Raw genomic sequence first — 72,089 nt, forward strand, 5'->3', positions numbered from 1 at the left:
ACACAGACTCCTGAACCACATGCATCTCCCACACGCATGTCATTTCCTCCATATAGCTCATTTTTATCACCACCCTCCTCCACAGTGCCACTTCCAATATAACTGTCGGAAGGGATTTGAACCCCATTGCCTCCATTAAGAGACATGGGATAATGAGAGTATTATTCAATAATTTACCCTACTATCTCGATAGAAAAACTCAAACATGCGAAATCCCAGCTCTGAAGTTAGAGCAGTGGATTTGTGTGATGGGATGGGATGCATGGTTTTGTAAATGGGGTCGGACTTTGGTCTTCATCTCACATACTGGCACTGACAATGGATGGCTTTCTATAATCAAAAGCACTGGTCTTTTCCTTCCAGCCACATTGCCAGTGCTCAAAAATGTGTATTAACTAACACTGTCTGCGTTATATCATGACTAGGATCAAGGGAACTAGATCAAAGGCAGGTGCTAGAAAAACTGCAGACGCTTTCCCCAGTAGGTTAACAGAAGAATAACTCTTCTGTGATAAGTATCTGAGAAGTTTCAAGTCAAGACAAGGCTGGTATACCATTAAGGGAGAACAAAGACATACAGTGAGTCAAAAACCAAAGGAACCAAAAATGAAGTGGAGAGTCATCCTAAAAAAAAAAGTCTTGAACATATTTACAGATACCAGAGATGCCAATAATTAGCTTCCCAATCCCTAGTATATTGAATATGACATTGCCATTCTTAGGAGATATCCAAGGATCATGAGTGCCCATATGTAAACATCTACACTTTTATTATTAGTATGTTATGATGTTGTTTTTTAATTTTTTTTCTGAGATAGAATTTCTCTGTGTAAGAGTCCTAGCTGTCCTGGTATTTGCTTTGTAGAGCAGGCTGGCATCAAACTCAGAGATTCCCCTGCCTCTGCCTCACAAGTGCTGGGATTAAAGACGTGTGCCAACAGTGCCCAGCTGAAGTGGCTTTTATTTTTATATCTTCTTACCCTTTTGAAGAAAATGTAAGAGTCATCAATTGCTGCACTTGCTGAGAATTTTGACTCCTGTCACTTACTAGTTAACTGTTCTATGCAGTTGCATCCATTATACAACTTTTCTGAGCTTTCATGCTCTATGACAGCATGGTATTGAAAACACCTGGGTAATCAGAGAGCTTAGAGAGCCATATCTATTTAAATGTCTGAGAGGGCGATGAGAGACTGTTCTATGTAGTTTTTGAGCCTTCAGTCTCTATGATAGTATTGAAGACACGTGGGTAATCAGAGAGGACATTGAGAGCCGTATCTATTTAATTGTCTGAGAGGGCAACGAGAGTTTTCACTTGACCAGCAATCTAGTGTCTCATACAGTGGAACCAAGACAAAGACAGTCTTCCTCAATGGAAATGACCTCAGGTCAGAAGATCCAACAGTCTTATCACAGATGGAATTGTGTAGACCACATACTGAAAGTTATTTCTCTCCAAACCGATACATTAAAAAAAAAAAAAAAAAAAAGGATATTATCAAATTTGTTTGTGTTAGCTACTTGAAGGAAGAAATCCTGCTTTACATACCTTTATCTCTTACAGTGTCACACATGGTCTACACATAGTAAAGGCTTTATAATTGTTTGCTGAATGGATGACTGGAGGGGCAATGGCCATGCTATGGCACAGTAAGCAAAGGGTTTTCTGTTTTTTGTTTTTGTTTTCCCTGAAATCATCTGTGTTACTCCAGTGCAGCCATGAAAAATAGTTGGAAGATTTTTAAATGATGGTGTGTGTGTGTGTGTGTGTGTGTGTGTTTGTGTGTGTGTGTGTGTGTGTTGGAGAAAGTGTGTCATGAAATACTTACAGGAATCAGAGGAAAGCTTGGAGAATTTTATTCTCTCTTTCACTATATGGGTCCTGAGGATAGAACTCAGGTCATCAGGCTTGGCAGGTGCCTTTTCTCTGGAGCCATTTCTGTGGCTCCAAATAGATGGCAATCAAAATTAAGCTCACCCTCAAAACTGTTTCATAGCTGTTATTGTTGCTTGATAACAATACAGTTTCAAAGTTATATTGTCTCATAAATCTGTATAGAGTGAGAAGGGAGACACCTTCCTGGAAGACTGGAAGAGTGTCCCATGCCATGCTATTTTGGTCACAACTCAAAGAGAGAGAGAGGGAGAAAGAGAGAGAGAGAGAGAGAGAGAGAGAGAGAGAGAGAGAGGCAGAGAGAGAGAGAGAGAGAGACAGAGAGAGAGAGAGAGAGAGAGAGTCACAATAGAGGGAGCCATAACATTATTGGTTTGAAGAGAAAACTGACTATAGAGAAATGTTCAGAGACCTATAAGGATGACCCCAACTACCAACTAACAATCTGAGCAACAATGGAAAGGCTACCTTATATTACCTTTCCTAATGAAGAGGTTGATGACTAACTTATCCACCATCATAGAGCCCTCATCTAGTAGCTGATGGAAACAGAAGCAGACACCACAGCTAAACACTGTGGAATCCAGGAGCTAAACACTCCTGGAATCCAGTTGCTGAGAAGGAGGAGTGATAAGAAAATGGGGGCAAGTCCAGGCTGGAGAAACACACAGAGACAACTGATCTGAACAAGGGGGAGCAAATGGGCCCCCAGACTGATAGCTGGGAAACCAGCTCAGACCCCCTGAACATGGGTCTCATTTAGAAGGCTTGGGCAGTCTAAGGGACCCATGACAGTGGAACTAGGATGTATCCCTGGTGCAGGAAAGGACATGGGATATATTCCCCATGAGGGATACTCCCTTAGCCTAGAGACAGGAAGGAAGGCCTAGTCCCTACTCCAAATGACTTGACAGATTTTGTTGATCCCTCCTGGAAGGCATCACCCTCCCTGTGGAGTTTGGGGTGGGAGGGAGGGGGTCAGGGGCTTAGGAGGGAGGGAGAGGGAACTGGTATCGATATGTAAAATAAGAAAAAATAATTTTAAAAAAGAGGAAAAAAATTCTGCCTTAGAGACTTCACATGTTAATGTCCATTTAGAAAAGGTTGTTTATCAATTCTCCTTTGTCCATTCAATGGGTAAATAAATACACTCAGGTGTACAGGACTCAAGTGTATATAGGGGAATTACTTTCTCTTGGCCTTTTGTAAAGACTATTTATTCTAATTAAGTACAAGTCTTATATCAGACTATGCAACAGCATTAAAAAGTCAAGGAACAAAACCAACAAAATTTTAACATGCAGAACCTTTGGTGATGAGATCAGAGTGTCAGTATGACTTCCTAATTGTTCTCACTTTGTGAGGAAGGAGTCAGGAATTGATTCCCAGGGGAATACCATCGAACTCAAACAATGCAACATCGGTTGTACTTATCCAGGCATGTTGGGAAGAATAGCAGGGCCCAGATGCAGGTGAAAGGCAGAATATGGTGCGGACAGAGTTCATAAAAGGCAGAGAGCATGAAGCTGTAGCTGTAGACTATGTGCAGCCGTCCAGAGTGTGGAAAGACAGAAACTGGGACAATGATCTGCAGCAGAAGGGTGTTATATAATATACTGGCCTTTTTTCTCCTAAGAAGTATGAGAGGAGCATCTTTAGCTAGTGCCCAGAGTTCCTCTTCCAAGACACCATGCTCTACTGGGTAGAAATGAATAGGTCCATGGAAGTAGCCTGGTGTGTGTTTGTGTGTGTGTGTGTGTGTGTGTGTGTGTGTGTGTGTGTGTGTGTGTGTATGGGGGGGAGCTAGAGGTATAGGAAGAGCAGACAGAGTCATCTAGGGAGAAGAGGTATGACTCAGCCATAGCAGTGGCTGTATAAACGCAAAGGAATTCGAGAAATGTTAGGTAAAATTGACAGGATTTCTGGATTACATGAAGGAAGCAGAGTGTAGGTGTAGGTGGTGGTGGTGGGGGGCAAAGTTGCTGACTCAGTAAATGAGCTTTGGGAGGGAACACTGGCAGGGCTGAGGAAGGAGAATCTCTTAGGGCCACTTGATCCTGGAGACAATGGCGTGGAATGCGTCTACTTTGCGCTGATAACACTTCTCCAGCAACACTCAGTCTAGGCAAAAGCATCTCCTAGCAGGCAGTTGTTGATTTAGAGTGATGAAGAGAAGGGGTTGTCAGGTGCTGACATTTAAACCTGGAGAGAAGGGAGTGAAAATGAAAGGAGATGCTAAGACAATGCAGGGGCAGTGAAGGTCTCCACACCATTGAAGGATGCAGGGGATTGGAACAAAAGAAAGAGATGAAAGAAAGCGAAGTTGTGGGCAGGAGGAGTAGCATTTGAATTCAGGATTTTAAGGAGTCCTGGAGTTATTCCTGGTGATAACGTTCATCTGGGTTTGGAGGTCTAAAGTGAAACAGAGATGAACTTCATCATTAACAAGGAAGAAAAGGAAGTACTAGGGTAGAGGACATTACAGCCACCTCAGATGTTGGCAGGACTCAAACTACAGATGTGGAGGAGGCACCTGGCGTGGAAGAATCCATGGAGGAGCAGAATGCCGGGAGCTTGGCAGGTCAGAGAGCACGGGCTTCCTACCGCTGGGTAGCAGCTCTGAAGCAAGATTCTAGCATCTACTTGTCAACCTGGAGGTTCCTGGGAGGCTGTGTGGAAAGTGGTACCTAGTAGACAGCAAGGAAGTGCTACCCAAGAGAAAGCAAGCAGTTACCTAAGATTGAGGAACAGAGGGAGATGTGCATGGACACCCTTCCCCACGGGAAGAAAATGTGCTGGTGACAAAAGCTAGATGTTATGCATGATGGTGGAAAGTTCAGGCACAAATGGGTCGGTGAAGACTTTAAAGATGAAACAGTGAACATCATGGAGCAGAGAATACAAACTACAGAGTCAATACAGAGTTTTCTAGTGTGGACTCAAAGGGACAATGGTAGGAATCTAAGGTGTGATTGAATTTAAAGTGGTATAACCGTGTTCCCAAAAGTAATTAGAATGCACATCTAGCTTGAGGACTGAAAGAGTGTGACAGAGGAGAAAACAGCAGAGTAACAGGAATTGGAGCGGAGACTCTCTTCCCCAGATCTGTTTGAAGACACAGCTTCTAGATGCCATGAAGAATTTCACATGTGGTCAAGACAGATTGACAGTGAGGAGCAAATGAGCTCCACCTATGCCAGTGACAAGGAACACACTGTGTTTTCAACCTCAGCAAATGAACAAGATCTCCTTTGAGACTAAGACACGAGCCACTTGAAACATGAGTGGACAGCTCTTTAGCCACCGTACCATAGCCTCAATTCACTGGTACCTGCAAGGGGAAGAGTCTGGGGTTCAAAGATGTCATCATCTTAACTAAAAGGATGCAGGATGAGTTATCAGTGAGAACTGATGGGAACCTGGCAAAAAAGGGAAAGATGAAGGGGGAAAGCATGTAAAACTACGTTTGAAAATATACAATGATGGGCACAGTTGACATCTGTGGTCTCCATTGCCTGGAAACTTCAGCAAGATGTACTCCTGGCAGCACATAGGAGATACTTTAAATCCCAGTTATTGAGAAACTGATTAACATAGGGATGCTGAATAACCGCAAGACATATGTGATTTCCCCACACTAGACCATAGGAAAGGATGAGGAACTGACAATATAATGACCAATGATGAAGAGCTAAATGATTTGACATTCAAAGAGGTAGAAGGGAGGGGAGGGAAGGTGCATGAGTATGGGGAACAATCAGATGGCAGCTCCACCAGTCTAACAGAGGGACAGAGCAGGAAAGGTCAAAGAAGTCTAACAGTGGTGAATGAGATCAAATGGAGTGGAGAAGTTATCACGTGTTCTTTTCAAACTCGGAATACATCTATTTCCAAAACGGGCCGGTAAATCAATAAACCAGGCATGGTGGCACATGCCGTTGTCTGTACTGGGCAGAAGGATAAGAAACTCATCATCCTCAGCTACATAGCAAAGCTGGAGATAAGACTGAACTACAAAAATAAAAATTACATCAAAAATAAATAAAAGCATGTGGTAAGACCTCAATAGAAGGCCCAGAAAAGAAAGATCCCCCAAAACAAAGTTCATATTATGAGGTCATCTTATAGATAAGATGAGATCCTTTAATACAAAAAAGAGAAGTAAGCTCTTCAATGAAGGCCAAGTCAGGCCTATGAAGACTAGTGCTTCTCTGGAGAGATAATTTTGATGGGAAGATTAGATAGAAACTGTTCAGATAGGGCAAGGACCCCAGTAGTTCAGAGAATGTTTTTGAGAGAGGCCAGGATTCTAGGAAGAGGTCTGCTCTATTCCTTTGTCTGACCTTTGCCTAAAGGCTACATGTGAGACAAAGGGAGGGACATGGATGCCTAGGGGAGCAAACTGGACTGAACAACTCCTCCCCATCCTCACACCTCACTCTCCTGCACAATTCCTGTAAAAAGGTTCCAGACTTCTACCTGCTACAAAGAAACTGGCATTCTTATATCTTCCCTCCCTCCCTCTCTCCCTCCCTCCCTTCCTCCCTCCCACCGCTCCTGTTTCCCTCCCTCTCTCCTCCCTCCCTCCTTTCCTCTTTCCTTCCCTCCCTCCCTTCCTCCCTCCCTCTTTCCTTCCTCTCTCCCTTTTTCTTCCCTTTCCCCCCATCTCCTTACACTCCCCCTTAAAGTTTTACATATGACTCTAGAATAAACGTCTCTCATAAAATCATCTTTTCAAGACCATGAATCTCATTCTTGGAATTCGTCAGAGGAATTGGCTTGGGGAATCTTTGGTACTATGGCCCACACAGTTTCCGGTGCCCCACCTCCCTGAGAAAGAGTCCTTTGTTTTCGTAGTATGATATATGAAACAAGGATTGGATGTGTTCGTTTTTGTCATTATTTTTCTAACATGAATTGTTCATCTCTTTCCACAACTGCTGCCCTAACGAAGCCAGACCACATTTATGTGCATTACAACTTATCAAGGTGCTGATGTGGAGATCAAAACAGTAATTCTAACTATTATATAACAAAAGGAAGAGCCCTGCTGAAGCACTGAGCATGATGCAGGGCGTGACAGGATGCAGGACACACATCAGCAGACCGCATCATCCACTGACCCGTTATTTCAACATCAGTAAACAAGTATCTACAACAAGAAGGCCTGGCAAGCATTAAAAAAAATGGCATGTGACATCTAATCACATTGGCTCCTATATATTTTCTTTTTTAAAAAACTGAAAATAGATTCTTTTGTCATACAATACAACCCATCCACAGTTTCCCCTCACTCCACCCCTCCTAGATTTCCCCCAACTTCCCCTTTCCCCAAGACGCAACCCCTCTCTGATTCCTCTTCAGAAAAGAGCAGGCCTCTAAGAGACAGCAGCCAAACAGGGCAAAACAAGATATAACAAAACAAGACAAAACCCTTCATACCGAGGCCGGACAAGGCAACCCAATAGGAGGAAAAGAATCTCAAGAGTAGGTGAGAGTCAGACACACATGTGTTCCCACTCTTAGGAGTCCCATGGGAACACCAAGCTAACAGCCATAGCATACATACAAGCAGACATACCTGGTGCAGACCCATGCAGGTCCCCAACTTGCTGTGTGAAACTCTGTGGGCCATGTGAACCCTTCTTAGTTAATTTAGTGTGACACCTTCTACTGATGTCCATAATCCTGTCTGACTCCGCCCCCCCCCACTCCAGGTATCTCCATCTCTACGGGGAGAGACCCGATGCCAAGGACAGTGTCCACACATCCAGCTGAACTTAGAGAGGTTGAGCTGGTGCCTGCATGAAGCCTTCACCTCTTCGTTCTGGTTTTTCTGGGGAAAGATGGTACATGGAAGGCTATGAAAAGAGAAACGTGGACACCAGTACAGCCACAAAGACCCTTGACTTACAATCTGTCCTCCCTGAAAGATGTGCTGGGTCAATGGTGGCACAGAACTTGTGGGAGTGGCCAACCAATGTTGTTTTAACTTGAGGCCCGCCCATGACATGAGAAGGGAGCCCATGGCCTACACTGGCTAACGACCAGGAACTGGGGACTGGATAGCCCAGAAATGTAGGTCAGAACAAACATAATTGGCAGAAAAAAATCAGTGAAATGACTCCTAATGACATTCTGCTGTACTCACAGATGGTACATTACCCATTCTTCAGTAGATGGGAGTGGGTGCAGGGACCCACAGCCAGAGAGTATGGAGAGAGAGAGACTCTAAAGTGGAAGCCTCCTATTTCTAAGTGGGAGTCTCCAAAACTCGTTTTATACTAGTTGAAAGAAGGAAAGAAGGGCAGAGGAGAGAAGAGATGAGATTGAATTACTTGTTTTCATCTCTGATTTTCATCTCTTGTTCTTGCCATATTCTCTAGCTTCTCTGTCATAGCTGTATGGTGATATATTCTTTATGATTTACTAAAGCTTGCCAGGAGATTCAGAAAGCAAAGTCATCCACAAGCCATAGAAGCCAGGCAACAGCCAGAAGCTAGGAGTTGGTGGTAAACACTTTAGATCCTAGGACTCAGGATTAAGAGGTGGATGGACTCTGTGAGTCCAAGGCCACCCAGAGTTACACAAGATTGATTCAGTCCTAAAGAGATACAGCTCACACAAAGATGATTTGAGCCCCTGGCATCACATGCCTTTAATCCCAGCATTAGGGAGGTATAAAAGATAGAAGCAAGGTCTCAGTATCAGGCATTAATTCTCCCACCACACTGAAGATAGGGACATTCGTTCTCCAACCATGCTGAGGAGAGGCAGCAGGAACATCTCATTCAGCTTAGGGTAGTCATAAGAGGTAGTGGCTTGATATTTTTGCCTTTCTGTTCTTCAGCTTGAAGTTTAAACCCCAATATCAATCTCTGGGTTCCTTTAGTTATCATGTTAGCTCTTGGTAGAACATGGGACTCTTAATCACAAGGTCGTGGGTTTGAAACTCATGTTGGGCACCAAAGATAGCATGTTAAACAGGCTGGCATGGACAGAACAGATTCTCTACCACAATGAAAATGAGTAGGCATTTCCCAGTCAGACTTCTTCCAGGAATATCTGACTCTTGCTTATTTCTACCAACACATCTTCTTTTATGTTAGCCATTTGAGCAGGAGCTGAGCTAGCAGACAAATGTGGGTTTAGGGAATATTCCAGTTGAGGGATTATGCAATACCTCAGATTCCCTATAAAGAAAAATATGTTCCAACACTTAGTAATATCTATATTATAAGATGGGATTGATATGCTCAAATCATGAATCACTTCATGGTTGACTTCATCAGTTCAAGAGTCACTCATTATTGCTTGGCAACTGAAAATTGAATAGACTTTACTCAATGAATTAATCAGTAAATTAATCTGATGGTGTTAATACACAGTCTTAGCTCGTTAATTTTCTTCAAGCAGAGGTTGATGGCTCATGACTACACTTCATGACTTTAAGCAAGTTATTTAACTTTACCATTTCTTTCCTTAGACTCCCAACATGAGCCCCACCATAGCAATACCTCTCCTTTGCTAAACATGTAGCTTGTCTTCTAAAGCACACTGCTTTTCACGAAAGATGTCAGCACAGTAGTAGGAAACAGTCCATTAATTAATGCTGTTAGCAGTCCCCCAAAGCCAGTAAGTCAAAGTCTATATAGTGTGGGTACCCTTGCCTCAATCCATTAGGGGTGTCAGATCACAATTCTTTCTGTGCCCAAATCAGCAGCTATGAAAAGGAATCAATACCCTACTTAAAGGATAAAATCACTCAAAGACTCACTCACACATCATTCGCTCAGAAATGACCTTTTCAATAAAATACACACATTTATATGTAACTTACATGATCCTCTATTTTCTCCTTCAGTAGGGTATATTCGATCAGTATTTCTATTTTGTAAATGAGGAAATCATGGTTTGAAAACCATGGTGCTTGAACTGGCCTTTTGGAGCCCACTCTTTGCAGGGATACCTTGCTCAGCCTACAGATAGGGGGTAGGGCCTTGGTCCTGCCTCAAAGTGATTAGTTGACCCTCCATGGGACGCCTTTCTCTTTCTGAGGAGTGGATGGGGGGTGGGGTGGGGGGAAGGTGGGGAGAGTAGCAGGACCAGAGGGAGTGGAACCTGGGATTGGCATGCAAAATGAGAAAAAGACTGTTTTAAAATAAAAAGTTTAAAGAATCCACTGTGTTCTAAACTATTCAATATATCAGGGATGTTGCAGTTGTATGGGACAATATGTTCTTTTTCTCTTACATAACTGCCACATTTAAAAAGAAATTATTTTACAGGGGCTCTTTCTAACCGTCCCCATAGGCTTCTACAGGGACAGGTCGGGATTCTTCTATATATTGCTCCAAAGCGAGAGGGGTGAAATATATTTCAGGTGGGCAGATGACGTAAATGCCCCATGGTAACCCACAATGAGTACAGCTCTTCCTTTGTGAAATAAACTGGCTGAAGGGTCTGTCCCTGTAATATGCAATAAAGAATGAAAACTGTAATTGTTTTTCTTTCAAATCTTCTCTTCAGATGCTGTTTTATGAATCTTTGCAATCAGCTGGAAAGTGGGTTTAAGTCTGAAGTTGCCACTTCAGTGATTCCCATAATCAATTGAGAAACATTGCCTGAGCAGGAGAGGAAGCTAACAATCGGAACAACAATGACATGAAATAAAAGGAAGCAAAGGTAAGCAATTGCCAGTGTATTTCTTTGGAATCTTGATGCAAAGCAGGAGAATGAGTTAGGCAGGCACAAACAAAAACCAAACAAACAAAAAACCAAAAGGAGGTAAAGTTGGATTTCACTTGTCATGTTTGTGGATCTTTCAAAAATAAGCACAGGCATTTAATTCCGAGTGTGGAAGTGACATTTGATGGGTGGCCAGCAGTAGCACAGTGAATAACCAGTGCCAATCACTATCATTCTGACATTTGGAAATGACCTTTGGGAAGCAACCCTGATGTGTGGGCAGTCAGACTTGTTTCCTACATGGTAATGGAAAAGCATTCCATTGTAATGGACAAAGAAAAACTTGAAAGAGCCAGAGTCTTAAGGTCTGCTACCTACATAGCTGGTCCTTTCTCTGGATGTTAGCTCTGCTGTCCTGAAAAGAGAACACCCACTTCACAGCATTGCATTGACAATGAAATGTCACAAAGCTGAGCAGTGCCAGCAGATGTTCAGATGTTCAGTCAAGTGAGCTTGTAGATCCCAAACCTTTGGAGGGAGAGAGTTCAGCTGCATGCATCCTGGGCATCTGTGGACAGGTCCTATCTCCATAACAATAATAGAAATGTGTTTTCAAGACTCCCAGAAACAGAGCTAGCTTGGGCACTATCTCCAAAGAGTTTTGCTTCCGAAAGTGAATTCCCTTGAATAATTTCTTCCTATGGAAAGTTGGGATTCCACTACCTTGAATAGTAAATAAGCTAATCTATAATTTATTTTTCATTCTAATTTCTTAGTCTGAAAGATGCAATCCACAAAGAGGATTTTCAAACACATTTATCCTAAAAATTAATAGGCTGGTCTGCTTTATGTTATAGACATTTCTTGGTAGATATTAAATACTTATTAAAACAGACATATGCCAGGTGATTAACATACATACATCACTTACAAATTTGTTTTCCATGTAGCAAAAAAAAAGTATTTTTCCTCTGGAAGTCTGAGTTTCCTCATCTCTTCCCATCTATATAAGGAACTAAATAGCTCTATTAATGCACTTACATTTATTGTGATATGGTAAAGACTTGTAGTAAATTAATAGATTATTTCAGTACCAGCCCTCCAGGGAAGGTACCTCATTTCAAGAAGATGACACTAAAACGTCAATAATTTAATTCTGTTCAGTGGCATTGCATTTATATAAAGTTTAGTAGCTGCTTAGTAGTAGTAATGACACTTAACTGTGGATTTTAGTTATTATTTCATCATAAATTTCTAATGTGTAGCAAAAGCCATATATATTAGGTATATCTATCGGTGACCATAGACATATGAAGGAACAGGACATTAATGCTTATCCATAACATTAGTGAAATCCAGTTCTCAGTTGGCTGGGGTAAAACAATTTACAATGTGCAATTTGGGATCACTTCGCTGTAATAGTGGCTTTTTGCTTCTTCTCATTAATAAAGGCTATTGGAATATAACTGGCTAGTAATAGATAAAGGTTTCACTAGAAGTGACAGAAACCACACAAAATCTGTTCCACTGTGCAGTGACAGAATTAAAACATTGTGACAACCAAATTATGAAGTCATGAGCAAATTAATGACTCACCATTTTGAATGAAAATTGAGTGACTTTCGGAATGATTTAATTTAGAAACACATTTCATTCCTTACCATTCTCTCTCTCTCTCTCTCTCTCTCTCACACACACACACACACACACACACACACACGAACGCACACACACTTAAGTTTGGACTAACTCATCCAAGCCTAAAAGTGCTGCTGCAATCAAATGTTAGCTAATACTCTTCGTCAACAAAACATTAGTAGCACAGAAATGAGTAACAGTAATGAGACAGCCAGATCCCAGCATGCTGCTGAGATATGAGGGCGATGGCAGTCTGAGCCATATGTGAAGAGCTGCAATTATCTCCAGACCTCCAATCATGTTTCTTTTCATGCCCTACCTTAGTGAACATGGAAGGCTTTATTCTGCGAATCTCAAGATGAAAAGAGACTCAAAGTCTTTATACCTTACAGTGGTGGCAGGTGTAGTCCCCAATGAAACATCCGATGCTTTCATATCCAGGACCTTAAAGTTCTGAAGCATGATTCAAAATCCCATCAAAGTATTTATCTTATTACAGCAATAATTACATGGATTCCACTCAGACACTCAGATGAGAAGGAAGCAAGAAGGTCAGGTATACGATACGATGTTGCTAATTTACTATACATATCAGAATCATAGGTAATTAATATCTGCTTGGTTCTTAGCAAGTAACATCACTCTATGCAAGGGACTGGACAGTGCTTTAGACACTAGAGCGGCATAATTACAAAGGTATCTTTGTGGTTTAATCAAATTGCTTAAATAATTTGAACACAATGTTGTCCTTGACTCTTCCAACTTAGACTTTGTTGCAAGTTCTACCTGCAATCAAACCCCTCAATCTGGCTAAAAGGCACACTTAACATTAATTAGCTATATTGAATATGTGAAATATCTTTTGTAATTGTGGAGAAATTTATATATATATGGAAGATATTGAAGCCCTACATTCCCCCTTCTCTGCTTCCCAAACACTCAGATGTGAGCAGTTCCCATGGCCATGACTTCCCTATTCTGATGATCTATCCCTTCAATTGCGCTGTATGTAGACACAGTCCTTCTCCTAAGTGGCTTTTTAAAGGATATTTTTAAAATCGCATCCGTGGAAAACATGCTAATTGATCCTGAGAAGTGGCGTCATTGCTGAGAAAACCCTGACCACGTGATCTGTAGGCCTTTGGAACTGTTTTGTGAGAGGAACTTGGGGAAAAGGTGAAGCTGGAGGCATTTGGATCCCTAGCATTCTGTAAGCAGAGCCTACCCCCTCATTCTGGTGGGAGCGCCAAGCATAAAATGCTGATAGCGTGGTGGACAAAAGGCTGTGACGGAAAGATTTCAGAGGGAATTAGGGGCTTTACCAGGAATGGACTGCTGGCCGTTTGAGTGACGTTTAGTTAAAAAAAAAAATCTTACTGCACAGAACCTGCACACGATCAAGCCAATCAATGATTCAGTGTGGACTCGAGAAGAGCGTCTCTAGCAGAGGAGTTGAAAGTGTTCAGGGGTGTGGCCCTTGGTAGCTTTCCTACACCCTGGCAGATGGTTCCATACCCAGTCACAAACTGGCAGCACAATTTTGACTCGGTGGGTTGGGGTATAAAGGACTAGAAGTTGGAGTGAGTTGTGGGATGTCCAAGTGGAGTTGGAGGTACTGCAGACAGGACCCCATCTGATCATTCAAAACTTGCTGCACAGAGTGTAACATTAGAGTCAAAGAAAAGACAGAAACTTTTCCATGAGTCCACAGCGTCAGTCCTACCCTCATGTGAAGTAGCCTCACACCATACAACCCAATTGCCTCAGTTTGCTGCCCTGTAGGCTAGTAAAGCCTTTGCCATCATCTATAATCAAACTCAATTTGCAAAAGCTAGAATAATAATATGATAATGAATCTGAATTGAGTTATGAAGAAACACAATTACACACGTCCTATCTTTTTCTACCCTTAGACTAAAAACGTTAAGAAATTGAGAAGGTGTTGGGTAACACTTATGAATAAGCAGCTGTCACATCTTAGGTGTCAGATCTTGAGTAAATGAGTGAAAGCTCAGTTCATTGTCTCCAGAAAGTCTGGTGACTGAAAGTGTCACCTCACATTGTTGCCATTGGAATTAAATAAAACAATAAATACAAATAACTTGCACATGTACTACAATGCTGTTTCACCATGTCCCACTTAGTAACCTAAGAGAACTCAAATGATCCTTGGTAAAGCCTTTTTCTCAGTGGTAAGGATGCCAGAAGAATACTTCCGAGGAAGGCATGGAGAACCATTGAAGAACGAAAAAGCAGTGATAGTTCAAAAAGAAATAGGCAAGAGATGGAGTGACCCAGAACTGGGTCCTGACAAAACTATTTTTTTTCTTTTAAGATTTTTATTTCAATTTATTTATTTTTATTTTATGTGTGCACATTTTTAAATTTATTATTTTTCCTTATTTTACATATTGATCCCAGTTCCCTCTTCCTGCCTCCCTCCCATGCACCCTGACTCTACCTTAAATGTCTTTCCCTGATAATGAGATTGATAACTAACTAGAACCTTCATGTATTAGCTGTTGGAAACAGAAGCAGACACCCACAGCTAAACACCTAGCTGAACTCCTGGAATCCAGTTGCAGAGAGGGAGGAGTGATAAGAATTTGGGGACAAGACCAGGCTACAGAAACCCACAGAGACAGCTGACTTGAACAAGGGGAAGCTCATGGACCCCCAGACTGACAGCTGGGGAACCAGCATTGGACTGACTCAGACCCCCTGCACATGGGTATCAGTTAGAAGGCCTGGGCCGTCTAAGGGACCCAAGACAGTGAAACCAGGATGTATCCTTGACAAAACTTTTAAAGTCAGGAGAAATGAAACTTTGGGGGGAGGCAAAATAGGACAATTTTAGTTTCATGTTAAAATGCTCTCTCCTGGGATGAGATGCAGAAACAGAGATACTGAGTGAATACACTTGAACATCCGTACAGGTGCTTCTTGATGCCCCCAGGGTCAGCTCACCGACATTTTAAATGAACCCCTGTGGGCTGAATGATGGTTTCTTAGGTTCTCTCAGGATGAAGCATGTTAGAGAGACAATGAAACAGCTAATGCTCCTGAATCCACATTCATTTACTACACGAGGGAAACTTACAGCCATGAACGTAGAAGCAGGGTTTAAGAGTTTTAGAGTCACCTAACATATTCTTGTATGAAGGACAGATAAAGACAAAGAGATGTTCCTCGGCTCAGGAAATAACAAGTTTAAAAGTACCACGTGTTAAAATCATTCACAAGAAGTTGAATCAGAATGAAAGAACTTAGAAACAGACCGTTTCATAGAAAGGTGTGTAGTCTGGGGAACCAAGGAGCAGTGGTGGTGTTACCCTACAACACAACTAACTGAAAATACTCTTAAGAAATGTGCACACACACAAATGACAAAATGAAAGGTTTAGCAGCAGAAATTTGACTAAATTACCGCATTATATTGGCAAATATCTGAAACTGGGTGTGAAAGTTATAAAAAGTAATTTAACACAATCGAATGCAAGGATAATTTTCATAAATATCAGAAAGTGAACATGATCAAACACAGATCTCTGTTATGAAACTAAGAACTAAATTTTCGCATGGTAAATATTCCCCACTAATTTGCTAAAGAGAGGCAGAAGATGGTGTGGAAGAAATATATCATAAAATGAGTACAAAATTAAAGTATAAAATGAAACGAGAAATAGATAAGACTGGGAAGAAAGAGAATGCACAGGAAAGAATGCTATCAATATATGTTGTTTATAAAAACTTTAAAGGATTTTAAAACATCAGTCAGACAAGTTAAAAGGAGAGACATAGCAGGCAACGAGGTTGCCCTTGGATGAATCGCCATTACGGGGAACGTGGGGTTGGTGGGGCAGAGAGCAGCAGCAATAATTAATTATGTGTAAAATTAAAAATATATGTAAAAGTTAGAATTTGATTATATTTTGACCAAAATACAACAGGTGTTAGAATAAGACAATAACTACAGGTAAGAATGATTTCACAAGGCAAGTGGAAAAAGAAATGAGTAATATAAGAATTTAGGAATAAAAATAAAATATGCATACTTGTTTGCTTTTACATGTGTTTATCTGTATGCATACAACTTTGTCCACACCGGCAATAATAAAAAAGCATATTTTAAAGGTCCATGTACCACATTCTCTTTAAAAATGCAATAAAATTTAAATTTTTGCATATACATGTGAAAAATTTAAAAGATTACTTAAAGTAATAAGGTCCCAGAACTTTAGACTTTAAAGTTTAAATAATTTGTCAAAATGTAGGCCCTATTTTAATTTACAAAAGCATCTTTATTTGTGTTGAACATTTGACTTTGCTGTTATTATACTATGTATCTACAGATACATTACCTCATTAATTACACAAATAACTATAAGGTAAACATTTTACTATAAATAGAAGGTGAAGAATTCTAGTGAAGTAAAATCCCTTGAATATCATCTGTTTCTCGCCAATCCTGTGGTTCAATGAACTGTTCTATAATTTAAATGAGAAGAGAGACAAGCAAAAAGAAAAAAACCCTAAATCATAGCTGTAATGTTTTAAGTACCATGCAAGAACGATTGAAAGCAAAGAAAAACAGAAGGAAGAGGATATTTAGGAGAAGGAAGGACTGAAAGAGAGGGAGGAAGGAAGAGAGGATGGGTGGATGGATGGATGGAGGGAGGGAGGGAGGGAGACAGAAGTTGCCAATTGAAGAAGTTATGTTAAGAAGAGAAATAAAAACCTCTGGGGAATTATAAAAGGAAAAGCATAAGTAATGCAGTAATTCATTTTTACCATTTTATATCCAAAACAAAACGATTACAAATATTAAAATGTACAAATTTAAGCCAAAACTTATCAAAGAGGGGTGAATAGAAAAAATAAAATGAGGAAAGAAAGCAAAAAGTAGTCAACTTGGGAAATACTTAGTATTATATGTATGATCATGTGATAAAAAGTGTTTTCATTACATAATCAACATGAAATCTATAATTTTCCCAAATATGTATAAAATATGGATATTCAAATTACTTAGGAATCTACTACTATAAAAATTTAAAATTTTCCCTTTCATGAACATACATGTACATACATGTATGCAGGCATATGTATGTATAGGGACATGAGCACATGTAAGTAAGCCAGAGACGGATGTCATTAATCCTCCCTGATTGTTCTTGAACCTTGTTTTATGAGGCCTGGTCTCTCAACTAAACCCACAGCATACTGATAAGACTTGTCCCATCAGCCAAAATGCTCCAGGGGTCCCTGTATCTGCCTTCCGATTCTGGAATTATAGGGGACTCATCATGTTTACCTGACTCCTACCACTAACAATCTTCCCAGTATAATATTTAGATTTTTGCAGGTAATAGTTGGTGCTTTGTAACAGCAATATTTATGGGTTAGAGTCACTTAAACATTTAACGCAGTGGTCATTTGCATTCTACATAAACTCTTTAAAGCTATGAGGGAGGGACAGTGTTTAATTTCATATATCCGGTGAAATTTTTAAATGATTATGGGATAACTTTACTCAATTAAAAAAAAAAACTAACTACATTTATGCATGAAGCTTTAGTAAAATAGCAGTAAATGGAATTCAACAGCACAATAAAAGAAACATCATAACAAATACAGCTATAGTATTTTAATATGACACTGTGTAAGAGTCCCAATTAGAAAAACATAGACATGATTCATCTAAATATATTAAGAATAAAACAGTTTTTAAAAATCAATTAATTAAGATCATACACAACACCTACCTTAAACCAAACACCAATACCATGTAACTGTCAAGAACAAAGTAAGGTCTTGTGACACTCCATCAGGATGACTGTTTCAATCTAACTGAATATTACAGTATTTCCCATTCATACACAGTTTCATTTTTAAAGCTTGCAGGTCTTTGTAGATAGGCATGTTACAAAAATATTAAATGGAAAAAATCTAGAAATAAACAATTTGCAAGTTTTAAATTGACTGCCACAATGCTATACTTATCATATTTTATTATTAGACTTTGTTATAAATGAATTACTATAGCTAATTTATAAGCTGGACTTTGTCATTGGTATTCGTAAATAGGAAAATAGTGTTTGGTATTTTCTGCAGTTTTAGGGCTCTTTAGAGTGTCTTAGACTGTGTTCTCCATAGAGAAGAGGGAACTACTGTATTGTAAAGCATCCCATAAAAGCATTCTTCATATAACTTGCTGATATGACATCATCAGATGGTCAATAACTTTGAAATTTAGAAAAAAAATAATAGTTTCTTCAGGTACTGGACTCATCCATTACTAGAACTCATTTTAGGTATAATTGAAATTCACAGTCGAGATTGTAATTATACTTTTCTCAATTGTAATCAGCTTTTGGAAAGATGCCAGTTTACACTCATTTTTATCCTAATGGAGTACTTTGTGACAGTTGGTTAACCAATTCCACAAAACAACATGTATGTGATGCAGAAATGTGACATCTGTCTCCACTTCTGGAAGAGGAAGAGTGGGGTTCCCTGGTGAAGGAGATTTGCAACAAACGCCATGGAAGACTCCAGTTTAGTCCCTGGAAGATGGAGTTAGATGTCCCGCTGCTTGTGAACAGCTCAACAGCATGGAGTCCTCCAGGTTGGTGTATCTCGAAACGTGACCCACCTGGAGATCCATGGTGTCGAACAATGAACTTTGCAAACCAGGCAGGCTTCCATAAAGTGGGGGGTGTTCGTCTTCACCAGCGCTGCTTGAAGAATTCGCAACCGGCGCCTATCTAGCCCCAAACACCGCTTGCCTCTCTTATCATTGCATCCCATTTCTACAATACTGTGTAGGATTCTGGCAAGTATGCGTGTTTTCCAATATCCAGGATAACAACCTTAGGCTTGCACATTTCTGCTTTAGTAATGAAAAATGATCAAGGGGATCAGCAAACATTTGCAAGTAATGTTGGCCATACCATAAAAACCCATAGAGTATCAAATTTTTTTCTGTATAGCTCATATATATGTGTGTGTGTGTGTGTGTGTGTGTGTGTGTGTATGTATATATATATATATATATATATATATATATATATATATATAAAACGACTTACAAATAGTTCCAAGTTGTGGTAAAATTTCAGATTTTTGTGCTTACTCATCTGATTGTAGTTGTCTATATCTGCACAATTGAACAGGGGTGTCTTGCTAGCATTCGAGTGAAAATCTTACCTGAGGTTTTTGTTGCACCATCTTATAAGGACTGTCTTGATCTTGACCTGTCCTTCATATTCCAAATCTAAGCATCCCAAATCTAAGCAGCTCAATCCTTGTGTTTGCAATTAGTGATTCTGGTGATTCTGGGTGATGTATTTGATGGATCTTGGAGGTCTTCCACTGCTGTCTACTTCAATTACGCTCCTTCAGTACACATAAAAGGGTGAGGCGGTTTCCCCAGTACCAGAAATTTGTATTTTCTGAAAATACAGTTAAAAGTTCCTAGGCTAGACTAACGTGTGATCAAATAAAGTACCTGTTGCATTTTAGTAAGGCCTAGAAAAGATTATTCTTACTACCCATGTCCCTCTATGGCTGATGTTTAGATGCACACAACTGCAGATAAATGTCAGGTTTTAATTAAAGATTAAGACAAGACTTAAGATGTGAACATTCTTAAAAGGCATTACAAATTAAATTGTCAATGATGCCAAACTCACTCCTTAAATTAAAACTCTTCTGAAACTTACATCAGATATTAATTCTGAAAACGCTTCTGATGACTTTAATAACTGGTAACTGACTGAGGAGATAGACAGACAGATGGATAGAATATAGGTAATAAGTGCTGAGTGTAGCTAAATAAGATTTAAAGAGTGATAGACAGATCATAGTATAAATACATGTACTAAATGCCTTTCCTATTTTCACCTGAGGGTAAGTTTCTGTGGGACAGGAAAGCCACAGCAAACAAACAGAAAAACAAACAAACAACATCAATGGTCCATGAAAGGGAAGCTGAAGGCTGAAGACAATTCTGTATTTGAATCCTGATCAGAAGCTACCATACTTCCCCCTGTATGACTGTGTAATGGCTTAGGACACTCCTCCTGAATTTAGGTTACATATTGATTCTTTAGCAGTTAACACCAGCTGCATCTCGGCAAGTTATTTTGTCTCAAAGCCTGTATTTCTTCAAATGTAAAATGTAAAGAAAAAAAGAAAGGGTTTTGTGAATTACGCAGTGCGTAAAAGCTCTTTGTAAATTTGTAAAACTGAATGGTGGAAAATTATTATTAATAGTATATTTAATGAATGAAGCTAACTAACAGCTAAAGCGTTAGACTCTTCCAACAACAAAAAAATATATTCGGATGTTGCTAAAGATAACAATTAAAAGAGAAGGAAACATGATAGGGTGACAGTTGACACAAGTGGGAACCGGAGGTCGCTGATCTTCACATCACAGTGCCACAGCTTGTTTGAGCCACAGCTGGTCTGTGTGATTCACTGTAGCACAGGCCTTACACGCTAAGCGCTACGTAACTATGTGCATCATGCACAAAGGCACTATGTGGTTCTCGTTTGAAAAGCATTGAAAGGGGTCCGTGTTTAAATCAGTTTGGAAGGCAAAGCCACGGCGACATTGGAAACCTGTGCCCAAGAGTTGCGCGTCTGAATTGCTTCGGTTCACCTCCATCTGAAATGCAGGTGCAAACCCATAACACCATCTACTGTTATAAAGGTCCAAGCAACAAGAAAAACTATTGTTAAATGTATTCAAATCTTTCCACTTTAAAAAAAAAAAAAAAAAAAACTTGAGGCAGGGTCTTCCTGTCTAGTCCAGAATACACTCAAAATTCTGATTCTCCTGCCTCAGTAATGAGATTATAGATGTGTGGCCTGACATTTCAGCTTTTCTCTTTCCTAGGTCACTGGGCTACTGAGTCACGCTCTAGGCTGTAAAAGGCAGTCTACCAGCTTGGGAAAGAAACAACCAAAATCATGGTTCTTAAGAACTTCGATCTTGCTTTTGAAATTTGCATGTTATACACAAACCAGGAATTTTGTATCTACCCATGTATTGTATGGATTCAAGATACACTGAGGAGTAGTTTGCTTTCCTGGGATGCCTGAAGCCCTGGGGTTGACCCTCATGGTAACAAAACGAAACAAAAGAAATGGTACAAACCAAAACATTGTAATGCTGGGATAGTCTGTAGCTGACAGCCTCCACAGAGCTTTCAGCCTGGTCATTCATGGCTTCTTGATGACACCGTGTTATGGTGGTCACTACTTCTCAGAGTTCAGTACCCTTTACACACATCTAAGAGGCTGGCTCTTCCCACCGCTCATGAAACTAGAAATGCCTGAGGAACTTATAACTCTAGGAGCAGAGTCTTTCAAATAATAATTATTTCTGCATTTGGCAAGATAATTGTGAAGCTAGTGATTTTTAAACCATTTATTAGAATTTCTCCTGTGCGTAAGCTCTGTCATCCCTCTGTGGTAACTGGCTTTTGTACAAACCCCCATTCCAGATGCCTTCCCTTTCCTTTTTTTTTTTTTTTTTTTTTATCGTCCCCTCCTCCTTACAGGGATCCTAACACTTCCCAAATGATCATCCTTCCAGGAAAGCCAGTGTAGGGAAGGTGTGAAACAAGTCATTCACACACTGCTGCTTCAGACATCCTTCCTGTTCTCCTGCTTTTCAGGACAGTTTGCCCTTAATCGTTCACTGAATCTCCATCCACTCTTGGTCTTCCCTGTGGCTTACTGTGGCTACATCGTGGGCCAATAGCAGGACACGGGTTGTGCTACTAGTTGTCCAAGGATCCCTTTTCCTTCCACAGTGTCTCCAATGCTTATGCCAGACCACCGAGTGGGGAAATTCCTACTGGAATGATCCCTGCCTTGTGTTTGTGGTACAACTATTGTTCTGTTGATCTGAGCAGGCACAATGATGCTTGGTAGGAGTCTGTGTTGTGTTTGTTTATTTCAACAGTCTTCAAAGACTCCTGGGAAACTAAAATAATAATAAAAAAAATAATGGCAATACTATAAACTAAGAGCTCCCAGTTAGAGATTATTGTTGACCAGATAATTTCTCATTATTTATATTGTTGCAAGAGTTTGCCAGGTTATTTGAATGAAGACAAGCTTTCTCAGCTACAAAGTGCACCTACATCTACTACTCATTTCCTGACCCACAATTTTTTGTGTTGTCCCTCCCACGTATTAACTCTAAAGAAAAATCCCTGCTTTTTTTAATAATTTATTTATTCTTTTAAATGTCGTTTTTACATTCCAACCACAGTTCTCCCTCCCACCCTCTCTTCCCTTCTCCCCAGCCCAACCCAGTCCACTCCTCCTCTCAAGTAAGGGCTCCCATGAGATGTGAACTAAGTGCCATAATAGGGTGAGACAGGGCCACTGCTTTTTTTAAAATTAGGCTGCTGAATAAAGTAAAGGAATTCTAGAAAATACATGAGAGATCATTCTCTGTTTTACAATGCATAGAGCAGCAGTAGGAAGACAGATGACATTGTCTATGTGTCGACTGAATTGTCTCTACAGCGATTAATGAGATGTGGTTCAGACTGTTTGTATTAACACCCCCTCCCCTTACTTTCTTGTTTTTGAATGAATGGCTTGTATTCTAATTCAAAGTGTCATGGGTCAGACACTTCAACATCAGAGCATCATGTTTGTTCAACAACTAGCGTGCGGAGATGTGACATAGTTTAGAAAGTTTTTCATATTGCACATTTCATTTTGATGCTACCAAAGTGAAACAGAAGCATGCAGACTTGGATAGCTTCCCTACAGAGACCTACCAGGTCTAGAGTCATTTGCTGGGATCCTTTAGGAGGAGCCTGTTTTTTTTTTTTTTTTGTTTGTTTGTTTTGTTTTTTTCCCTTTTGTTACCTTGGTGGTGTGCTTAACATTGCACCATTGCAGAGTGCAGAGCACCTCTTGGGGTACCCAGATGTGAGGGCATTTTCAGTTTGCCAAAGGATGAAATCTTAAGCTAGAATCAGTTTTTTTTAAACTAAATAATTTATAAGAGTGATATGCATCTAAAAAGCTCTTCAAAATAAAATTATTCTTTTGTAGGTAGTAATGGACTATACCATTACCCTGCTGTTGACATCACATAGATAATAAGGTACCAGAGAGTCCACGGAACATAATCAAAACACTGAATATCAGAATTGCATATTATTCCTTAGGAGTAAGTCTCCCGAGATTATCAATAATTCCACAGTCTGGGTTTGACTGGATTACTATGAATCCATAGTAAGCCACACATCAGTCAACTCAACTTGGAGTACTTAAGATCTGTTCCACATGATGTTTTAGGTTTATTAGCTCTTTAAGAATTTTCTCTTCTTGAATAACAGTAAATATATGATCTCAGGCTAAAGCCCAGATCTGAAGTGCTGTTAGATATTTTGCTAATGTGTCCACCTTCATGGTTTCTTTAAGGAAATGTACCTTAGCTATTTAATTTATTATGCTATTATTGCATCGTTTCCCTATTTTCAAAATCAGCTTCACTCAGTAGATACCGGATACATTTTTTTTTTTATATTATGTTACCATGTTTAGTGGTTTGAATGAGAATGCTCTCATGAGCTCATATATTTTAATAGTAAATTCTGAGTTAGTGGAACTTTTTGGAAAGAATTAAGGGGCGTGGCCTTGATGGGGGAGGAGTGTCTCTGGGAGTAGACTTTGAGGTTTCAAAAGGCCCACCCCATTCCACTTACTACCCCTGCCTCCTGATTGTTGCTCAGATGTAAGATTTCATGTTCGAGCACCAGGCCTGCCTGCCTGCTGTTAAGACCGCCACCATGATGTTGATGGACTCACCCGCTGAAACTGTAAGCCCTGATAAACTCTTTGTTCTGTAAGATGCCTCGGCCATGGTGTCTTAGAACAGAAACGGAAATGTAACAAAGCTATCATGAGTCAAAATACTTCTCACCTCGGATTAGCTTCTCCTTTCCCTGTAGAGTTTAATTCATCTTTTCTCTAATAAGGTGACAGAAAAGCCATTTTATAATTTTAACTGAACACACACACACACAGAAAGAGAGAGCGAGAGAGGAGAGAGACACACAGAGAAACAGAGAGACACATAAAGTTTTAGAGACTTAACATAAGGTAATTAACTGCACGAATGATAAAATCTGTCTGCAGAAATCAGTTACTGATTTGCCCTGTGCAATATCTTTTACCTGTATTTTTTCATTGACATTAGGGATAATTTAGTATTTAATTAAGAACATTTACTAGATGTGGCACTCCAATAAGAGTCAAATGAATGCTCCTTTGCTTGCAATTTAAAATCCATATGATGTTAACATGAACTTACTAAGTAAGCACTCTGTAAACCAAGAACATAGACTACGAGAGACACATTAACCTCAAGAAAATGATTTCATAAACTTCGGTGTTAATTTGAAGTGAGTTTTATATATTTCTATTAGTTTGACTCTCAGACCTTCAACTAAAATGCCTAATCAGCATAATGAGGTGGCTGAGAACTCTTACTGTCCTTGAGGATATCAGGTATTTACAGAAACGTACATCTCTACATAAGGCAGCCATGGCTATGCCACTACAGAGGTGGCCACCAAAAAATGAAGTAGTTCTAACATTTGGAATTTCTTTTGACAAGCATTCTTATTTTCAAAAGAAAAAAATAGACGAGAAAGACATAAATGAAGGACCAAAGTGGGGAGGCACATGGTTGAACCCAACACAGACAGGACTGGGAAGCCGCACGAGCTCTTTCCTTGGAAGCAGAGGCCATGTCTATTTTACTGCTCATGCCTCCTTTTAATGCTTGCTAAAAATGGTTCTAATAATGGCACAATGGCCCATTATACTGTTTAATTATACTTTGAATTATACCTGCACTATTCAAAAGGCTAAGACAGAAAACAAGAAGCAGGGATACGAGTGAAAGATAAACTGTTTCCAATTAAGAAATGAGACCTAATATCCCTTCCCACTTTGGGAGCTCATTCATTACAAATCTGCCTTTGTTTGCTCCTAGCTGGCAATTGTACTTCCTAAAGGGATGCAGCGTGCATGCTATCAAGAACAAGAACGCGTATATCTAAGTATTCTTACGCAGTCACAGTTTTCCACTAATAGACAACTGGCTCTCCATGTCCACAGATTTTACCAACTTCAGTTTAGGAATTTTGAAAAAGCTACCTCTGTACTTAACATGAACAGAGATCTGCTTTTGTCCTCAGTCACTGAGTAATGCAATATGATAGTTATCTTCACATTGTTTATATTGTATTATGTGCTATAAATGATCTGGAAATGATTTAAAGTATGTAGTGGGGTGTGTAGTTATATTCAAATACTGAGGTGTTCATAGAGAGGTATTTAGTATCTGAAAACATGGGTACCTAGACTCTCAGTATCATTTGTAAATACTGAAAAATGCAAAGCTTGATTCTAGCTCTTCTCTTAGATACCCATTAGAATACTCACAATCACCTATTCATAACCGAACTAATTATTCTTGTTTTGTACCCTTCAGTATTCCCACCTGTCCAACAGCTTACCCTGCAAACCTAACTGTTCTTCAGGTCTGACCTACCACTGACTCCCAACACATCCAATCACATAGGCCAGTCTATTCTGCTCTTTATTATTTCCCTGTTTTTTTTTTTTTTTTTTTTTTTTTTTTTGCCTTCTCAGCACATGCACTGACATTAATTTCATTTGGAAGCCATCAGCCTGTATAACAGCAGTTTCTTCTTTCCATCATTCTTTCGTTCCTTGGTTCCATTTTTCCTTTGTTCCTTCCTTCATTCCATCCTCCTTCCCCCTCTTTCCTTTCTCTCCCCCCCATCTTTCCTTTTCTTCTCTCACACAGTACATCCCCACATCAGCCTCCCCTAACTCCTCCCTTCCCAACTTCCAGTCCTTCCCACCTCTACTCTCGCCCAGATCCACTGCTCTCTGTTTCCATACAGAAAAGAGCAGAAGCCAAACACAGCATAAAAAAGATGCAATATGACAAGGCACAAGCCCTCCCTCATATCAAGACTAGATGAAGAACTCGGTAGGAGGAAAAGAGTCCCAAGAGCAGGTAAAATAGTCAGAGACACTTCAACACTCACTGTTAGGAGTCCCACATGAACTCCAAGCTAAAAACTACAACATATATGCAGTTGCCCATCTGCAGCTCCCTATCCAGTCTTTCTACTTCCTAAATTATGTAGCAGTCATAAATCATGATCATTTGGCATAATCATAATTCCTCCGTATTTTTATCTTGATTAGCCATTTAGTGATATTCCACAACCCAAACTGAATCTTGCTAATATTTTATTTGAGACTCTAAATTACCTGTCATTGCCAACATATGGAGCCATGCTCTCTAATCTATCATCCCTTGGTATAATCAGACTCATCTCCTTAATTTGGGAATAATATTAGTTTCCTTTTTTTGTATGTATAGTTTTCTCCTGAGATTTTATGACCCCAATGATTTTGTGTGCTTTCATGTTTACCAACAATTACTATGATTGTACAAATACAATTGCATATGTGAATAGACACACATACACCATGCAAGGTAGAATTACTTTATTGAAAGCAATGGAACTTTCTTTCTCTTTGGTTTAAATGGACTCACACTTTAGTGAAGAAGACAGCCTGGACAGTATTGCAATCTTCCTAGAAAATTCATCCTCAAGAGTAAGAAAACTGTTGCCCATAGACACATCAGAGAAATTTATTAAGATCCTGCCCTAGACTAATGGGAATCCATCAAAATAGCATTATTCTAAACTTCACAGTCAATAAATGTTGTTCTACATGTTAGGGGATTGTGGGATCATCATTTTTCCTGTAATAGAATACTGAGATGACCTACCCACTGCCTCCATAGATGTATCATATGTCTTTCAAATTTTTTCTACTACAGCTCTCTGCTGTTCAGCTGGGGACCCTGATGTCAATTTGAATATATTATCTCTTGAATAAGTTTACTACTGTTGTATTTAGTGGCAATTTTGCTACTGCTCAAGTGGTCTTATTTATTTATTCATTTATCTAAAAGGTTACTCTGTATTCATTATAGTATTGATACCTTTGCCTCTAGGAAATACAAAATATGTAACAGAAGTTCTATGTTCCACCAATCCAGGAATGATAAATGCCTACAATCCCAGACTCAAGATTCTGAGGCAGAAGAATTTGGCACTGAGACCAATCTAGGCTACAGTAGAAGTTCACAGCTAGTATAGGCAAGATAAATGTATGTATGTATGTATGTATGTATGTATGTATGTATGTGTGTATGTGTTTATATAAAGAGTACACATAAATATACACACATACTTAAGAAGGCATCTTAAAACAAACACCATCATATTGTGTATGTTAGAGAAAATTAATCTTATTTTTTTCTGTTAACATATATTCTCAATCCATGTATCAAACAAAGCAAAGAAGATAAATGACATTACATCAAATAAAATTTAACAACTCACAATGATTTAGGCAAAAGTTAGATATTCATAAATAGAAATTATCACCAGAAATAATTCAGAGTACATGTCCTTCCCTTCATCTTTCAAATTCAATCTTTGTTTTTCTTCTATTGATTCTTTTTTTTCAACCAATATTACTATCTATCATGTACCAGACACCAGTACCCACTGGTAAAATAGTTGTTGTTCCTACCTTCTTCCTGGTTAATAATACACCAACTAAAAATCAAATAAAGGACTGCAAAAATTCTAGGAAGGAAGCAAAGTGCCAAAACATAAGCCAATCCTACCTTTAAAAGTCTATTTTATTTCTTTGAGAATTTCATACAATGTATTTTGACTATACTCACCATCTGACTTCTCCAAGATCTACTCATACCTTATCACCTCAACTTTGTTTGATCTTTAATTTCTTTTATAAAGTAAATCAACAATCCCATTTTGTGCTGAGCATACACTACTGGGTATGGAGGCATACACTGGCGTGGTTACCCTAACAAGAGCCACATTCTTAGAAATATACAATTCTCCCTCCCTCAGAGCCATCAACTGTCAATAGCTCCTCAGTTTGGGGTGGAGTCTCTAGACTCTCTTCTTATTCCATGCTAGACTATTCACTAGGCCAATTCCATTTTATCATGGAATGTTCCACATCAATGGTTCTCAGCCTGTGGGTTGCAACCCCTTTGGGTGGAAGTGAACTAGCTTTATACGGGGGTAGTCTAAGACCATTAGAAAAACACAGGTATTTACATTATAATTCATAACAGTAGCAAAATTACGGTTTCATGAAGTAGTAATGAAAATAATTTTAAAGTTGGGGGTCACCACAGCATTAGCATTTGTATTAAAGGGTTGTAGCATTCAGAACCACTGCTACACATGAAAGGGAATGTGATACATACCCCATGAAGGAAAACCTCCAAATAGAAGGCAGCAGGAAAGGCTTGTCCAAGAAAGTTTACATCAAGTAAGTGTGGCTGAAATCGGACGGAAACAGCAGCTACTCAAGATGGCTAACACAAGATGTGAGGATTTCTGTCATCTCCACAGGGTTATGGTAGAGAATGTGATGGGAGAAGGCAGTGAAGAGTCTAATGGGAGTTGCAGCATATGAACACTCACACAGGTGACCAACTCAACACCATTTGTAAAGATCTACATGTATCGCACATTCCTGGGTTTATCTTCCTAGAACCACTATCTACCATGGTAAAACCAGCAGACCAACCAAGACTAAAAGGCTTGCTGTAAAATATCTGCCCAGTAAACCTCAAAGCTATCAATGTCATCTAAAATGCCTGTCACAGTGAGCTACCATAGTGTCCACAAGAAAGAAATGACAATTGCATTTGATTGGGTACCTGGATATGATTCCTGTCAGTAAAAGGACACCAAGTAACAACTCTGAGTTCAGAGAAGCAAGATGTCAGTTGGTAATGTTTCAGTGGTGGTTACTTGGAGTCCTATATAGCAAAGTCCTTACAGAAGGAAGCATGATGGTGCACAGAAACTTTCCGTGTAGTCTGCTCTATCTCTAAAACTACCCTAAAATGAAAAGTTAATTTTAATAGAAGTGAGTTTTCTGAGCTTAGCCAGTCATTTGAAGGCTCTCTCTCACTCTCCCTTTCTCCCTTTCCTCCCTCCCTCCCTCTCTCTCTCTCTCTCTCTCTCTCTCTCTCTCTCTGTGTGTGTGTGTGTGTGTGTGTGTGTGTATGTGTGTGGTGTGTGTGTGTAGTTTAATATGTATTTCATAAAGTTTAATTTCCTATATACTGTATCTTTGCACAGAACCATTAATCTTGGCTAAAGTCTAGGAAGCCAGCCCTGCATCCTCTTCTATCTGGAAGTTTGTTCTATTACTCATGAGCACAGCTCATGGTTTCTGGCCACTGTGATAAAGGCAGTCTTCTGGGGCTTCTCCCTAGAATACCCGTGGTAAACAGACTGTTTCTATTCACGCTCTTGTTGCCTCTGAGTCACAGGTTCTCACTACTGCAGAACATGGTGATTTTCTTTTGAGTACTGACACTCTTTGGGGATTTTGCAGAGGAAAAGTACTTAATCTGAAAGATAGACAATGACCACAGAATACTCTCTGTTCAAATACTTTCCCCAAGAAAATATGCTCAATATATCAATTATTTTTAGCTACACACACACACACACACACACACACACACACACACACACACACCATAAAAAGTCTCTCCAGGTCACATGATGGTTCTCATAACATGTGCTCACTCCTTTTTTAGATTATATTTCAGTTACTCCATTCCCAATCTGTCTAAGATATATGCCAACACACACACAGAAAATTATATTCTAGATATCTCTTAACTCTATTAAAAATTAAGGACATATTTTCTTAGTTTTAAAGAAACCCCTTTGATAATTTAGTTAAAATTTCAACTAATATCCCAAGGTTAGAAAAAGTACAGGAAAATCAATCTCAGGTTAGAAAGCAACATGGACAAGCTATGGTCACACCTGCTGCACAGACTTTGTTCTAAATGGGGAAATCCAGGAAGCCTAGATGTCCAGTCTCTATATTGTATTTGTGAAATTTCTCCAGCTCTGAATGAAATAGGAAGTAAATCCAACAAGCACATAATTTTAAGTGTGCTTAACAGAAAGAAAATCACATTCCTGTAATAACCAACATGGCTAAATAAGTAAAAAAAAAAAAATACAGCAGAAGGTTTTTTATCTGAATCAAAGTCATTGTAAATAGAAGGTGCAATTTCAGGACACTCTGCAAGTATAGCATCTCAGTGCTTATGAAATAGAACCAAAATGTAATGATTCTGATTATGAATAACCTTATCTGATGGTTACTTCATACTGTCACCTTGATACAACCTAGGCTTATCTATGAAGAGAGGCTCATGGGGGTTTTTTCTAGATCAGGTTGGCCCATAGACATGTCTCTGGGAGATGGAATTGGCTGTCTTAATTGACACTGAAAGACCTAGCATGAATGTGGGTAACACCATTCCCTGGATTTGGACCCCGGACTATAACAAAACAAAGGCTACTGAGTGCTAAGCACTATTATTTTCAATATAATTGCATCAACATTTATTTGGAAGTGTCTGAATCGTTTTACTAACAAGAGATCACCATAAAATAAAACAGGTCTCACATTAAGGTAAAGGAAACTGAGGCACAGATCTTGTCAAAGTCTGAGTAGGAAATGGGAATACCCCATTTCTCAAAAATTCTTCCCCCACCACAGAGATATTTTCCTAGAAGATTGAAAGCTGATGATTGGTGTGAGCTGAAAAGTGATAATTCTACTCAAGTATGAAATCTCTTGTTTAAAATATTTCTCATCAAACCCCCACAGCTTCTAACACCACATATTAACTACTCCACATCAGGCAAAAGGAAAGGTTAATCATAAAGACTCTGGGAGTTATCACCTCTGCCCCATGCAGATTTGGGAAGAGATGTGTGGTTTTAGTAGACACAGAGAAGAAGGGAGTTGATTTCCTACTTATTCTGAGAGAGCCTTTTTGCAAGAATTTTGTCATCAATTTTACTAGACACCCATTGACTAAACACGGGTAGAAAGCCAGGACCACGAATAAAATAAGAATGGCCTTGAGCTAAGTAGAGTTTCCTGGAAGTTCCAGAGAGATCCTTTATGACAAACAGGAGAAATTTCTAGAGGTAACTTCCCTTTATCTTTTGCCTTTCAAAAGAGGTACAAGCCGAAATTACTTCTATGAAAGAAGGACAGAGAAAGTCATCAAACACTTTCTAGGGGAGAGAAACTTTCTTCTCTGCATCTGTTTTTCCAAATGAAAATTTGAACTCAAGACATTTTCAGATAAAATGATAATAATAATAAATAATTATGTAAATATACTTATATATAATTATACAAAATATATGGTGATATGTAAATTATATAATAGTAATAAGTTCTAGCAAAAGTTCTAAGTACTGCCAGAAGGAGACTTTCATCACAGAGGTCAAACAGTAAAAACTTTGTGGCTTCTTCCAACTGGACATTTGGTTTTCTCAGGAGGTAGCAAATAATCACTTGGAGGCATGGTCCATGCAATCTGTGGTTACCAATGAAGTACTGTGCTATTTGAGGTTTAAGTGACTCAACAGGAAGGTTGAAACTCATCACTACTAATTTACTTTCCCATAACTCACCCAGGGGATTTAATGTAGATGAGCGAATTTGGGACATTTCTGGCCATGACACAGTGCAATTTTTCTAGGTGGAAACATGAAGGGATAGGAGTTAAATAGACTTCATTCTTGGTCAGGTCATTCTGTCTTGTAGCCCTAAATTAGTAATTTTATATTTCCTCAATTTGTTATCAACACCCTTTATAAAAAGGCAAAAACAAGATGGGGGATATACTATTCATTTCAGACTATAGTTTTTTTTTTTTTAGGAAATGTATATAAGCATACAAACAGAACATTTGAAGAGTAGGGATCCAGCACTAAAGAAAATGGTAGACTTGTTGTACAACCCAATCTGTACTCCCCAATTTAGTAGCTGTTTGAGAGAAAAAGGGTTGAAGGATTCGTCCATTAAGGCAACGTGATTTGTACTCAGTGCCTCATTGTGTTTCCCTCATCTTTTTTTAATAAAAAATTACTCATAAAGTGACAAGCGTCTGTGAACATCCATTTTCTGTTTCCTTCAATGACTTGCTGAACTTGCTTTAAGGTAAACAATTAAATCTCTTACTGTTCTATCTGAAGGAGTGAAGGGAAAATTCAAGAACAGAGAACTGTTATCTCATGTTTACTTGGGTCCACTCTTTCTCAGCACAGCACACTGTGTGATTGGTATGAGCCAGACAATGCCATTTGACTAATTTAACCTCCTCCACGACGGTTTTATCCAGTTTCCTACGGTCCTATGTAGTTCATATGAACTACAATGGGGGGAAGACGGGACACACATGAAATGATTTCCATCAGTGACAGATTCTGCACATGTCAATGAACAAGCTTTGGAACGACTAGCTGACTCCTCACAAACTTGACATGTTCTATTCTTATTCTTTGGCACATGCTCTACACTCTTTCAGAGGTCTTTATTTCTCCATTTTAATCCACTGAAGCCCTATTGGATCTTTAGTTCCCATTAAACCAAGCCTCAGCTGAGTGAAGCACTCTGTCTCCTTTGTGATTTTGGGAGTCCTAAAGTGTCCAGCATAACACCCATATTTTCTCACCTTATCTCCTATAGCAGAATGCAAGGATTAGAATTACAATGAACCCTTTATGCATGCTAGATGCCTAGCTGAGAATCTGATTCACCTAATTTTTTTTTTTTTTTTAAGGAATGTATGTTGAAGAGCAAATGAGTCACCAGTATTTTTGGTGTAAAAATGGCTATCCCTTACAGGGCACCTGCATCTGTCTTCTCTACAATAGATGGATGAATACTGGAGGGAGACAGAAAATGAACTTTCAAATGTGAGATCAAAAAAGTAAAGTAAAACTGACATGAGGGATAGGTATGTTTTTTTTTTCAGGGTACGGGATTGATGGGGTATGGCTAGCATTCACTTTGTGTGCGGACAAATTTGCTGCCTGTGAGATTTAGGTTATTTTTTGAAGTAGAGGTGGAGTTGAAGGGAGCTTCTAAAACCTACTTGTCTTTGTAAGCAGCTGGTCCCAATTTTCTAGAAGCCTTGGGGTTTTCACTGACCAAGAATGCAAACTCTGGGGCCTTATTTGTCTCTCCTCTGATCCATTGTCAGGGAGGCACCTCCTGCCAAGGAAAAATGATCATTCCTGTCCAAATCCCTTTCCCTCCGGGCCTATATGAAAAATGAATGAACTGTTTTCCTAAAGAGGTGGAAGCAAATTAGTTTCTTGCCTCTTCAAATAGTTTCATTGAAGACACTGTCTTAACTGTCTTCTCAAGGGGTCCTGGAACCAACTAATACCATCAGCCTGTAAGGTGGGAGAAGTCATATAAAAAAAAGACACAAAGCAAATGAGCAAAAACAGACTTCCTGCCATCGGGTGAAACATTTCAATTTTAATTTGCACGCTCCATTTAGGGTGGAATTCCATGAGGTGGAGATAAGCAGCTTTGTTCCTTGGCAAGACATCCTTTTTGATTTTGCCACCGAGTAACCCCTGAAGAGAATACAGTATTTACAAACTAGGCTTCTGGCATGCTCTCCTACACTGTTCTGTCCTCTGTCTGTTCCAAACGCCTCTTAAAATAGCCTTGCAAGTGCCTTCCCAGCATTCCTGAGGAGCACATCACGTTCCCACTGTGAAAGACAGTGGCCTGAGACTACCGCATTCTGGCACCTCCCTTTGAATCGCTCAGGTCCATGAGACATTCAGTTTTCCAGAAAACACCAGCTCTGAGATTCATCACCAATCATGTCTCCCCTCTCTTTCCCCTGACAAAAAAAAAAAAAAAAAAAAAAAAAAAAGACAAAACGACAACCAGACAACCAAAAGAAAAAAAACAAAACAAAAATAATGAAAGCCTGGCATTTCATCTCAAAAAGATTGATGACAAACTGATTACAGGTGTTGGGACTTCAGGATGAAGTAATGCTTGGAAGGAAGATTTATTGACATGATTAGGTGGTTTTCCAATTTGTCTCTTCCTCACTCTAAAGATCCTGCATGGACAATTTCGTAAACTTGGCAATACATATGAGAACAGAGTCTCCTGATGACCTTATGAAATGCGAAAGCAAGAAAAAGAATTAGTATTTGGTGCAGTTTCAATAAAAAGTCCATATATCTTTTTGGTTGTAAGCTTAGCACTAATGAGGCAGAAGCAGGTTGATCTCTGAGTTCAAAGTCAGTCTGGTCTATAGAGCAAGTTCCAAGACAACCAAGGCTACACGAAAAATCCCCATCTCAGACAACAAGAACAACAACAACAAAACAAGACTGTTCTTTCATAGTGCAACCTCCTACTCTGAAGTTGTACATTTTTAGGGAACAACCATGAATGCAATGTCTAATTCCTTTTTATATATAATTTTCAAATTTAAATTAGAAATAAGCTTGTTTTACATATCAATCCCAGGTCCCCCCCATTCTTCCCTGTCCCCCTTCCCCAACAATCTTCATCCCACCCCCTTTCTGCTCCCCAGAGAGGGTGAGGCCTTCCATGCGGGATTTTCAAAGTCTGTCATACCATTTGGAGCAGGATCTAGGTCCTCCCCCATGTGTCTAGGCTGAGGAAGTATCCCTCTATGTGAAATGGACTCCCAAAGTCCATTTGTATACTAGGGATAAATACTGATCCACTACCAGAGGTCCTATAGGCTGCCTAGGCCTCCTAACACCACATTCAGAGAATCTGGGTCAGTCTTACGCTGGTTTCCCAGCTATCAGACTGGAGTCCATGAGCTCCCCCTTGTTCAGGTCAGTAGTTCCTGTGGGTTTCTCCATCCTGGTCTTGACCCCTTTGCTCAACACTCCTCCCTGTCTGCAACTGGATTCCAGGAGTTTGTCTCAGTGTTTAGCTGCAGGTGCCTGCTTCTGTTTCCATAAGCTACTAGATGAAGGTTCATGTTTGTCTTTTTGTGCCTGGGTTACCTCACCCGGGATGGTATACATTGACTTACACAAAGCATTATGAGCAAGTTCAAATATATACTCCAAAAACTAAAAATTACTTAGTTATTTATATTACTGTTAAGAATAAAACAGGGGATGATGTTCACAAAATTTCTAAGAGATAGAAAAGTAGTAGTTGTTATGAAGATTAGAGCAGTCCATTGATCCAGGGTTGATTTTCAGTAGAACTGAGATCAATGATTTAACAACCAACACAGGGTCTGGTGGATTGGCATCATTTCTTATCTGGCATTAAAGGTTTGAAAACACTAATTAACTCATGCATTACCAACAAAAATAGCACCGCTGAATTATGAGATGCCTGCTAAGCCACAATGGAAAGAGGAGCAGTAATAAGAGTATAAGAGGATCTACCCAAATAAGGAAGTAACACAAGGGAATTTTATGAAACTAGAGCTTTCTTAGAAGGAGCTGGTGTTTAAGATTAAAAATCAGGTAGCAAAATATTTCTTAAAGGCAGTTAGAGTGATGATAACATCAATGAATGGGTCGAATGCCAACATGTCCAGACTCTAAACTTGGTTCCAATACCACAGAAGATGAGCTATGAACCCATAACTGTGAAATAAACATATCAGATTGGGTTATCATGAGCACTCCACTGATTTTATGAATGTGTGTAGATAGAGGAAGAATGTAACTTTTGACAAAAACATATGAAATGGGTATATTTTACCACTTATTATTCTGTTTGAGGCATATCTGGCTCATGAGTTAAAAAAAAAAGCTGTTTGAATCTTCTCTTTCTAAGCCCTTAGTATACGCTGAAGGCCCCTACCAGGGTGTCCCATCCTTCTGGAGCTACAGAGAGTTATAGCAAGGCTGATATGGACAAATGCAAAGCTTCCCATCATAGAGAGTGGACGTGAGGGTTTAAGTAAACTAAGTATCTTCCCCTGTTGGTATATGAAGACAGAGCAGAGGTCTGGAGGTTGGCTCAAAGAGATTAACTATGGAATGGACACAGTTTTTAAAACAAAATACATGTTTAGAATTATTTATTAAATGAATGAAATAAACAAAATAATAATAAATAACAAATAAGTGAAATCAATTTTATCAGTACCTATTATGATAAATAGTTTATGATTAAAATTGCTGTTTATTTTTGCTCATATACATGTTAGAGTCAAATGAAAAGGAAAAAAATGATATTAAATGTAAACCTAATACTGAGGAGAAATGTGTACTGTTTAAAACACATGTGATGTTCAATACAGTACAAAGACACTGAGAAATTGTGTCCTGTTGGAAGTTCATGTGCTTGAGGCATAATCAATGAAGCTTAAACAAATAGTACCATCATATATCTACAAGAGCAGTGTAGGGAAACTTTTGCTAATGCTTTTGAGTGTTGGTTTACAAAGTTGAAAATGTATTCTAAAAGAATACTTTTCCCAAAGGGAAGTTTTTCAGTTTCTTATATTATTTCAGAAGGTAATTAATGTTATAGAAGCAAAAAAAAAAAAAAAAAAAAAAAAAAAGCCAATATACTTGGATACTTAGAATTTTTGGCAGGCTAAGGTACAAAGCCATCATTAGATAATATTTATTGAGTTTGTCTATGTTATAAAGTTAGAGATAGATACTCTATTGAGAAGAAGGGAAAATTATAAAATGTATTTTAAAAGAAGGGAAAAATATTACATCCATCCTTATGCAGTAGGTTTCTTCTAACAACAACAAAACAAAATGAAAAAACAGCCAGACAATATCAGTGGAAATTTTACTGTATGTATAATGAAAATAAATTCAGGTAACAAAGTGTAGGACCCAGAAAGGTGCTAAAAGTCAGGTTTTAGTGGATACCATTGGTTATCTAGAACACAGCCCATGTCTAATATCCGGGATGACTGCACAAAGACATCAAACCGCATCAACCTGCCTGAAGTCTGAGAGTAAAGGGTGCAGTCCAGAGAAATGCTAAATGATCCCTTAGGACTCCTCTTGCTTTTGAACTAGAAATGGGGATATTGATAAGCCAAATTCAAATTTATGGTCTTCATCTAGGGGTCACATGTATTTCATAGTTGGAACTTCCAATGCAGTGTTTAGCTCTTTTATTGAACTCTGGCATTATCATGACTGCTGAGTCCTGGGAAATCGGTTGGTAAAGAGAAATAAAAAGGCACAGCTCTGTGATGTTCTTTCTTCCTTATCTTTCCTTTCTTCCTTATACCAGGGATCAGAAGAATCACCCCCAACTGGGTAAACACATTTTTGGTTGAATTACTAAAAAAATCTTCTTTAAAATATAATAGTGGAGAAATAATGAAGTCCACATAATGCCAAGTAGCAGTGTCTTATTAAGCACTGAGATGATAAATTACTTACAAAAAGAGTAACAGTATTATAGTAGTTAAAGGATGAGATCTGTGGTCATTATTAGAAAGTTCCAGAATGTAAGAGTATAGAAATGAAAGATTAGAGAAAAATCTAATGTAAGAATTATACATATATAATATATGGTGAGAGGTGACTATATATATAATGTATAGCTGAAAAATTTATTGAAGAGATGAGAGGAAAAGCTTTAAATTTCAGGGAAAACTGGCACAACAGAATCTTACTCAGACCAGAAAACAAATAACCAAAGAAGGAAAGGAAGAAAAAAGTGGCTACTACTGGGTGAAAAGAAGCTGTTAAAGGAGTCCCCTGAGTCTATGTCCTGGGAAAGGCAAAACTATAGACAGAAAGAACAACTAAGTAATGGTCAGTTGTCAGGAAGGGAGTTGGGCTGATAAGATGTTCATAAGGATGGAGTCTACTTTATGGTTTTATCCTGATGTGTGTATGTGTGCCATTATCTACGTGTTCAAGTGCATACCATGAACACCACCAAAGAAAGATGTCTAACGTAAGCAATAGGCTTGGGTGAATGATAGTGCTGTCACTCTCTAGAGATGTGTGTTGTGTGAGAACCTTGGGGTTTCACTGTCAATTATTTCTGAAAGAGTTTGCTATATACCAAGAAGTGGCAAAATAGAGGTGGAGAAGCAACGTCTATGAAGGAATAGGCCACCAGGTCTGTCAATTGCAAAGTACAATATAGGTCGTATGTCGACTGAAATCATGGTACAACACCATTCCAAGGACCTAATATACCTTATGCACTATTACAGAAGCAAACTACTAGCTGAGCATTGGGGGACAGAAAACAGATCTAAGAGGAATGGCCCATGGGTGTGTGTGTGTGTATGTGTGTGTGTGTGTGTGTGTGTGTGTGTGTGTATAGTGATAAAGAAACTAAATAAGCCAAGCTAATAAACATCAAAGGAGAGATGTTTGACAATGTCCCTCTTTTATGGAAACAAGCCCAGGGATTTAATCCAGACACTCCAATAATGGAAAGATGTCATTTTATTTGTTTAAATAAGAAAACTCACTGGAGGACAAATATGACCTCCTTTACTGTTAAAAATGAAATTAATTAAAATTTTGGAAACCCCTTGCAGAGAAAGAAGCTGAAGAACCTTCGTGAAGTGGAAGTTAAAGAGGAATGCTAAAGTTGTGAATTTCCTGCAGAATGTGTTATGTAACCAACAAACTGCAAGAGAGAGGGGAGCAATTATCACTTTAATTAATTAGGGCCCTGTTGGCAATTTCTTGTGAAAGATAACCCTTGATTAAAGGTGTCAGTATGTAAAAAATATTGAATGATATGAAAATACAGAAGTATGAAATTTCAATCAATTTTACCAAACATTAGCTGGTATTAACATTTATCAATAGACAATAATGATTCTCGGGAGTCTTAGGGTGTATAAACAATTAAGAATCAACAACGGACATGTAAACAGAGAGAATTAGTCTACTGATGTTTTACCCCTCCTGACAATGAGGGCCTTTGGCCTTATGTTTGTGTATGTGCGATGCAAAAATCAACACTAAGTAAGAGAAATTGCCATGTAGTAAAAGACTATGGGAGTAGTTGTATAAAATAGACAGAAATTAAAGAAGAGCATCATCACACTGCTTGGTTTTTCCCTAATCAAAAGAAATGCCACACGCCTTTGATAAATTACCGTGAATTGTTTTATGCCTAAGGAATTCTATACCCAGAACTTTTCAGAAATACCGTCTACCTCTGTGGCCTAAAACAGCTCCTGCGGGACTTTTCATGCTCCACCACTTCCAGATATGAAGTGAACAAATTGGCCTCCTCCGGGCTGCTGGCCAACAGAGTGGTTCTTGAGCCTTACCCCAGGCTCATCTCTCAAAAGAGAAAGAACTCTGTCTCTTCCATAAGTTAATTTGTGGGGCAATGATTGCAAGTGAGACTTACCTCTGTACTTTTCTTCCCTTTCTTTTGGTCCTTGTTTTTTTTCAGGTACCAGATTCTCAAATGAGATGGCCTCTTTCGTCTCTCTTAGCCTTTTGCATCTCTGGTAGTGTGGATTGTAGGCTGGTGACCCTTTGCTCTATGCTACTGAGGTTTATAGGTAAATAAATAGCTGCCCACTTCATCGATAGGATTTTAGGGAAAAGTAAATTTGAGGACAAAGCAAGGAAAAGAAAGGATATATCTGAAAAGCATACTTTGGCCTCAGGGCCGCTCTTTTTCTTCTTGATAAAATGAAACCAAATATTTCAGCTCAAGAATTCAATTAGAGAAGGAGAGGGAGACAGCACTTATTTCGTGTGAGTTGTAGCAGAAGTCTTTTCCCTTTGAAACAAAGTCAAGGATGGTACAGAAACCATCTAGTTCAACAATACAAATTGTGTGTATAAGATATTTTATTACCTCTATCAATCAAGTTATTCTACAATTAGCATCTATAAAATATAGAAAAAATAATGTTCAGGTAATTCTTTAGCTATCAAACTCACCCCTCATAAAGAGCCCCTGAGTACTTAATTAATTAGGAGAAAAGAAGCTCTTCTTCTTCTATTTTATTGGTAAGTAAAAATGCATCTGCTTTGGAAAAAACAGAGGAACCATCTTCTAGACTAAGAGTGAATAACGACATCATGAATGATCATCATACCATCCCTATTTGTAGAGTGTGTACTTACTCGGTAAGTCTGTGCTTTGGGATCACCATGGTGCAAGAGTATTTGTAGCAGTTATAGCTCAATACACAGTATTAACACTGGAGACAATTCTCTCACTCTTACTAACTTGTCCCTGGTGGGCTGGGAAAAGGCAGGCGGGGAGCAGGAGGTTGTCCATTTGTTTCCCAGTGATGACCTTGGCATGGACCACAGAGGGTTCACAGAGCAGCTTAGGAATCGAAGGGATACTGTGGTCCGCGAAGAAAGCGAGAAAGAAAAGGAAAGACCACAGAAGGTGAAGAAAAATAAGGCTTACAAAGGGAAGCAAATGTTCAACCCAAGGCTAACTCTAAGGATGGAGATAAAGGGATGTAACTAGCCAAACTGGTGAGCAGAAGACAGGCACCACCACCCACGGTCATGCCAAATTGTTATTCATCACTTACGCTGGAATCTGCCCAGGAAATCAGAGGTTTCCGACCAGACTAATTGCTCTGTCTGGATCTGGACAGTCTATACAGTAAGGCTAAGCTTTCATGGTAAAGTCCTATAGACACATTTCAGGGATGAGCATTCTGTCGGCATTTTTCTGATCACTATCTGGTGAGTTCTAAAGTACCCCTTTACTATAACTTAAATTCTGCTTCACTTTCACTCATTTTGGGTTCTCACCAGGTACCTGCTAAAGATCCATACTCCCTGGAGTGTTGCCTGCTTGCTCATAATCTCTTCAAGAAGAGCAAAGTATTCTGGGTAGTCAACCTATGGATTACTCCGTTTGAAAGGTATCAGAAGGCCGTGTGATCCAGCTGCTTCTCGAAAGAAGCCTGTCACTCAAAACACCAGCTATGCAAGCCAACTGTGGAAAACTTGTGTGTCTGTGTGCCTAGAGGTCACCACCCAAGGGCAAATGGATTATTAGCCTCCAAAACAGAAGTCCTGCCTTCCCAAGCCAAATGAAAACAGAACACTTCAGAACACCATCCCCCACCATACTTCAATTATCTGCTTTCATTTCTCTTGAAAATACATATGCTCGGCTTTGTGCCATTGTCCCGTGTACTAGACATCTGAACCTAAGCGAGTATGTAGCTCAGGGAGATTTTTATACAATAAAATAAAAGGGAACTGGATATTTATGGAGCTATAAACATTTACACAATTTTTTTGTTAGAAAGTCAGTTAGCTATTTAAGAAAATCATATCTCACCATGTCTAAGCTTTTTGCCTAAGATTAAGTATGAAAATCTAAGCTTTTTATATCAATATATTATAAATTCATACTTTCCATCACTAATAAATATGACCACTGTTCTATTTTAATTTGAAATTTTAAGTTCTAATTGTTATTTTATGATCACTAGCAGATCAAATTAGGTAAATTTTTATGTACTTCCACTTTATAAATAACTTAGTTTAATATCCAAGAAAACCATTTATCCAAATCCATGGAATGTTTTAAAATAATAACTCATGACTTTCCCCTCTAAAACACATCATTTTGAGTATTAAATAACAACAATGCCATATGATTATTATATTGGTTCTGAATATAAATAAAAAGCTGGTTACTTGTCATTGTTTATTGTAATAAAAACAACACCAGTGATAAATGAAAGGGAAGGAAGAGGAGAAGAGGAAAAATTGAAGAGAAAGAACATAGTGGCTAATATTTATTTAGGATTTACTCTGATTGGGTCACAATACTAAGGGGCTATGTGCTCTGTCTCTGAAGAACAGGGGTGAAGAAATGTCTAGTAAAGGTGAAGCTAGAGAAAGAGCCTTTATCAGTGATAGACTCACTGTATCAGTGATGGGAGGAGAGTTTATCTCAACCTCTTGAGAAAAACTGGAGAATTTTTAAGGAGAGAATGTCATGTTCGGATTTACATTATAGAAAGGGCACCCTGGTAGTGAGAGAAGATCGGAGAGACTAGAGAATGGAGAGGCGGTTCAAAGCATCATGACCCCTCTGCCAATGGAGGTTTGGGGAGAGGTTCTAGAGAACCTGAGAAAGCACAGGTTTGCCTTGCCACTAAAGTAGAAGAAGCTGTAGAATTTGGAGTGAGAAAGAAAGAAAATGTGCTCTTAGCACATCAGTTTCATGTCCGTTTGTTGGGTCGTGAGTGACTAATAAAAACATACACATTGAAGAGTAGGAGTAAAAGGTCTAGCCATTTTCAGCAAGAAACTCTCCCCATATTAAAGACAGAAGACTTCCAGATTTTAAGTCCACAGACAAAAGCATACAGAATGTTCTACTGGATTCTCCTCTGCAAATGCTTCAGTGCAAGCTCTCTGTTTCCCATAAGGACATTTCACAATCATCTTAAACATAAAAGGATACAGTACAGCTACTTCCTCTAACCAGAACTTTCTAGAGCTCCACATAGTAAACAACATTTAATATATTTAGGAAACAAAAGACTCTTATAATATCATTGTTTAAACTATATTAAACCTTATCCTACTTACATCCATTTTCAGATCTAAATTAAAGTGCCCCCTAAGCTGTAGACAATGATGAACAAAGCAGTGTGCTTCCTGCCTTTGAACACCAGAGGGCATCATTAGGTGTAGTAAGCTTGGCTAGAGGGAGAAGGGTTGGGGGGAAAGAATTCCATTACTAATGACAGAAACTGATTCTTATAGTATACCCTTATCTACCATGAAACATTACCATGGTAACAGAAGCAGCTAAGATGATCGTATATTTAGGTCATAGTATAAAAGGAACTTGAACATGTGAGAAGAAAGAAGAAAAAGAAATGAACTAAGACAAGAATAGATAGCATATAAGCTGCAAGCCTTCGCCTCTTCTTCATCCTCAGCTGATAGCAGTGCACAACATCACATTTGCCTTCAAAAGCAGAGGTTGATTAAAGTCTGATTAAAACTAAAGGGAGCATTGAAGCTCAGGACCTGAGTATCAGAAAGGAAAATAATAAAAATAGAGAGCAGCTCATTCACCATGAACCAAGGAAGAGACAGCTAGAATGGGCTTTGACTTGCAACTTTGTCATGAAGGACTTAGATGTTTCACTTTGGCGGATTCTATTTATCTACTTATTATGAGTTCAACTGGAAGACATTAGAACTCTACTCTGTTCTCTTGCCTTTTAGCAGAGAGGTGGATGTGGCACCTGGCAAAATGCCTGGCAACCTTAATGCCTTTGCTTTCCTCCACCAGGGATAACTAACTAAGTAGAATAAGCATGTTGTGCCAACTAAGAGTCTAGTTGGCACTGATGCTTCTTATGCTTCTTTGCTAGGCTATAGAGGATCTAATCAAAATGAGGAAGAGTTGAATTAGATGGATGCAGAGAACATGATTGAAAACTGAATATCACAGTGTTGTTTCCCTGAATGCAAAGTACAAGATATGCCTCTGTATATAGTCAATTAGCACAGTACCAGAGGGATAACCTAGTCCAACAGGCTATGTTTGTATTTTGGGGCTGCAACATACTAGCTTTGTGATTTTCGGTCATCACTGGATCTATAGGTTTCCACTCCTATAAAACCATGAAAGATAGCAACTATGTCCTCGAATTGTTGCAGTGAGAAAATGGATCCATATATTTACTCATTCAACAAATATTTATTAAGTTCCTGGTATGTGCTTGGCACTATTTAAAATTGTAAGGATTTGTAGGAAAACAGATAATATAATGCATGTAAGCTGCTTAGAAAAAGAACCAGGGATTTAGTGTAAAGTTTGAAAGTGCCTAAGGAAAGATGACCTGCTTCCCATGATCAAACCACCTCTCTCTCTCTCTCTCTCTCTCTCTCTCTCTCTCTCTCTCTCTCTCTGAGGGAAACACACACACACACACACACACACACACACACACACACACACACTAGCATATGTGCACACATGATGTACATATTATCACGCCAAAAGACAACCCAGCAGAACCTAGGATGTGAAAACAGTACACTTGCATTAATGACCCTTAATAAACAGGGGTTGGGACATCTGCTCAGTTAACCAAAGGAAACACAGTGGGAACAAATGGTAAGGATGATGTTAATAGCCACAAGGGGGATGAATACTCATAGGGTTTAAGATAGATGAGCCCTTGAGAGAACATAGCATGGACATACAAAATAATGTATCAACGCAAACATCATTTTTCTTTCAATGTGGGAAACCAGTAAGTACTTCAAGGGAACTCTGTGACATGTTTGTCAGTCTCTATCTTACTGAATAAAAAAAAAGTTAAGCTATCTGATTCTAACCTTAAGAAAGGTCTGGGGTACTTCTACAGGGAGATACTTAGGAACATTGTTTCACATAGTGATGTATCAAGACAGTGTGAAGATTGGATGCTGAACCATGTTCTATTAGGCCATTTCCCAAGATCTCTGCCCTTACATTTCCTTTTCCTTTCTCCTTCTCCTCATCCCCTCTGCTGCATCCTGCTCTAAATTGCCCCACACTCCTATACCCCCTCCTACTTCATTGCTGTGGGCTTGGGTGACACTTGCCTTGTCAGCCGGCTTGCTCCACACTGAGAACTGGACAGTCACACCTTCAGTTAGTTCTCTTCTTGCCAGAGAGCAGGTTGGCCACCTCTGACAGTGCTCAAGTCCTCCACCATCCTGGGCACTGGGGTGAGGGGGGGGGGCTGCTCTGGATTGGAATTGGGAAATTGTTCTCTAAGAATATGTTCAATTGCCTGGCTGAGGTAGTGGGGTGTGTGTGTGTGTGTGTGTGTGTGTGTGTGTGTGTGTGTGTGTGTAGGGGTTGTTTGGTCAAAGAAAGATTTAAAAAGCCACTTTTAGAGAAATTTGTCAGTTTTGCTTTTAACAATATCAGGGTATGTGTCCACCCCACCCCCCAAATTGGTTGCCTGCGGAGCTCATTGCAGGAAGATTTCCAAGCATATTCTAACTGTTAATCTCTCCCACCGCTGCCTCTGAAGTCAGTTGAGAGCTTCAAACATGTTTTCTGTGTTCTCATGCACTTGAGCTATGATAGGGATATTGCAATCCACTTATTTTCTTCCCCCAGTTCCCCTCCGGGCATCCTCAGGCACACTTACATAAGCACACATCAGTTCTCCTTTCGCTGGGTGACTAAACATCTGTCAGACAGCCTTCTCTGACTTTCGGGTCCTAAGACTCAACTAGCCCCTATGTTCACTCTGCTGCATTCACTTCCAAGCAATAGACAGACTTGGGCAGAGGTTCCCAGCCTTTAGGGAGTCTATTTTGTATTTTTTAAAAACTTATTTGCCAATATTATAGCATCTCAGAAAGTCCATAGAGTGTGGATGAAAAGCAGTTTATCAATTATGTTGCTGAAACTTAAACACATTATTAATATCAGCCTGACAAAACAGAGTTCTTTTGGCTTTAACGTGACTTCCCAGCTCCTTTCCTAAGGCAAAGCTGTGACATTGCTGGCATAAAGTCCTTCCATTCATTTGACCACAGTCTCAAAAATGTGCTTTCTCAATTGGAACCCAATACTGTGCTCAGCGTGAAACTGTGTCTTGGCTCAATTGACTGGTTTTATCTCTACAGTCATCAGTGTCATTGCGATATTTTTCAAAAGAACCCAGGGCCTACGAGGGGTTTCTGTGTTAAGTGGATCAACATCCCTGCTATTGATTACAATAAATAAATAAATAAATAAATAAAGATAAATGGAATATCCACCCACATGCTTATCAAGACAGCTTATGCTTGTTGCAGAAAGCACTGTGACAGCCTTTGCCCCACAACCCAGAGTTGGTTGAACTGAAGTTTATGAGCTCAGCTGATTCTTTCAGGGGAGACCTCTGAATCCAGGAATGTGCCAATTGCTCGGAAGAGAAGGAATGTGCAGGCCCACTCTGGCACTCTGCCATCAGACTATTCTATACAGGCTGGAAAAACCCTGCAATTAGTTGGGCTGGGGGCAAGTTACCTAGTGTTGGAACAGGAAAAAAAAATCACCTCCCACTGCACCTCAGATGTGCTCATCTCTCTGAACTGCCCCAACACAGTCTCCCTACACATTCTTACAGCAAATTGCCAGGGTCTGTCTGATTGTCCCAGGTTTTCTCCAGGGAGTGGGAAAAACCACCCTCATCACTCAGCTGGATCAAGACAGAAGCCTCAGCAAAGATGGCCAAGGCTGCAGATGCTGGGGGAGTGCCCAAAGGCGGCTTGGGCACTAGAGCTCTAATGCCTGTTTGGCAAAGCACTGGGATGTGGGTTTGTGTCGCTGGCTGCTTGTGGCTGGAGGGACTGAACGGCATAAGATTTCCATATACCCACTGCCACCCAGCGCAAAAGAAAGAGCAAGAAAAACAAAACTAGACAAAAAGGAAAGAAAAGGAGTAGAGAGGAACATAAATAAGGTCAGCAGCCTGGGAGAGTCCGAACCTCGGACATAGGAGTGGAGCTAGGGGCAAAGATTTTAACCAGCTTCCTTCGCCCCCGCCCCCGCCCCCGCCCCATGGTTGCAGGGACAGATGCACAGGGATCATGAAGTGACACAAGGACATGAGAGGGCAGCTTGGGTGATATGTCAGCAGGCATTTCTACTTGCCTTAAGCGTTTACTTCCAATTTCTCTGCCCTCCTCTCGCCTCTTGGCAGCGAGCGCTTGCCTCCACGGGGTTATATGTACACAAGCTCCCGACTCTGCATCACAGAAAGGTACTGACAGACCTATCGACCCTCCCTTGGACTGTTTTGTGGCTCTGAAGTGCCTCCGGGTACCAGAAGGACAGAGATAGAGAGGGCAAATGCCTATGATACATATGTAGGAGGACAGAGACAGAGTGTGGCTTCTCACCCCGTAGGTGTTGGCAATTTGGGTGAATTCTTACTCCTGGAACGCTCTGCAAAGCAAGCCTTCCCTCCTGCTCAGCTGATGACACTCCAGGGACATGAGGGTGGAGCGCACAGGTGGAATTTCTGTGTTTTCTGTCTGCAACTAGGTTTGGACTGCACCTCACAGGCTCCCAGAGCCACAAGTTAGTGGAGATAACCCGCTCCGCTCCGCAGGTGCCCACAATAAAGGTCATTTGCAACACAGTGGCCCTCTATCTAAGACCCACAGGGTGGTCCAGTACCCACCAGGAGTTGGGTGGCCAAGCTCCTGCAGAGTCGGAGACCTTACCGGCTCTGGACTGTGGCAGCTTTCCTCAGCCATAGTGGATAACCAACCTTGTGCACCAGCAGAGGAAAATTGGCTTGTAGAGGACTCCCCCTCACCTCTCTCTTCCTGGGAACCTTCCCTAGAACATTATTCTCCCTGCGCTTTAGCCAAGGTCCCTGGACCCCAGCAGCAAAACCGGCTCTCTCCCAAGGCGGAGTCAGAGGACAGCGTGGAGTGGGGATGAGAGGCTCCTCCATCCTAAACGCATTGTGCTCAGACTCTCTTAGGGCGACCGGGCTAAGGGGATGGAGAGACCTCCGGAGAGACTGAGCTCTCTTTGCCTTCCCCAAGGCAGCATCTGGAGTGGGGTGGGAGGATGTGGGGGGATGAACAGGAGAAGGGTCGGGCGTCAAGCTCAAATACTAAGATAGCGCCGCTCACAGGCTGCCTTCGCAACATTCCCTTGGACTTGAGACCCCAATGCTTCCCGCGTCCCAGCTGCCCCCCCCCCCCTTCAGAGCCGCCAAGGTATGTGTCCTTTCCTGCAAGCCCCAGATGCTAAAGTTTCCATTGGAAAACCGGCGCTTGCAGAGGGAACCACCAAACAATTCCTCCAGACCCAGCCCCTCTGCTGTCAGGGTCGGGTGATTGAGAGGAACTGCAAGGTACCAGGGCCCTTGGTGTGGGCAATCGGAGAGCCAGGCGGTGTGGCATTGTCTTTACCTGTAGCTGACTTTGTGGTCCCGGGGCTGCGATCTGGTGGAGTCTGGCCCGAGCGATAAGCCTTTGGCGGGCTCCGGTTGGACCAGCTCCGGCGCAAGCTGCACAGCTTAGAGTCCGCAGCTGACTGCCCGCTCGCCTTCTCCCTGGATCTTGCAAGAGAAAAGCGAAAGATTAGTTGTCATCACTGCACTTAGACGGGTGGGGCTGGGGAGGCGGGGAGACTGCGGACCCCAAGGCTCCGGGATAGCTGCAGGGAGCCTCACATTGGTCCCGCAGCTTGGCTAGACTGGGACCCAATGGGCTGTTCAGACTGGAGTTGATTTGCCCCCGCCCGCCACCTTGAACATCACACCCCCCAAAAGATAGGCAAATAAGACTTCCAAACCTGGCTTTCAGGGAGATGACTGTGGATACCGAAATAGAAAGGAGACCTGGGTATGGCGAGGAGCTGGGTGGGCTTCATTTCTTCCCCCGAGTGCTGGGAAGTAGTAATCAGAGTCTGCACTCTACTTCTCCCAGTGCCTCTGACGATTTCCTAGCGGCATCTGCGACTTCAGGCTCTGGCCAAGCCCGCAGGCTGGTGTGCGCGTGTGCGTGTGCGCGAGTGTGTGTGTCGGTGCCCCCGCGTGCCTGCTCCCCAGAACGGGTCTCTGTGCCCTCACCCGCTGTGTGTAGCAGCAGGGCAGAGTGGTGTCTCTATTTGTGCGTGTGTGTTCGATTAGCTGCAATGGGCGGACAGTTTCTGGAGAGAACATTTACAATTTTCTTCCGATCTGACAGGATTAGTTGCTGTTGAAGGGGCTCCGCCAATGAAATCTCCTCTGCACTCTGATTTGGCGGTTCTTCGGAGCAAATATGACAGCTTTCTCTCCCAGCTCTTTTCTGCATCTCTCCATGTCCGTGTCCCCAGAGCCCAGCTCTCCATCTGCAATTTCTACATCACAACCTTTGCAGTCATCACCAACACCCCCAGGTCCCATGCCAGCAAGTGCCCCGATTGCTACAAAGGTGACAGGGTACATTGGGAAGAAGGCTTGTTGATTGCAGAAGACACAAGCCCCGTGATTCCAGGTGGGGAAATGTTAGAACAAATCCAGTATACTTTATAGTCACGATGAACTCTTCAGATTGGTTGTTTTTTTTTTTTAATGTTGATTAATGTACTAGGAAGAAACAGATTTTTATCTGTCTTTGCTTTTTCCTTCACACACAGGCCAATGTCTATGTTTTCCATCAAATAATGGGACATAATAGCCTACAGAATGCTTGTGGTGCTTTTTTGGGGGTATGTGGGGGTAAATGTCTCTAAGGAAAATAAAAGATATGAACTTCCTGTGTTCAGAGCATGGACTATTTTGGGGGGAGATTATTTATTTTGATTATTTAATTAATTTGTTTTCACTCTTTCCAAAATTTTTACCCATTGCTTTTGAGTATGAACACTGATACTATGATAGGGTGATTGCTGTAAAGTGTAATTGAGGACAATATTTATTTTTGATACTGTATATTGTGTTTGATGACATAAATATGTGTTACATAAATGTGGTGTTACATGATTTCCAAATAGAATTAAAGAAGAAACAGTTGAAATGGTAAACTAAATAACAACAACAACAACAACAAAAAACAATGGAACACATCACCTTTTTTATCACAGAGACAGAGAAATTGCTATTTAATATGCCCATTAATATGAAATCCAGCTCAATTCCTGTAGCCCTGGCCTTTGTGGCGTGTTAAAGAGCACACAGAATAAGGAAGTCACAGTTCCTTTTCTTTCTAAGTTTCTCATCTTTGAGAAGAAACATGCACATGAAGCTCTTTTACAGAGGCCCACCATCAAGAGGATGAGTTATACACCAATCTAAATTCATTGACAAATAAAAATCCTATAGCTCCGTCTAAGCAGGATCTGACACAAATTCAATTTTGCTTGATTAAAGCTACTCTGGTATAAAGGGTGACAATATTGTGTCTCTGCCCTCCGTCTTCACACAGGCATTCCACCAAGAGTCTTGTTTGAGAAAGAGAGGTCTGTTCATTCTTACCCCCAGCCTCCACCAGCACTCGGTTTCTGGCAGTAAATATCTGATTATTTTCTCTGTTGGGCATTCTTGAAAATCAGTTCACAATCATTCCATTTGCCATTGCCTCTAAAAAGGCTTCATAAACCCACACTGTCATAATGTACCTGAGGGTTTTTGAATGCATATGTGTGCATGCTTGTACACAACACACACACACACACACACACACACATACACGCAACGTACACACACACACACACACACACACACTGAAAATGGAAAAAAAAGGGGGGGGGTAATACATTCTTGAACAGTAACAAAGAAGAAAGAAGAAAATCCAGTCATTTGCTCATTTGTACTCTGGTTCTTATTTTTCTTTTCCCCCATCATGAATGCTTTCTTCCTAACAGGTTCTGCCTACTCCAAGCAGAGAAGTAAATAGCCAGCAAAGGCCAACAAATATATGAGGCTTTTGTGGGGAGCTGCAAACAGAAGCAGCACTTTCAGTAAGCAAGCTCCAGTGATGCCCATTTTCTTCCCTTAAGTCATTACTGAAAACAACCTTATTGTGTATACTTGCATCTCTGCTGCTGTCTGTGTGATGTGGAGAACATGTTTAACTACCTGGAAAGTCAACTCTTTAGACTATAAAATGGGTTTAGTAATATCTTCCAGATTTGTCATATAGAACAACAGAATTAATTACTGCAAAGTTCTCAGCAGAACTTTTGGCATATGACAAATTGGCTAAGGCTGCAAGGTGTCAGTCAGGACTTAAGGATTCTGATTGCTGGGTCATGCCTGTGACCTCCTTGAAAGCGTTTATCAGGGAGCATTACCAGCAGAGCCAATGATGCTATCCACCAGAGTGATGCAAGATGCTTGTTAAACACAACCCATCGCCACTCCGGCTGCAGGATGCTCACTCTTTCCCCTTCTAGCTTCCTGCTGTACAGGAAATGGTAGTGTGTTTTCTGAGCATTTTATTTTCATCTCTTAAGCAAGTTCACTTTCTGAGATAAAAGAGTGTTCTTTCACCTCAGGAATATAGCGTTTGCATTTATTAGTAACTCTTGGTGTGGAACATTTCAAAAGTGCTTTTAAAAGACTTTGTGGAATGCATCTGTGGGTTTTCCTTTATCTGCATGCCTATTTTCCACCTCAAAGCACTCTAATAAATTAGTAATTTCCACTTGTGAAGCCAAACTTCATTACCTACCTCCTTACAAGCTACTTTTAGGCAAGCAATGAAGAGCGCCAATGCCTGGAGGGTATTACTTTGAATCTTTGACAAAGTTCACTTTTGAATACGACTATAAATAAGGTCACCAGTAACAAAGAAGGGGTCTGATTGGGTCTCATTGCTGGGGATGTGCTACATATTTTACTGTGCCATGTTGATTTCAGTGCAAGCATAATTAGGCTTCAATAATTAGATGCACAAATCAGCACTCTCTGGATGTAAGTGGATTAAGAGACTGGGGAGTTGTAATCTGGTGATTTCCCATCAGGTATGGCAGCCATACGTTTTGGCCCCTCCCACTTTTGTTCTGTTTTCAGTGACCTGAGAAAATAACAAGGGAAGGCTTTGCTTATGGGTGGAAAATGAACCAGAGTAGATCTTATTTCCTTCAGTCCTCTAGTCACAAAACTGTTCGAGGGAGGAGGTGAACAGGGACCACAAGGCTTAGCAACCAGATGTTCAGGAACAGCAGCCTCATTACCAGGATGTTCACCTGAGGAACTTTTCTTTCCCATGATTCCGTTTGGAATAGAACATTCATGGGTTCAAAGTCAGTCTTCCAGTGACAACCACCACTTGAAATGGGCTTTTCAGTAGCTCTGTGGTTTCAAAATCTTAATAACAGCTCCACAATAGGCATGCCATTCTTCTTAGAGTCACGTATTTTTTCCTACAAACCCTCCCAGAGAGTAACTTAAAAGCTTCTATTCTTCAGCTAGAAAAGATGATGTCCTTCTCTCACAGAAAAATACCAAGCCTTTCTTTTGCATACCCCGCAACAGACGTTTTCATACACAAATGGGACTGATTCTGAGTGACAATGTTTAGTGACAGTCTGACAAACAATGCTCTGCTTTTTTTTTTCTTTTTCTTTTCCTTTTCCTTGAAGTTTGGCATCACAGATGTTTTAAACTTACTTGGTCTTACCCTTGATAGTGTTATCCAGAGCCTGAAAACATGTACTGCTGCTGAGTCTAAAATATTTAAAATACAGAGCTCTGTGCAAACAGGGAATATTAAGAAGGAGGAAATGGTGGGGGAGGATGGGCTGCAAAATGTTAAACAGCTGCTGATAAATCAGTGTTAAGTACGCAGATGGAAACACACAGGTGTGGTGCATAGTTGCTCAGAGGAACGTTTGGTTTATCCCCATTCCTCCTTCCTGGAGGAAAAGCTGAAGACCCACTTAGAGAGGTGAGCCCCTAAGACAGGGTCCACAGGCTCCAGCTGCATCCATTACCAAGCATAGCTTTTGACAAACAATTTCAGTTTCTCTTTCTGAAGTCTAAATTGGATGCTGGAATTTCAGGTGGAGGTAAAATCCCAACCAGTTCAAAGGGAGTCTGCTCTTGTGCCATGCACAAGGATCCCCAGTGACTTGAATCAGTAACTGTACAGGAAAGAGTCTTCCAGGAATACTTAACATCAACTCAGTCTATACAGAAACCTGCTTTCCATAGAATTTGGAGTTGACTAATCCTTTGATCGTGGAAGTTCAGATAGCTTCTTGATCATATAACAGACTCGATTCCTAAGCTAGCCATGGGCCATTGAGTGAAAGCTGAGGGTGCGGCCCCAGAGTAAAGAAACCCACTTGGGGACCATAGCAGCACCCAAAAGCTGTCTCACTAAACTTGATTGCCATCTATTCCTCCATGATGAGATAGCAACCATGCAGAAAAGAGCATTTTGCAAAAAGACTCAATTGAGTATGACTAGTAATATAACCATATGCAGAGCCTTTTCACTTTAGAAACACTCTTTCTTCTAGTAGAATGCCTAAGGAAGCAATCGCTAAAGCATGTCCTGATTTACTGTGCCAAAAAGATACAAGTTGAACATGTCCTTTCTTCCTCATTTAATCCACAAGGTGACTGAATTTGTGGCTTAAGAACCTCATTTATAAGAGGTCTCAAGAGCAGTATTCTATAAATCACCAGAGAAAGGAACAAAGCAGCCCTAGGTACAGTGTGTGTGTGTTCTATCCCTACAAGTTCTTCCTTCACTTAACAAACATTACCTTATAAAGAGAACTAATTTTAAAGGGATGCTGAATAAACATGAATTGATAATTATTGAATGTCTTCAGTGAGTGTCCAATGATTACCACTAAACACCTTCCCTGAGAACTACACAGACACAATGTATTCTTCTGTTATTAATGCCAGGTATAGGATACACAGTATCAATGACTTGGTGGGAAAATATTTCTATTGAACAAATCTCATGCAAACAGGCTGCCTTTATTATGCTTTGCTTTAACAGTGCTATGAAGTAGATATAGCTGGTCTGAGAATATCAGGTGGAATCTCCAAGGAAAAGTGTTTTACAGATGTTTATCATGAGCTGGATTTAAAGTATTGGCATTAGTTCAACAAAATATTTTTAAAAACCCACATTAAATATTTCCTTACATATCTATGATATAAAGCCACCAAGAGTCCTTAGATCCAACTGAACTGAAGAGAAAATATGAAAACATTTATCTTAGGAACCATAGATAAAATTGTTGATGTAGTATGTGGAGGATTCAGAAAGAGGCCGTGGCATTTGTACATCAGGAAGCTATTCTAGAGTTGGCATCTAGCTGGCTTATGCTGTATAAATGGTTTGTAAACCCGGGGAAACCAGTTTCCCTTCCTTATCACTTAATTTGGAAATATTTTCCAAATCCTAAGTATTCACTCATGTCCAATTACTCATTATTTTTTTTCATTTCTAGGGGGTATTGCATAGTCACCAGGCAAAATTGACCATAAGTTCTGACACTGTAGTTGTTGCTGACAAATCTTCTAGATTATTCTTAATTTATTATTGATCAGTCGTTTGGTCCTGGTTGTGTCGTCAATTTTGTGTGTAGACTACAGCCACACTATAAGCACAATGGACTCTTTCTTTAATGGCCAAGTCAGTTTTGTCTGTATTTGTTGAGTTCCGACTCTGTGTGATATAGCTAGGTGCTTACACTGACAATTGTAGGAGACATTTCTTAAAATCCCACTAGAATCTGTGATTCTCATGGGAAGATTCCTAAAACTCATGCTAGATTAGAAGTGGAACTTGTTATTGAGTTTCATTTGGACATATAAATAGTATATATGTTAACACAAATACTTTATTCATACATTTTCAGTTTTTTAAACTTTATGCATGTTTTATTTACATGTCTGTGCACTATGTGCATGCAATTCCCTCTGAGGCCAGTAGAGGGCATCAGATCATCAGGAACCAGAGTTTCAGACTGTTATGATCCATCTTCCGAGTGCTGGTACCTGAATCCAGGTCTTCTAGAAGAGTAGTACTCTTAACTACTGAGCCACCTCTCTGGCCCTAAATTATCCACACATATTTGAAAATCTCATGCTGCCACATTTTGTTTTTTAAACCATGACTCTTTAGACATGCTCTATTTGGAAAGTCAACATAGTTCTTTGTTTACAAGATGGAGTCATGAATGGTGAATGTAACTTGTGAATTAAGAAATGCATTGAACTGAAAGACTGATGGAAACAACAAATTAAACTGAATTAAACATTGCTGGATCATAGATAGAAAGAGAATGGAGGAGAGAGGCATATACAAAGACAGAGATCAAGATAGATAGATGATGGATAGAGTGTTTGGAGAGAAATTATGGAAAGGACACCTACTAAGGAACATTAGCTGCACCAGTGGAGCTGATGCTTATGTTCAATGAAAGAGCAATGAGAAACAGCCTTCTACAGAGACCCCCAACGCACATCCACAGAAGGTAAAAGCAAAGAAAATAAGAGCTGTCAGTAAAAGACAGCAAAACATTATTCTTTTTGTGCTCCTTCATTGGGCTTCTACAAACAACAGCATGGCTCCCATACTAAACTCTGTGTTCTAATCTGTTCAAAGTCATCTCATAAGGCCATTTGGCTCTTAGGGAAGTGAGTACTGAAAAAACAAAACAGTTGTGAAAAGGCATCTACTGCTTTCCCTTTGCTCACTTTCTCCCCTGAGTAGCAGCACTCTAGCTTCTTTAGAAACTTGATGTCACAGAGGAAAAGAATGTACTCAAAATAGTCTGGGTGTGTTGTGACATGGTAGAGGAGAGAATTGGAATGTTTGGCAGGTTAGTCACTGAGGATAAGGGTCAGGCTCTAATACCCTAACCCGGAGCGCCCAGTTTCTCTCCAAAGAGATACATGATGGACTATAAAACTAATCTAAATGCTTTATTAAAGATATAAATAGCATCTTCCATGTCTGCTTTACAAAGCACAGCACTACCAGGGAGACAGCACATTTTAAGACCTTCTATGTGACTGTATAAACAGGCAGAGTATTTGTTTAGCTTTCAGTTAGCCGTAAAGGACAAAGGTGGATCCCTAACTTAGATACAATTCCAAGCAACATAGATTAGAAGACAGATGGTTTATGCAGAGGTAGATCTCAAGTCGCTATTCATTTCCTAAATCTAATGTCCATCACAAATGTTTATGGTTTACTGATGGGAGATTTCATTCTGTAAATATGTTTCTCTTATTGGTTAATGAATAAAGCACTGTTGGTCAGTAGGAAAGCAAGATAGGCGGGACTAGGAGACAAGGAGAAGAGAGGAAGTAGTTGGGAGGAGTTCCAAGATGAAGTACATACAGGGTAGGATGCGGGTCTCTCCAGTAAGATAAGACCACGTGGAAGTACTTACTTTAATAGAAATAGGCTAATATTTAAGACAGAGTTAGCCAATAAGAAACACTAGTAACTGGCCAACAGAATTATATCTAATACAGCATCTCTCTGTGTATTATTTGGGGCTAGCGTGGCAGTGGAACCAGACTGGCAGGGGGAAAAAAATAACCACTTGTAACAGTTTACCTCAATGCTGACCATCTCTATTCACTTAGAAAATAGTTCTTGAAACATGCCTATAATGTGTACATACTTGTGAAGAGGGGTGATCTTAAATAATGAACTTTAACTTCTCATAGAAAGGCTCAATTTTACACATAGTATTCTCCTGTTACAATACTATGAACAGGGTAGATATTATCTAGCCACATCTGGAGATGTCCACTTCTTGTAACCAGATCACACCATACACTGGAGTATTCATTACACCCAATGCTTAATTTAAATTAGTGCTCCCTTTGCCAACACACACATGCACACACGCACGCACACACACACACACACACACACACACACACACACACACGCACAGGCACGAATGCATATATACCATGCACATATTCTATAGTTTCATCTTATGACACTGATTCTACTTTGGGATCATAGTCTTTATGAATTAAAAAAGGTTAACCACATATTGATTTGCTCTAATTGCTTCTAAAATAAAATGGTATAGGTATATAAAACAGAAAATGACCTGAATCATAATTTGAATTCTTCCATAAGACATGCCCTTGGATAAACCATTTAATTCATCCATGTCTCATTATCTACAAGAAGACTATGTGGTGATCTTTGCATCCTAAGAACTTTCAGAGGACTGAAGATATTTTATTCTATCCCTGTGTTGAGATAGGTACAAACACATAAGTACAAACACAAACTGTCCATTATATATTTGTGACCAGTTTTGTCATTGTTTTATTAACTGAAATGATTCCAATTACCAAATTTGGCAGGCAGAATAGTGTCCCCTCAAAGACTGTCACATTTTTAATCCCTGGAAACTGATTATGTCATCACACATGCCATCAAAAAATTTAAATAGAAAATAGAACAAAGTCTGTTAAGGAGTTAACTTTGAACCAGATAAATAATTTGTATTGGCTCAAGGTACTCAAAGATGACATTACAATGAGGTTTTCAGTTTAGTATCTCAGTCTGTGTGAAGTTATGTGAGGAGAGTGGTCCCTGATAGTATTGAAGGAGCTACCAGCCTGGAGCAGCTTGTAACTTCTACTTGGCAATATAAGGAAAAATGTTCTTTTGGAGGCTGAAGTAAAACCACAGCCCTGTTAAAAATGTGAATTTAGCCCAATGAGGCTTTTCTCTGACTTCTTAATTACAAACTTAAGATAACAAAAGTGTATAATTTAGAGTCCCCATGAAAATGACTTAATATTAATAACTGTTAACCAGGTAGATACCTTAAGTTACTAGGAGCAGGACTGTGCCAAGTATTGTGCTCAAATGTCCCAGTCAAGTATAGCGATGACAATAGCCCTTCTGGGAGATTAAAGGGGTGAGAGAACTTTTGGGAAAGTAGTTTATTGTCATTCAGCACTAGGGACAGTGCAGCCATCAGTTCCAGTTTTAAATCAGTACCTTGGAGAGCGGACACAGGATGGCTAGGCCCGGTGGGTGCCTTTCTCTGGGTGCCAAGCTCTTCTAAGGCATCTGAGATTCTCAGAGTGATCATGGCAACTTTAAACCAAAGTAGAAGCATTAAAAAAGCATTTTCTCTTTGGTCACTATTGAGTTCCCTCATCTGAGCTTTTCTAAAGCCCATAGGAGCCACAGTGCTGGATAGTCTTTGACCCGGTGATGTGTGTGGCATACAGCTTCTGTGAATGCTTCAAGTCTGAATTACGTTTCCCAGTTCTTTCTGTCCAGATCTTCATTATGACCTGTCTTTACAGACCAGCAGCAATGCTGACTTAACAGACAGACAGACTGAGCGCGCACAGAGGAAAGCGAGGGAAAAATAACCACCACGAAGCATCCATCCATCCACTTAGTAAATTGTGTTCACTTAGTTCCCCTCCTACGCCATGCAATGCCCACATTCTACAAATACAGATGAACCAGGATAGAGTATTGTCTCCATTGGTTTTTTTGTAGAAGGAGAAAAGCAGAAAAAGAAATAAGGGTAGAAACCAACCAGATGATAATAATTATAAAATCCACAGGTAAAGAAGAAATTAACAGAGATGGTCTATTATGCTGTTTGTCAAATACTCATAGTTCACTCTTTGGTGCAATGGGATAGGATCATGTGATTAGGTCTGTTTCTGAGCCATGAGTGGATCTGATGGGACTCAGTGCTGAATATTTCGCTGCCAGTGTGAGAACCTTGTGGGCTATTCTTTCCCTCTGACATCACAATAGTGTTTGGGATTTTAGTAATCCCACTGTGGATCCCTGGGTGAGTCCTGCTTACCAATATGGATATGTAGTCAGAGTATGAGATAAACTTTGCTGTTTATGCCAGAAGTGGTTTTGCTTTCCTTTACAGATTATCCTCTTCTGACTTAAAAAGATAAATAGGAAAGCATGATACCCAGAATATGAAGTACATGGAGAAACTAAATGATGAATAAGCAATGTTAAGTTATGGTGGGAGACTACTTCTGATAGAGGAGAGAGAGAGAAAGAGAGAAAGAGAGCGAGAGAGCTGGTTTCATAGACTTCCCAGGCCTCCTAACTGACACCCACATTCAGAAGGCTTGGCGTATATGATGTTTGTGTGTATGCTAATAATGTGTGTGTGTGTGGATGTTGACATGTGCTTTTCATATTGTATGTATGCAGGCAAGAAGACAAACTTGGTTGTTGGCCCCCTATTCCATCTTGTTTTAGATGGTTTCTATTCAGGGTTTGCAACTGTATACAGCAGGTTAGCTGCCTTTGAGTTTGTGAGAAGTGTCCAGTTTCTGCCTCCTATCTCTCCATAGAGAGATGGGGGCACAACATGGCACTATCATGGATTCTGTGAATTTGAATAAGTGCAGCAAGTTTATTACACATTAAGCCATCTTCCCCAGCAAGACTTCTCATAATTTTATATTGAGACAATAATTGGAAGACCATGATTATTTGTTAGCTCATGTTTCATTGATATAACTAACATTTATTAAGCAATCACAATATTCCTTATCCTAGAAAAGATGCCTAAAATAAAATGTTAAGCACAATAAACTACAGTATTAAGTAAGTATTCACACAATTTCATTGACAATGTATAACTATGCTAGTGGAATGGAGTAAAAGTCCAGAGTAGGGTTATTTGAATCTGCCTGCATATTTAAGACTGAGCTGCCTGAAGTATGAGTTAATATTAAACAGATGATTAGAAATTAATGAGTTGAACACTAAAAAGAAAGGTCTGATAGAAAAAGGCGAAAGGCAGTCAAGCACAGGTAGCTGAAAAAGTCATGTGAATGAAATAAGGAGATGCACAATCTGCATGAAAGAGGCTCCAGGCAGGCATGAATGAGGAAAGTCAATGAAAGCAGTAGGGGCTCATGGAAGATTGAAGTGCATTTGGTGAAAGACTACAATAAAGTTTATTCCAATACATCCATTTTTGTCACAGAGGGGGTGAGTGGGAAGGGGCCAAAAGGACAAGGAGAAAAGTGAATGCAGCTAAAGCCAGAGTCAAATAATAAACTGGGACAGCTCTGGCTATGGGTGTGAACGTGAAAATTAGGTGGTGATTTCAGAAGAAATGATGGAGAATATTTGACAAAATCTAGTGAAGGCCAGATAAGATTGGTAGAAGAGATTCTAAGGGTGATATCCTACAGTGTTGTTGCCCCTCAGGAAAACCAGAAACACCAGGAGAGAACAAAGCTCTCAGGAGGAGGCTTCATGTTGAATGCTTTGAATTTGAAGGACCTTTGAGACAAACAAGAGGGTCTGACAAGGAGACAGTTGAAAATACAGATCTGGGACTCAAAGTAAAGGTTTAAGCTAGATATATAACCTTGTGAGTCATTTGCTCCTAGGTGGTAATTGAAGCCGTGGGCAAGGCTGAGGCTGCCTAGGGAGCAAGCATTAGCAAAGGAGAAGCAGTGAGCAGGAAGCCTGAGTACAATGGAAGACCAACGGGACAAGCAGGGAGGCACAGCAGGTGCAGGTTGGGACTCCAGTCTGATCAAGATGACACAGATTCTGGTTCTGCCCTTACCGCAGTTTTAAATAGTGTGTGCACCGTGACACAAGATCTCTAAAAGAGACCCCACTCTATTAACTAGCATTTCAGGTTATCTGAAATAAACAATAAAGAATAGTACTCTTCTCCTAAACTGGATACTTTTCTTTTACTTACAGGTTGTCCCAATATTTAGTGTTTGTAAATCAAAGATTCATTTCACTGGAGATGGAGAGATGGATCAGTGGTTAAAAGCACTAGCTTCTCTTACAAAGGACTAGGATTTGATCCCCAGCGCCCATAGAGTGGCTCATAACCATCTGTAACTCCAGTCCCAAGTGATGATGCCCTCTTATGGCCACCAGGGCACTGTTTACCTGTGGTACACACACACACACACACACACATATGCAATCAAAATACCCAAACACATAAAATAATAAAATAATTTTCCAAGGTCAGTTCCATCAACACAGGGCAAGCCTGAAGTGTACACAGGCTTGCACACATTCCTACCCCTGCTGCAATGTTGTAGGACTAAGGTGGAGCCATAGCAACCCACTTAGTCAAAAGCTAATCTTTGAGCACCACCTGGACATTCTTACCACAAAAAGCAAACAAGCAAAGATATGCCTTCTGTGCTTCAAAACCAGATGTTTAAGGAGACTATGATCCATGTCTTTGTTGTAATCCCTTAGGCAACTATGAAGACCATCTTTTCGTATTTTACTACGTTATCTGATTTCTAATCAGTAGGCAGCTGTACCTAATGATAAGAACTAAGAAGTGTTGAAAACGGGCAAAGGCAAAGTGAATAGTTGACTAGAGCCTTGGCAAGGGTGTTGAAAAAGAATGGCAATAAGAACTACCCCAGAAAGCAACAAAGCAGAGGCATCTAGGATCCTAAGCACAATATGCAGGCTTTCTTACCTTGTATTCCCTTCCAGTTTACTTCTACATTTCAGTTTCCCAAATAATCCTGAGGTTGGTTGATGTTAAGTCCCCTTTTTAATGTATGGATTTAATATAAACTTGTTCAGTTTGTTAACTCCAGTCTTACACTCATGAACCTCTTATTTCAATGTGATCTTAATAACTACGTGAGCATAGACCAACCGTGGCATTAGCTAGTAATCATTAGTGCAATTCGGCATTATCAGAAAGTATTTGTAGACTGCTATGGCTTCTGTAACATGGTCCCACAAACTGGGTGTCCTGAAGATCAGGAACATAGAGCCTCAAGTTCTTAAGAACTGAGAACACTCACAGCAAAAGGTTGTCAGATTTAGTCATGTCTAAGACATGAGAAAGTGACTCATTCTGGGCTTCTCTTCTGCGTGTGTAGGCAGATAGCTGTCTTGATGTTTGCATGGCATTTCCTCGTTAGTAGATTCTTTCCCCCAAATTTGCCCTGTTTGTAGTTTGTCAGTCATAATGGGCTAGTGTCCATCTTAATGATTTCTTTTGAAGTTGGCAAATACACAACCTTCAAAGTCCTACATTCTGGATACTGGGGTGTTAAAATTTAAATACATAAATTAGGAAGGATAGGGACATAATTTAAACCATGATTGTTGGTATCTGTGCAAAATAATACACAAACACACTAACCAATATAACGTTTTTCACCACCATTAAGACTGATCAGATGCATACTCTAAAAACTTAAAACTTTCATATTATTGATGGATCACCTTAAATTTACTTGTCTTATCCTCCTTGTGTGCAAAGGAAGTTTAATAATTAATGATGCGCTCCTGCATTTCCACAAAGCTTACTAGAATAACCCCAGTGTTCTAAATTTTCTCCTCTTCTAATTCTTGTATAATATTCTTGCAAACATGAACGGTATAATGATTATATTAGTATACGTCATGTAAAGCATTGTGTTTTGTAAATGATATGTCATTTAAAAAGTTATTTTGAGGTAAACTGAGCTGAAAGCCAAGTTCAGATTACACAATTCCTCGGTGTCTGTGGAAACTGTGTGCAGTTAATTGACTCACATAGGAGATTGCCTGAATCTCATTCACCAAGTTCTAATTAAGTAAACTAATGAAAAATTGACAAATGGTGGCTCAATTGGGCCCATTTCATCTATCTTTTTCTATGGACAATCATTGAACTTGCATTGCCCAGATGATATAATGAGCTGGGATGGATCAGGACTCTGATTTAATCCATGTAAAATGAATGCACAGATTTTGTGGTTCAACTCTTTTAAAAAGTCAGTTAAGTAGCATCTTATACTCGGCTAATGAGAGAACTACAATAGTTAATCATCTCTGCTCAAATGTTCCCCAAAGTCTCATGTTGCTAACTGGATTGAGGGGAATGTGAATACACATAAGGAGAACGTCCTTTGTACATTGTTCAGTAGTTTTTGTATATATTCTGATGTCAATTTCATTGTCAAGAAGGTTACACTTTTACTGCGGTTAAATAAGGATCAGGATAAACAAATAGGCCAAATAGATGTTTATTCAGGGAGAAATAACTTACAACCCAGACAGATGAACACCAGCAAGTTCCACCAGATGCTCTCTTGTCTGAGTCCCGCCAGCAGCCAGCAAGCCAGCAAGAGAGCTTTCCCAGGCTCTTCCTCAGACCTCCTATCACAGGTCACTTCTGCCCCTGGCTCCACCCCCAATGGGCGTGGTCAGTGCCACAGAAGGAGACAAAGTAAATATCTCACTACACACTTTTACCTTTCCTGTTTTAGAAATAGAGACTCATGTAGCCCAGGCTGGCCTCAAACTTACTACAAAGCTGAGGGCCACCTCTGTCTTCTGATCTGCTGTCTTCTGAGTGCTGAGGTGACAAGTATATGCTGATCTGCTCAGGATTATGGGTCACTGAGACAGAGCTCAGTGCTTTGTGCTTACCTGGGAATTACTCCACCAACTGAGCTACAGCCTCTGCCCATCAACCAGTCCTTTTGAAAGACTTCTCTTGTCATGCAACCTAAAGTTACCTGCTTACTTCCTTTTCTATCACATGGTCCTTTAAGAAATGTTCATTTTAGTGCCTATGACTATTAAAATAATCCATTACGTGTGTACTGTTTACTTCTGAACCATCTCCTACCCCTGCTGGAATATGAGCTGTTCCAGAGTACAGGAGTTAGTCATGACTTCTTACTGGTTTCTTGCCCAACAGGGACTGGACACAATAAGAAATCAGGTAGTATTAGAGAACTATGGCTAGAAAGGTCTATTCCCAATGCCCATCAGTTCTCTGATCTCACTCCTTGCAAATCCCTGCTTCATCTGTTTCATTTAAAATTTCCTGCCTCCAAGATTTTGCATATACTCTCTCTTTCCTTCTGTGGGCTTCACTTCCTCATTTCTTTTGGGGATCTTTTCAAGAGAAACTTTGCTGCATAAAATTCTGTTTCTCAAATGTGCCTCCATGTCTTGCCGTGTTTGATTGTTCTCCACTGCATCTTAAAAAGAGATAGTAGGTATCTGTTTGTTATCTTGTATGACACTGGACATCTCAGAAAAACTCTGAGAGCTAGACATTCATTCCCTGAACTCTATGTGACCTCAGCTCACAGCTAGTAAAGTCCACTACAAACTGTACCTGGGTGGGAGAATCCAGCTCATTTCTCATAACTGGTTGATGGAAAGGTTGGCCAGCTCCAGAGTTACATCTGGGGTTTACAATCGTTCTTGTTGCTCTCAGTCAGCCTCAGTTTAATGTTTCCCTCTACCAAACCTGCTTTAGCTTTTATCTTATTCACATATATCAGTACTTAATGAAACTACCTGTACACAAATCTTGTCTATATAACCCATGTTCCTGGGAGTGTATGATAGGGCACAAGCTAAGATTTAGGTGGAGTATAAAGCTCAGAGGATAGGGACTTTGTATAGTTTATCCACTTGCTATTAAATGTCTGCAGTCTAAAATGATGCCTAGAAGGTGTTCAATTAACATTTGTTTAACAGGTAAATGAATAAGAGGATAGACAGCTCTCTTACAGGTTAATTATGGACATAGAACAGTCTAAATATTTTTACTTGAAGACAATGCAGAGCAACTTTCAGGAGGTTATTCAATTCCTTTGAATAAGGAATGCTAGCATACCAAGAATAAGATCTATGAATAATTTATTTTGCAATCTCAATTTCTAGCTTCTAGTGTGATCTCATAGATACTCAGAGTCCCTGAATTGTGATATCATAGCTCAATTGACCTTCCTAGAAATAAAACAAAGAAACCTTTCCTAAACAAAGGTGACTCCTCTGAGGGTACTTGCAATGCCATGGCAGAATGCACACACAGACTCTGATTTTCTCTATTGTTACAGCTGTGCTCATGCTCTGTAATTCACTAAAAACAACCCCCCACTTCTAATAGTTACATACTAAATACATATAACTAATATGTCTTGCACACAGATTTCTGGAATCTTCTGATATTATTGAAAACTTGGTTTCTTTAATTAAGAGATCAGACCTTTTTCTTTGATTAAGATCAAGAAGTTGTGCTGTGATGCTGAGAGTGGAAAGTTTGATGAACAGAAACTGTTGTTTTTAGGATTCATTTGTGAAGCTCTTAATAAACAAGGCAGGAAACAGTAATCATTGTGCCCCAGGTCTCAAGAAATCTTCTCTCTGAGATCCGCTGATTGGGCCTGTTACTATAGAGATGTCAATGACATGCCAATATAACTTTCTCATGTAACATATACATTTAAATAATGGAATCTTGAAACTCGCAGGCAAATGGATGGAACTAGAAGAAATAATCCTGAGAGAGGTAACCCAGTCACAAAAAGATGAACATGGCATGTACTCACTCATACATGGATATTAGACATAGCACAAAGTATTACCAGCGTACAATCCACACCACAAAAAAAGCTAGGAAACAAGGAAGACCCTAGAAAGTCATACATGGTCCCCTGGAGAAGGGTAAAGGTACAAGATCCCCAGAGCAAATTGGAGCATGGGGGGGGGGGAGAGGGAGCTAGGAGAAAGAGAAGGGGAGAAGATGGGGAGAGGAGGATATGAGGGAGCAGGAATATTGAGTCAGAGAAAGAATAGAAGAGACCAAGAAAAGAGATACCATAATAGAGGGAGCCAATATAGGTCTAAAGAGAAATCTCTCTCTAGGGAAATGCCCAGAGAGCTACAAGGATGAAGACAACTAAGAACCTAAGCAGTAGTGCTCTTCTATGATAGTGAGATTGTTGGCTACCTTAAATGCCATCCTAAAGCCTTCATCCAGGAGCTGATTAGAGCAGAAGCAGAGATCCACAGCTAAGTACTGAGCCAAACTCTTGGAATCCAGGTGCAGACAGAGAGGAGTTATGAGAAAGGGGGTCAAGACCAGGCTGGAGAAACCCACAGAAACAGCTGACTTTAACAAGGGGGAGCTCATGAACCCCAGTCTGATAGCTGGGAAACCAGCATAAGACCAACCCAGACCCCTCAAAACATGGGTATTAGTTAGGAGGACTGGGCAGTCTATGGGGCCTCTGGTAGTGGATCAGTATTTATTTCTAGTATATGAATGGGCTTTGGGAGCCCATTCCACATAGAGGGATATTCTCTAAGTCTAGACACATGGAGGAGGGCCTGGGCCCTGTTCCAAATCATATGACAGACTTTGAAGATCGCCCATGGAAGGCCTTACCTGCCTTTGGGAGCAGAAAGGGGATGGGATGGGGATTGGGAGGAGACAGGGAGGAGAGGAGGGAGAGGGAACTGGGATTGACATGTAAAACAAGCTTGTTTCAAATTTTAAAAAAATGAAAAAAAGATAAATGCAAAATATTTACTGTTCTAAAAATACATTTTACATTATATAGAGATTTGTCTTTATGAGTCTCTGTATAAACAGAACAGGGAAATTTAACTACTATTGGTAGCTGACTTTTTTGTTTTTGTTTGTTTTTGGATGCACATTAAGTTTAGTACTTGGCTCACTTCAATATATAGTAGCCAATACTATAGTAGACAATAGTAGTGATATTAGGATGTTAAATATTTTAGAACATGTTTTTTTTCAGGGAGTGAAAAGTATGATCATCACATCCTATGAAATTGCATATCTGAGATTACCTGCCCTCATCGAGTGTTCACATGAGCTAGGTCCCATTGAGTTTCTGCTTCCTGTACACAGCTCTCCATTATGGCCAAGGAACAAATGCAGGCTCATGATGGTGAAAGGTGGGACGTTCTGAGGCAGTGGTATTGACTCAGACTCTGAATCCATCAGACAGAACCCTTTTTCCTGAAACTGTGATGTGGATCCATCTTTGTTCTACTCAATCTACACTACTTTCCATTTAACTTCCTTTGGAAGAGATACCTCTACAAACCACTGTGAAGGATTTCCCTCCTCTGCTCCTTTCCCACTAAGTCACACATGCTGTGATGTGGCTATGGCCTCTAAGATAGTATAAAGCAGCAGTGATCTACCTGGGGAATGCTCTCAGCGAGAATACAATAGAAGGACAAGGGAATGAGGATCAAGAAAGGAGGGGGGATGGATAAGAACAATGTGTGCTTGGAAATGCTATAGTGGAATGCATTACTCTGTATGATTACTGGAGAGGGGAGACTAAAATAGAAAATTTCTCCTGGAGGGAGAAGGGAGACTTGTAAGACTATGGAATCTCATAATATAAAATTCCCGAGGCCCTTCTCTGATGTCATATAAGCAGGAAAATTGATTAAGAGGATACTCCTCAGTGGGGCTGCCTGCGAACTGGATGGCACTCCAGTGATGTGCCTTTCATCACTGTTACCCACATAGAGTTGGGCTTTTCAACATTGCAACTGTCTATTTACCTGTGGTCCTTTAAGTAACTCTTCATCCATGTTCCTGTAAGTATTCCCAGTGAACTCATTGACTCACCAAGCTAGGCTTGGCTGGAATGGTTTCTTTACTCTGTTGCTGGTGCCCTACCTGCAATATGTAGATCTTAATTCCCCAGGAAAAAGCATGGGATCCATTTGAATCCATACAACTTTCTTCTTTTTATCATGTCTAAAATAAGGATAATCTTAAAGACTACAGACATTTCATGGCATCATGGCTTTGTCTACCATGTGGTAAACCATACACACACACACACACACACACACACACACACACACTATACACAAAAAGTTACTTTCTCATTAAGAGCTTAAGAAACATCTAGAAATCATTCTAACGAAAACTCAATTATTATCCAGGCCACCTTCATTACATGCAGTGAACACTTTCCAAAATTTGACAATGTTTTGTATTTTTGAGATGGTTATAGTTGGAGAAAAAAATGTGATTGTAATCAATGACACAAGTTATGGTAGGATGATGACACTATAATCATTACTATAGCCTTAAGACAGAAACAGTATAAACAGCTGACTTACTGGCCATGAAAGAAGGGGCAAATACTCCTTCTGTGTAACCATCTGAATCTACACAAAACAGTAACATTACTGATATGTACCAAGTTCAATTACAAATTTCACAATGCAATCCTAAACCATCTTCTCTTGGAAACTTTTATATTTATTCTCATATGTCATGAGAGATCTGTGAAGGGCCTTTGGAAGTCATTACAGCTTGTACCATATTTTCATCATAGGAACTACACTGAAAGGGACCTAGGTTCCATAAACTCCAACACCACTTGCCATTGAGGGTTATGGTAGACCACTCAGATATGTCTGAGTTCAAGTCCTCTTATAGAAAACAGTATCCTCAGATCCAAGAACTTTTCATATTCAAGAGAGTCAAAGTCATCTATAATTAGAAAGGATATATTAGAATAAAGCATACTTTTCTCTTTTCAAAAATGTCTACAAGCATAAAATTGTCAGAATTTAAACTTTAATCTGATGAGAATATGGCCTATGTTTTATGTTTAGAAAATGAAAATGATAAATATATTTACTGGGTGATAATAATGGAAGGAAATGTAAGCTGTCATTGCCATGACCAGATCATGTGGTCATGCTTGCATTTTATCAAGAAGAAACTGTCATACTGTCAGCTGTTACAGAAGCTCAGAATAAGCTTGTGTCTCTACAGGGCTTGAGGAAGCACCCCCCCATTCGATGACCAATGGCAGGGGCTTAAAATCTAAGTCCAAGTGTTATTCAAGCTGCATATTCTTTTTTGTTCTCCATCTTTCATGCATTCAACACCCAGTGCTCTCTCACACTCAGCTGAGAGTTCCTGCATCCATTGCTGTTTCTCACTCTTCCCAGGAAGAATCATCACACATCGCTGCTCTCTGTCCCCATACTTTCCTCTGCACTCTTACTCCCAGATGACTAATTTCTCCCATGCTATCATAGGAACAACTACCCAGTTACCCCACTTGTTAACTCATCTCCCTACTTCTTCTCTGTCAGATAGTTCAACAATCTGTGGACAGAAAGCAATTTCATATGAGAATCTGTACTTACTTATGTCTCAAAAATGTTGAGAAAAGCTCATACCCTCCTTGATTGCCCAAAGAGTGAACTCGGTTCTGCTGCTGCCTCCCCTGTTTGCTTTATCCTGGTGCTGAAATTGTCCTCTGCTTTCCTGCTGGATCACATCTTTACCCTCACTCAGCACAGCAGCACCTCAAGCTCACCCCCTCCTGCTGTAACATGTCTCTACATTTTCTCCTAGCCACCCTTGGTCAGATCATCTGCACAGTTCACTCTGAAAAACCTCCCCTTTCTCCCGTTTTTCTCTTATACCCCATTGCATTTTGCTTTGCCTTTTTAATCTTAAGAATTTTGCATTCTTACCTTTCTTCCCAGAGGTCCTTTATGGCAGCAGTCCTTGATATTTCTTAGACTGGGCTGGTGTACAAAGATTTCTAAAAGAGTTGTTAGCGTGTCAGTGAGCCCGTGATTTATGACTACTGCTCAGGCAGCAGCTTAGCTGGAAGAATTGAACAAAACATGAGCATCCCAGGGGAAACAAAGAGCTAATGTAAAATGCCCTAGACTTCTGTTTTCTCCTCTCTCTCTCTTTCTCTCTCTCTCTCTCTTTTGTAGGGGAGCTGGAGCAATGGCTCAGTCGTTAAGAGCACTGACTGCTCTTCCAGAGGCCTCAGGTTCAATTCCCAGCTTGCAACTGTCTGTAACTCCAGTAGTTCCAAGGGATCTGATACCTCCACACCAATGCACATAAAGTAAAAGTTAGGTAGACTTCTGTCTTCAAAGGTGATCTTTACAACATTGTAGTCAGTCCTCAACACTTCATACCAAAGGGCACTGTGCTTCCAAGATGGGAAAGAACTTACCAAAGGCCATACCAGCATGGGTAGCGAAATGGAAAACCAGGGACCAGATGTGATTCTCCTGCTTGCGTTTTATGTTGCTTCATCTATTCCTTCTATGACAATTGCTTCACCAGTTTTTAAAGGTCTGGAACTAAGCACAAGCTATGTGAACGCTCCATCATTAATCTAGGGTTGCAGAATGTTTATGTGTGTCAAAGGAGTTACTTTATTCCAAAGAAGGGAAGTTGGTCTGTCAACATTGCAGGAGCTCACAATTAAATTGTTTCAAGAACAAACTGCCTCTCTGATCTGCCTTCTTAATTATAGGGGAGTGAAAAAGTCTAAGCTCCTAATAAAGTTTTAAATAGATTGCTTCAAGTGGGATGCTAACTTTGAGTAACTGCACTATTTCAAACAGCCTCACTGTCATCTGCTGGCAAGTATTTGGAGATAATCCCAGAAAGAGTTAATGATGCCCAGGGTCCTTACCCAACTCTAGGACCCTAGTTATTTCTCTTTTATCTTTATCAATTATATGCCTGGAAAAAGGAGAATATACTCTACTCTGGGAGGTTCTGTTAGCTGCTAGGAAGTGATTTGATTGATTGCTTCAAGCTGTTGTTTCCAGATTTTTTTGTCAAAGATGTAACCAGGTGGGAAGGGGGAAGAAGAGGTTGCATCTGGAAGAAGTGCCTCCCATGAGATTTTATACAACTCAGAAAGCTTGCCTCATATTACTACCATGAGGGATATCCTTCCATAGACAAAATGTAGATTCTTTACTTATATAACTTATACATTCTATGGCCAATTCCTTAGCATCCTTTTCCATAAAATTATTTGGGAACAGGATTAAAGGAAAGGGTTTCTGGTGGAGGAAAGGAAATCTTTATAATTGTAGCCTTTAAATATCCTTTCAGTAAAAACAAACAACAAATTTTGTGATTAACGCCTCATAATTTTACTGGCCCAGGACATGCAGGATTGTATTTCATCCAGAAGAGAGCTCAAAAAGATTAGATTTAGCAGATCAAATAAAGGCTACCTAGTGAAGTTTGAATTCACAACACTACTGGACTGTTTAGCTTTAGTATTTCAGCTATTTGATGATAGCATGAATGTGCTCTGAAAGTCTTTGTCTAACAACTAAAATTCGTATTTAACTATTCTGTTTTCTTTTCTAAATATAGTAACTCTGTTATTAACTAACTGGAGTTTGCTGCCTCTGGAATTTCAGGAAACTCTGGTTGTAGGAGTTGTTTGCTCCAATGAAAGAAAGTCAAGATTGGAAGAACATTAGGATACTATATAAAGGACAGCAGACAAGTTCAAATGCGTCTGTTGAGATGTGTTTAAAATTCAGTTCTCCTTTATATGGCAAAATTGAAGATGGAGGTCTCTGCTGCCCTTCATTCTCAACTAAACACACTGAGGCTTACATTAATTATAAATTGTTTGGTGGCTCAGGCTTCTTATTGTCTAGCTCTCTCTACTAATCTATGTATTTTCATGTTGCCCTGGCTTACCGGAGAATGCCTCAGCATCATATCTTCTCTGTAGCTACATGGTGTCTCTCTGGTAGCTTTCTTTCTGTCATCGTCTTCCTGGCTAGCTCGGTGGGTAGAGCTTGAGACTCTAAATCTCAGGGTCATGGGTTAAGGCCCCATGTTGGACACCAAAATGGTCTAAGTAAGAAAATCTAGGGGTCAGATATTGAGAGAAATGTTGAGAAATCAAAGAGAAGGAGCAAGCCATGGAACACCTTACCTCTGTGGTGTTTCAGCAGACCAGAGAGCAAGTTCCTGTTTCTTCCTGCTTATATCCTGTTCCTGCTCAGCTACCTTACTTCCTGTCTGTCTCTACAGACTTCCAGACCTCTATGGTTAGCTAGTGGCTAGCTCCATCCTCTGACCTTCAGACAGGCATTATTTGTATAAGTACAAAATAATGCCATTTGTTATCAATGTGAGACTTTAGTTGCAGTGGTTAGAAATGTTCCTTTGTCACTACAGTGATAGAAACACAGAGGCAAACATTGGTATTCACTTTTAGAGGTGAGTAAAGAAGGAATATCAACTCGGTTTTGAGATTTAAGGTACTGAATTAATAAAGTAGCTATTCATATCCAGAAATATAATGTAGGAGCAGTCTTTTATATTGGGTTGAAAATGACTAAAATTTAATATAAATGAAATAAACATAAACTTCAATAATTAAATAGAAATAGCTACTATCATTTCAAAACAATAAAAATATGCCTTTTTCATAGATTCTTGGTTGATACTAATTTGTGAGGTATACACAAATCACTAAGCAGTGTCTAAAAAACACCAAATAAGTATCAGTGGATTAATCTTCTTTTTTCCCTCTTGTTTATCACAAATTTAAATGTAGGATTAAAATGTAGTATATTCAGCAATGTACTTTACTAAGCAATAAAAAGACATGAGCTTTGATAAATACAAAAAAAAGTGATCTACCAAATATCATGAATATCATTCTGAATAAAAGTAGCCAGGCAAATAAGAATGCATTGTGCATTGTTGACATATTCAGTACCAGAAGCAAGCTATCTTTTTTTTTTTTTTTTTTTTAAACCAAAGATGCTCTGCCTAGCAT

This window comes from Phodopus roborovskii, unplaced genomic scaffold (genome assembly GCF_943737965.1).
Source record: "Phodopus roborovskii unplaced genomic scaffold, PHOROB, whole genome shotgun sequence".
NCBI classification, from domain to species: domain Eukaryota; kingdom Metazoa; phylum Chordata; class Mammalia; order Rodentia; family Cricetidae; genus Phodopus; species Phodopus roborovskii.